Here is a 51930-nt window from a genome sequence, read left to right on the forward strand (position 1 = left end):
GCATAGGCCGTTGACAAATGTCCTCCATTTCACTCGGTTTTTAGCAGTTTTTTCGAGATCTCCCCAGTTAATGTGGAACTACACCTCACGGAAATGAAGAACAGAAGCCGTCATCCGTTTGTCATTTTCATTCACAAAAATGTTTACTTTATATTTTATAATTTCCATTTCTGATAAGCAGCAAGCTATATAGGCTTTTATCAATTTGGGGGGTGGGGGTCACATCCTCAGAGTCATTATCCTCTGATCGTTTTCATCTTCCGTTGCTCCAGACTGTATGACTGAAGCATTTGAAATGTTTGGGAGGCTCGCGAGACTCAAGAAATAAGGCACTGATCGAGTGATCGTTCGTGCGTGCGGACAGACAGACAGACACACATGTTATGTTAATGGCAAATAAAGACAAGACAAAATAAGCCATTACTTAGCGTTTTACTTTGAAATAATTGATATCAAATGTGATCCATTCAATGGAGCCAGCAAGTACAAAATAAAACGATAATCTTTGAGTCCTTTCATTCGCTGATGGCAGTTTAACCCATTCTGACCTGAGATCAGATTCATACGAGGTTTCCACTGGACACACACTGGTCTGATGAACCCATTCTGACCTGAGATCAGATTCTAAAAAATGTCAGTCGTTCTTCGATTTTTTTAAAATAGCAGACCTACAAGCTCATAGCGCGCCACTCGGTGGCGCGCTATGAGCTTGTAGGTCTGCTATTTTTCAATAGGTAAAGCATGACATGATGCTAACACCAAAATGGGTGCCCGGTCAGAATGGGTTAAGGTCAAAGGACAAGACAAGAATATTTGACAGCAATGTAAACCACCCTCACTGCAGAGTGGAAGTCCAGCATAAAATGTATGTGTGTAAAGCCATGTTCTTAACATGGCCTCGATAAATTGATATGTTACTTCTGGGATTTGTAAACTGTTGCGCCTCCTCAGCATTTTAATCCATTTTGACCCGAGATCAGATTCTAAAAATGTCTTCTACATCCTGACAGTTTTCTGAAAAAGCTATGTTTCTACGTCAGTGGTTCTTTGATTTTTCAAAAATAGCAGACCTACAAGCTTAAAGAAAAACATAATGCTAAACACCAAAAGGGGTTCTCGTCAAAAATGGGTTAAATCAGTGGTTCTCAAAATGTTTCCTTCGTGTCAGTCAGGGACTCTATTTGGTCACATCTGGAAGAAAAGAAAAGTGTTGTGGGACTGTTTAAAAAAAACAGTAATTCAAAGTCTTTCAAAAGATCTTTTGAAAATAGACAATGTTAAACTAGTTAATCCGATTTGTTTTGGCTATTGAACCCCCCCTAAAAAGGGGGACCCCTCCTCGGGGGTTCCTGGCACGCCACGGACCCTCTCCCTTTGAGAAGCACCGTTTTAAACAGCGTTGCGACGGCCCATTGGCGTCCCGCTCAGCAGCGAAACGGAACACAAAAAACAAGACGAAAATGTAAATAACGACGGTTTTGAGGCGCTCCGGCAGCGAGTCACGCACGCGGGGTCCGCGTCCCTGGAACATCGTCGCATTTTATGACACATCCCCCACCCCACTTATCCCATTTTGGGCGGGAACCCTTTTTGGTGTTAGCATTAGGTTATGCTTCTATTGAAAAATAGCAGATCTACAAGCTCGGGTCTGCTATTTTTGAAAAATCGAAGAATGACTGACATAGAAACATAGCTTTTTCAGAAAACTGTCAGGATGTAGAAGACATTTTTAGAATCTGATCTCAGGTCAGAATGGAAAACTGTCAGGATGTGTAGAAGACATTTTTAGAATCTGATCTCAGGTCAGAATGGGTTAAATGACCTGTCAGAGAGATATGATCCCCATCGGGCATATCAAATTAGCATACAATATAATGCCATAAAAGGTGCTTTACGGTGTAGGACATGCCTGGAATCAAGAGATGGCCACGGGGGGGACCATAAATAAGGCTCTTTAATAAAGAGGCGCGTGGAAGATTTATACCACACACACACACACTGGTGGGACCTCAGGAATGTGTCTTTTTATTGTAAAGATGCAAATGGATGGAAATAATGGGGGGGGGGGGAGAGAAAGAGAGAGAGAGAGACAGACAGAGAGAGAGAAAACTCTTTGCTTCCCTAGTGTCTGAGAGAGAGAGAGACAGACAGACAGAGAGAGAGAGAGAACTCTTTGCTTCCCTAGTGTCTGAGAGAGAGAGAGAGACAGACAGACAGAGAGAGAAAACTCTTTGCTTCCCTAGTGTCTGAGAAAGAGAGAGAGAGACAGACAGAGGGAGAAAACTCTTTGCTTCCCTATAGTGTCTGAGAGAGAGACTGAGAGAGAGACAGACAGACAGACAGAGAGAGAAAACTCTTTGCTTCCCTAGTGTCTGAGAGAGAGAGACAGACAGACAGACAGAGGGAGAAAACTCTTTGCTTCCCTATAGTGTCTGAGAGAGAGAGACTGAGAGAGAAAACTCTTTGCTTCCCTAGTGTCTGAGAGAGAGAGAGACAGACAGACAGACAGACAGAGGGAGAAAACTCTTTGCTTCCCTAGTGTCTGAGAGAGAGAGAGACAGACAGACAGAGGGAGAAAACTCTTTGCTTCCCTATAGTGTCTGAGAGAGAGAGACTGAGAGAGAGACAGACAGACAGAGAGAGAAAACTCTTTGCTTCCCTAGTGTCTGAGAGAGAGAGAGACAGACAGACAGACAGAGAGAGAAAACTCTTTGCTTCCCTAGTGTCTGAGAGAGAGAGAGACAGACAGACAGAGAGAGAGAGAGAGAAAACTCTTTGCTTCCCTAGTGTCTGAGAGAGAGAGAGAGAGACAGACAGACAGACAGAGAGAGAAAACTATTTGCTTCCCTAGTGTCTGAGAGAGAGAGACAGACAGACAGACAGAGGGAGAAAACTCTTTGCTTCCCTAGTGTCTGAGAGAGAGAGAGACAGACAGACAGACAGAGGGAGAAAACTCTTTGCTTCCCTATAGTGTCTGAGAGAGAGAGACTGAGAGAGAGACAGACAGACAGAGGGAGAAAACTCTTTGCTTCCCTATAGTGTCTGAGAGAGAGAGACTGAGAGAGAGACAGACAGACAGAGAGAGAAAACTCTTTGCTTCCCTAGTGTCTGAGAGAGAGAGAGACAGACAGACAGACAGACAGAGAGAGAGAAAACTCTTTGCTTCCCTAGTGTCTGAGAGAGAGAGAGACAGACAGACAGAGAGAGAGAGAGAACTCTTTGCTTCCCTAGTGTCTGAGAGAGAGAGAGAGACAGACAGACAGAGAGAGAAAACTCTTTGCTTCCCTAGTGTCTGAGAAAGAGAGAGAGAGACAGACAGAGGGAGAAAACTCTTTGCTTCCCTATAGTGTCTGAGAGAGAGAGACTGAGAGAGAGACAGACAGACAGAGAGAGAAAACTCTTTGCTTCCCTAGTGTCTGAGAGAGAGAGAGACAGACAGACAGAGAGAGAAAACTCTTTGCTTCCCTAGTGTCTGAGAGAGAGAGAGACAGACAGACAGAGAGAGAGAGAGAAAACTCTTTGCTTCCCTAGTGTCTGAGAGAGAGAGAGAGACAGACAGACAGACAGAGAGAGAAAACTATTTGCTTCCCTAGTGTCTGAGAGAGAGAGACAGACAGACAGACAGAGGGAGAAAACTCTTTGCTTCCCTAGTGTCTGAGAGAGAGAGACTGAGAGAGAGACAGACAGACAGAGGGAGAAAACTCTTTGCTTCCCTATAGTGTCTGAGAGAGAGAGACTGAGAGAGAGACAGACAGACAGAGAGAGAAAACTCTTTGCTTCCCTAGTGTCTGAGAGAGAGAGAGACAGACAGACAGACAGACAGACAGAGGGAGAAAACTCTTTGCTTCCCTAGTGTCTGAGAGAGAGAGAGACAGACAGACAGACAGAGGGAGAAAACTCTTTGCTTCCCTAGTGTCTGAGAGAGAGAGAGAGACAGACAGACAGACAGAGGGAGAAAACTCTTTGCTTCCCTAGTGTCTGAGAGAGAGAGAGACAGACAGACAGACAGAGGGAGAAAACTCTTTGCTTCCCTAGTGTCTGAGAGAGAGAGACAAACAGACAGACAGAGAGAGAGAGAAAACTCTTTGCTTCCCTAGTGTCTGAGAGAGAGAGACAAACAGACAGACAGACAGAGGGAGAAAACTCTTTGCTTCCCTAGTGTCTGAGAGAGAGAGAGACAGACAGACAGACAGACAGAGAGAGAAAACTCTTTGCTTCCCTAGTGTCTGAGAGAGAGAGAGACAGACAGTGCGCTGCTTATAAAGTCTGCACACATTACAGTAGGCTATAAAGGCCTGCCGCCTTGTCCATGGGAATAAATGCCTCACAAACCCTGAAGGCCCCCCCGCAATTCATCCACCACTAAATTATTCCTCAGAGTGAGACATATAATGCTCAGGCGCCTAAAGGAGAATTCAGCATTAAGCTTCCGTAAAAAAGGCAAACTACTATAGCGTAAGACCCGGCCGGCGCGCATGCATGCTCTGCATGTCATTTGGCCGTATACGTATACCACTCAATCTCATTATCGGATGTAAACAGATTATCGTACGAAAATGCTTAATCTGTCAAATATAGCCTATAGTTGGAAGGTGTGAAAAGGAAAGTTGCTGAATGCACCCGAGTGCAGAGACACCGACAGATGTCTACTATGGTGCTAAAAATAGACTATGGTTCGACGTCGTTTTCAACAACAAGCCCGCTGTTATCCTGACGATGGAAAGGCGATGAGCTTTGCTGTCGACGCTCCCCTATACAACGTGCGACAGGAAGACGCGATGGTCTACCACCGTGCATCGCAAAGTGTTTTAAAGGTATATTCAGTGATTTCACTCAAAAAAACCTTAGGTTTCGTTTTTGCCTTGGGACCCAAGCTTTCATCCAATCAGGATAGAGAACCAAAAACGAAACCCAAGGTTTTTTGACCCCCAGGGGCTAACTATGGTCAGCACACTCTATAGTAGAGAGGATTATCACAACAAAACCAAAATAATTAGTGATATATTTGAATTAAGTGAAATCATTGAATATACCTTTAATTGAAGTTCTTAGATACAAAAGAATTACAAAAATAAATGTAAACAAAACATTTCAAATAAATGTCGTGTTATCATTAATATGGGGAGAGAGAGAGAGGTGGGGTGGGGGGGGGGCAAAGAAAGTTGTCACTGTCAAACTAACACACCTCCCTCTCTCTCTCTCTCTCAATGACACAGCCGTCGGGGGTAATGGTGGGGGGCCGTGAGCGAGGAGGGGGGGGCAGGGAGCGAGGGGGGGGGGGGTGGGCAGGGAGCGAGGGGGGTGGGCAGGGAGCGAGGCACTTGATGACAAAGTATTGGGAGGTGGGAGGTGGGCAGGGAGCGAGGCATCAATCAGGATCCCATCTGGTGTCCTAGCGCTCTGGGCATGTCAACAGCTGTCCTGCCCCCCCATCCATCCACACACACACACACACACACACACACACACACACACACACCCCCCCCCCCCCCCCCGTCCCAATACAGCTGTAGTCTGGGAGACGTAGGCGAGACACAGGGTAACTGCGGAGCGGTGATTAATATGCGAGTTAGTTATTTTCCGACGAAGAGCAGAGCAGGACAAAGTCGTGTCCTCCCTGGTAGAGTTGGGATCCCAAAAATATCACTAGAGATGCTTATATTTTTCCATTTGTGCTTAAGCAGCAAGCTATAGATTCCGTATTTGCACAGAGCAGTACTGTCAAATCCATGCACTGAAAATAAATGTGAGTATATAGCCAGCACTTCAAAGTCAGGATAGCTAGATAAATTCTGCTCAGACCCGACTACTCCTACATTGGTTCTGTAAATGGAGCCCGTCTGTCACACAGGGAATGTGGGTGTACCATGCAGAACCTATACCTCAAACCCTAACCTAACCCCTAGCCATGGTTCATCATGACTCTCGTATTCATACGAGAGTCATGGCTTAACTGCACCCTGTTTTACGCGGTCGCTACATTTACAACAAAAACGTATATATAAACATTCTGATTTCAAATATAAAGTACTCACAAATTTGTCCCACGGGTGTTAGTTAGTTGCTGCACCAGCGATTAGAATGGCTGCATCCCGCGTTCTTTAATAAAAAGCATTTTTATCCGAGCTGTTATTTTGCCATTGGCTTTCAACTACGCGCCCTTATCGGTCGGGAGGAGGGTGGCACTCAGTGTGTTCGATATAGGTACGCTGACTGCCCTGCCAATACCAGACTAATAGGCGAGTGCGCTCCCGGTGTGCAACTGTGGATTTCCCAAACGAACCCGGTTTGAAAAAAGTAGCCGGGGCGCTCGGATAAAAAAATGTTTATATATACGTTTTTGTTGTAAATGTGGCGACCGCGTGAAACGGGGTGCAGTTAAGTCATGACTGTCATGATAATCATCATGGCAGTCATGTTTCAGGGCTAACCTAACCCTAACCGCAAGCACGGTCCGTTGGCGTGTCTAATCTGCGTGTGCGTCCCCCTGGTGGTGAATGCTGCCGAATAAGCAAATGTCCTGCATCAAGATCAACGTTGACCCCGAGACTAAACATTATCAGCGTGTGGAACAATGGGAATTTGTGTAAAATGCTTGACAGTTTTACTGTGTGTATAGATTCTGGTTCCAAAGAGCATGGGGTTCTCAAATTTTTTTTGGCTGGGGACGCCCGGAAATGCTTTGGCCATGTGTTGCATTTATTTCTTTAATAATAATAATAATAATAATATATTAATTTGGCAACCCTCCCGATGGGTCGCGGCTCGCGACCCACAGGTTGAGAACCCCTGGCATAGAGAATACATCTAATCAAATGGGGGGTGCGGGGTAAAATCACAGGTGTACAACATGGCTGTGGAACTAAATAAAGTGGAAACGGTGACATCACATCACAACACCCCAAGGAGTGCTGGTTCCACTTTTCAACAGACAAGCACACAGCAGACTGCAGGAGAGGGAGGGGGGGAGTACTGGCTCCCTCTACAGGGTAAGAGTGGAACTGTACACTACAGTGACTGGTGTGATGCAGTGAGAGACACAGGGCTCCATTTTCGTCATGTCACGCTAAACCCCTTATCCCTAAACTCTTTTTTACTATTTTGAAAAACATTTTTGAATAATTCAACTAGCCAATCCACGTTGTGAGCTTGTATAGACTGGCCATTTTAACTAGTATTCAAAAATGTTTTGCAAAATAGTAAATAAAAAAGGCAAAGAAGTTTATGGATAAGGTAAGGGTTTAGCGGTGACGACAATGGAGCGCACAGTCACTCCATAGCGCCATCATGCAGTCAACAGCTGCTGCCACACGCTTCCGGTGTGTGTGTGTGTGTGTGTGTGTGTGTGTGTGTGTGAGAGAGAGAGAGAGAGAGAGTTCAACTCTCACACAAAAAGCTATTACAAGTGGACTATAGTCTCAAAAGTATCTTTGATGATTTTAAATTTATATTAGGAGAAAATGTGCGCGACTGTAAAGACGAAACGCTTCACATTAATTCTCCACTTAATCATTAAAAGAGTTTCCGTGAGCCAACTGCATTTGGAATGTGTTTGTGAGGCAACAAACAGTCTATAGCCACCCGAGACCACAAGTTAATTTAGCCCGCGACGGGAAATATAAACAAGATAAAACTACCAGCATGTGCGATTAAAAGAAACGTTGAATAATACAATATATATATATATATTATACACTGCACATAATCGTCCATAATATTCCAATCGGCTCCAGTCTCCCAGAGGTTTGCACCACCAGCATTATCATCGTGCAATGAAAAGGAAGAACCAAAAATAATATTAATCCCAGAAAGTCCTTCCTTCATGAACTTGTGCACTTTTCTCAATGAGCACCAGCAGGCACACCAAAAAAAGAGAGAGTGTGCAAACGTTATAATGCCGCAAAAAAAACAGGCGTATACGACGCGTGTGTCTTCTCGCTTTGAAAACAAGGGCATCGTCTATGTCGGAAGAAAAAAAAAACGGTGACTTTTCCGGATTCAAATTCAACAGTAGCAGATCTACAGAGCGGCCCCGGCCGCTGGAGACAACGGTGTAGGGGTCACGAGACCGTGTAGGGGTCATGAGTATAGGCATGTAACGATACACTCAACTCACGATACGATACGCATCACGATATGAGGTTCACGATACGATTTTTCACAATATTTTCAACACAATGATTTTCCAGACAAAATGACCAATTTTTTTTTTTCATGATTTATCTTCCCCTCAAAGCTTTTTTCACAATTTTTATTTAACTACATTGCAAATATTTAATTGCCTTCCTTGATGCATTAATCAATAACGACCATCACCTGGGGCACAGACACATATACAGCTCCCCTCTCCAGGCCTCTACTGTCTCATTTCTCTCCAGAATCATGTGAATATGATGGAATATGATTACAGCTGACATTTATCATCACACACTAGCCCCCCCTAAAAAAAAATAAGATTTTTACGATACATATCGTCGGGATATAATATCGATATATCGTGATATATGATATATCGTTACATGCCTAGTCATGAGACAACGGTGTAGGGGTCACGAGACAACGGTGTAGGGGTCATTTGCACAAGTATAGAGGGCCTGGGGGCAACCATACATACATTTGCATATACCTACGGGGCGCTCTGCGCCTGACCGTCGGTCTGCTGCCAGCGGTGCGCCCTTTGAAAACAAAAGGTGTTAAAGGTGGTCCTTTTAATTGAAGGGGTCAATGACTCATTTTGACCCCCCTGTGGCCCCGGGGCCTGTCTTAGAGAGCTTGTAGATCTGCTGCTTTTGATGCTTTTACACGTTAAATTTACAAACAAAAAAAAACTTGAATACGGCGATACGAGGTTTCTACCACGACAGCAAATTTTTCCTTTCTTTTTTTTTTTGTTCAACTCAACAGCATCCGCAGATATCAGCATTCCTGGGTCGGACTACAGCACAGGTTCTAAAGGTCCTGGATCGGACTACAGCACAGGTTCTAAAGGTCCTGGATCGGACTACAGCACAGGTTCTAAAGGTCCTGGATCGGACTACAGCACGGGATCTCAAGGTCCGGTCCGTTCGGGACCACCTCTCTCAGATGGACGGTGGACTAGAGTTCTCAAATTCTGCCCGAAACCCGACCAGGCCCGACCCGACGTTTTCGGGCCTGGCCAGGCCTTATTGGGCTCCATGAAAAAATATATATGTATTGTTTGTTTTTAATAAAAAATAATAGTTCTGTTCTGTCTGTGTGTTTATGTATTATGAAGATGGTGCCGACTGGTTTCACTTTTACTCTGTGATAAGAGTTCTCAAATTCTGCCAGAACCCGACCCTATACCCGACTTTTTAGAGCCAGGTCAGGCCTTAAATCCATGCTAATTAGTCAGGTCGGGCCGGGCCGGGCTTCGGGGCCCGGACAACTTAGGGCCCAGTTAGGGCCAGGCCTTAATAATTTCCAGGCCAGTAGAGAACTCTACGGTGGACCCCCTCCCACGTCTGTGAACCTGAACCTTTCTCTCTTCTCCCCTCTGTTCCCGGTCCGGTCCGCTACGCTCCCCTCTCCTCGAAGAACCACTTCTGGTGCGGGGAGTCCGCCAGGCAGGCCCGCAGCACCGGGGCCGGGCTGCCGTTGTCCGTCTCCTCCACGGCCTGCACACACTGGCCGCTCATCACGTGGTACAAGCTGCCGTCCTGGAGGAGGGAGATGGGGTTGTTATAGGTTCATTTATTTGTTTGTCCCCGTGGGGCGATTTGGTTTACATAGCAAGGCATAACGCAGGCAGGTAACATGAAACACAGAAACACAGTAAAAAGGCACATAGTACACATGGAACATTAAAACAGGATGGCAGTTCGAGGTATCAGTGTAACATTATAATTCATAACTTTTCCAGAAAGTTGTATAAATAATTATATACAAGTGAGTCAGGTGACAAGTTACCTCCTCCTATCGGCATTTAGAGCCTGGATAGCTACAGGCACGAAGGAGAACTTATACCCGTTGCTTTTGGCCCCTGGAACTTTTAGGCGAATGCCAGAGGGAAGCAGCTTGACCTCAGAGCTGAGGGGATGGGAGTTGTCCGTACAAATGGACTTGGCTTTCTCAAGCGGCCTGGTCTTTAAATACTTGGTCTAGAGACTACTGAAATTAACTCCGGCAATCTTTGAGGCCGTTCTCACAATCCTACCAAGGTTGGTTTTTGTCCTTTACGTTTAGGTTTCCATACCAACAAATGATGGAGAAGAAAATGTTAATCTCCTAAAACTATGGCCGAAAAAAATGTTCTGCGACTAAACCTCGACTATCTCTAGTGGAGAAGAGATCCAGTAGGACGGGAAAGACGAGTCATTTTTACACACTTACCACCCGCTTCGAATGGTATCAATCAACCGATAATTCCCAGTCGGTTACAGTACTTATCAAGCCGATCTTATCGACCTACTGCATGGAGTCTGGGAGCCTACTGGATGGGATTGGCATTGATAAAACGAAAACGATGATTAAGGTTGGGGACCGCGCTGCTACGTGCTTGCGTTTATGTTTAGGTGAGGGTATGAGGAGGCTTGTCGTTTATCACTAGGCTCCCAGAATGTGCAGTATAGACCGATAAGTACAGTAACCTACTGGGGATTATCGGTTGATTTTCACTCGAATCCCCTCCACTTACAGTATGTTTGGTTGCGCTCGGGTGTTGCGCTCTGAAAATAGCAGATCTAGTAAATGGTAAATGGTGCATTTAACAGTATATAGCGCCTTTATCCAAGGCGCTTTACAGAAGCTCACAACAGGTCGTGTGTAAAAGCAGGCATTAAGACACCATCAAGGCCCACGAAATTACATTTTGTCTACAAAATCAACCGTAGATTTACTCTACTGAAACCAGACTGAAAGTAAATGGAATTTTATTCAAAAGACTATGACTTAAATTAAATTATACTACACAGTAATACTGTATATACAGTATAACTCTGGCTCTTGCCAATGGGTTGCGTTGGTCATTCATCAAACCGAATACTCACAAAAGGTCACGTGTGATCCCCGCTGCCCTTCACGCACATAAAAGGGTGATGCTAGGTTGGTGAAATGTTAAGATGAATAGCGTCACAGCTGCCTCTAGCCTTTTGATCACCATGTGTGAACCTAATGGTTTTTAACCCATTCTGACCTGAGATCAGATTCTAAAAATGTCAGTCGTTCTTTGATTTTTCAAAAAATAGCAGACCTACAAGCTCGTAGCGCGCCACTCGGTGGCGCGCTATGAGCTTGTAGATCTGCTATTTTTCAATAGCTAAAGCACAACGTAATCCTAACACCAAAACGGGTTCCCGACCAAAATGGGTTAATAGAGAGAAACGCTCTCTCAAGAAGTGACCTTTCATCAAACATGGACTAATCGAAAGCACGAGACTGAGCAGCAAACTGAAGCTCATGTTTTCCCAGTACATTTTCCCAATAGGTTAAATAAATACATGCCATAGGGTTCAGAGGTATATGTGGCTGCAAATGATGGGTCATCGCTTTCCATCAAAACAGGCCGCCAAGCCCCATCTCAAAATATTTAGTTCCAGATTCCCCTAGAGGCAAAATTTGAGCAAAAAAAATAAATAATAATAATAATAATATTCAGATTTGCACAACAAAAAAAAAATAGCAGATCTACAAGCCCATAGCGAAGCACAAAGTGACGCTCTATGAGCCTTCTATATCAGCAATTTTTTTTATAGCAAAAGCGATGCAGGCTTTTTCAGATTAAAAAATAAAACACCTGTGGTCCATATTTTGGGTACGTCAATATACGGGCACATCCTTTTCTACCAATTGTACTGCATATTTACACAGCATGTGATTCACTGCATATTTAGACAGCATGTGTGCTCATCAACTGAAGTTGTTGGTTGTTTAGTTTGAGAGATGAGTTTGCCAGGCGTACTGTTTACTCTGAGAACCTGCTCTGAATAGTGAGTATACAGGGTTGTCACTTTGCCCACTACTTTAAATTCAACGCGGCTGTGCGTCCGTCCCATATTTCCAAGACAAATACGGGACGCTCCAGAATTAAAAAAAGATACAATCTCAGTGTATACATTTACAGTTTTTGTATGTCGTTTGCTGTCATTCATTGATTCCCCAAAAATAAGGAACGAGTCTGTATTATGTGAGCTTGTAGATTGGCTATTTTCGGAGCACATGCCAAGCATGAAACGACTTGTGTCTTTTAACCCATTCTGACCTGAGATCAGATTCGTACGAGGTTTCCACTGGACACACACTGGTCTGATGAACCCATTCTGACCTGAGATCAGATTCTAAAAATGTCAGTCGTTCTTCGATTTTTCAAAAATAGCAGACCTACAAGCTCGTAGCGCGCCACTCGGTGGCGCGCTATGAGCTTGTAGATCTGCTATTTTTCAATAGCTAAAGCATAACATGATGCTAGCACCAAAATGGATTCCCGTTCAGAATGGGTTAAATTCAACGCGGCTGTGCGTCCCCATTATTTCCAAGACAAATACGGGACGCTCCAGAAAAAAAAGAAGATACAATCTCAGTGTATACATTTACAGTTTTTGTATGTCGTTGCTGTCATTCATTGATTCCCCAAAAAATAAGGAACGAGTCTGTATTATGTGAGCTTGTAGATTGGCTATTTTCAGAGCACAGCCAAGCATGAAACGAATTGTGTCTTTTAATTCTACTGGATCTCTTCCCCACTAGTCAATAACATTTGAGTCTATTTTTGTATTTTGTTGATGAAATTGTCAATATAATTATGTAGTCTCAGTTTTAGTCATCATACTAGCTTAAAATGTATTTTATTTTTTATTTCGTTTTCGTCAGTGAAACGAACAATAACGAACACTTTTAGTCGACAAAATCAACATAACTGATGTCAAGACACGTTTGGAAACCCTATAACTCTCAGTATCAGGTGACAGGTGTAGGCTATAGTAAATAACGTAGCGAGGGGGGGGGGGCTTCTCGTGCAGAGGGGAAACATCCCTCAGCGGCAGCGTGTTAAAGGCGAGCAGATCTGCCTTTCAATCAGCACGCTGATTCAATCTGCTCGGTCCGTTTGTCCACCACTAGCAGGGACTGGTATTTAAGACAGTCAAAGAGACCCTCAGCGTCCTCATATCTGGTATTTAAGACAGTCAGAGAGACCCTCAGTGTCCTCATATCTGGTATTTAAGACAGACAAAGAGACCCTCAGCGTCCTCATATCTGGTATTTAAGACAGTCAAAGAGACCCTCAGCGTCCTCATATCTGGTATTTAAGACAGTCAAAGAGACCCTCAGCGTCCTCATATCTGGTATTTAAGACAGACAGAGAGACCCTCAGCGTCCTCATATCTGGTATTTAAGACAGACAGAGAGACCCTCAGCGTCCTCATATCTGGTATTTAAGACAGACAGAGAGACCCTCAGCGTCCTCATATCTGGTATTTAAGACAGTCAGAGAGACCCTCAGTGTCCTCATATCTGGTATTTAAGACAGACAAAGAGACCCTCAGCGTCCTCATATCTGGTATTTAAGACAGTCAAAGAGACCCTCAGCGTCCTCATATCTGGTATTTAAGACAGTCAGAGAGACCCTCAGTGTCCTCATATCTGGTATTTAAGACAGACAGAGAGACCCTCAGTGTCCTCATATCTGGTATTTAAGACAGTCAAAGAGACCCTCAGCGTCCTCATATCTGGTATTTAAGACAGTCAGAGAGACCCTCAGCGTCCTCATATCTGGTATTTAAGACAGACAAAGAGACCCTCAGTGTCCTCATTTCTGGCTAACTACTTCTCCAAAGTAGGGAGACACACCGTTATATCGGCCTCCCGACCCCCAATATAAATTGACTGCTACAATAACCTTAATAATAGAGACAATACACCATAAATAATTACTGAAATTAGATAATCATTAGGGAAGGTGTATATATGTGTACTATATGTAAACTCTTCATTTCCAGTCATACAGTTGCAAAAAAAAGGAAAAAAAGTTGTTGTTTTTTTAATAATTTGGGGACCCCCCCCCCAAAACCCACGGGTTGAGAACCCTTGGCCTACAGTAGCAAGCTGTAGATTCTGAAAAAAAACGTATTTAAAAGTAAAGACACTAACCCCCCCCCCGGTTAGTGTCAAAGTGTCCTTGAGTGAGACACCGACTGTAACCTAACCCCTAACTGCTCTCCGTGAGCAGGTTGGCACTTCGCATGGTGTCCTCTGCCACTCTGCCACACACACACACACACACTCACACTCACACTCACACACACACACTCACACACCCACACACTCACACTCACACTCACACACTCAGTGTGCGCGCGTCTTACCTTCCTGAGGATGAACTTGTGGTCCTGTGGGAGGGGCTGCCCCGGTCGCCGGCACAGCGCCACCGTCAGGTAGGTGGAGACGTTGTCTCCCACGATGCACCCCGCCGGCTCGCGCGTGTTGTAGCGGAGCTCTCCGTCCGAGGAGTACTCGAAGAACTGCGGGAGGAAGTAGAAACACAGCGGTCAGGGGACGTGTTGTTTTCGTCGACTAAAACTAAGACGAAGAATGTTCGTCGACTACCTTTTCCACTGAAGAAAACTAAGTGGAAACTAAAACTAAAACTATGCTATGGTGACTAAAACTAAGACTAAATATACTGACAATTTCGTCAACAAATAAAAACTAGACTAATGTTAGGAAGGGACTATAGTGGACAACAGATCCAGTATACGTAATTTTACACTTGGTTGCATGCTGAAAATAGCAGATCTACAAGCTCACAACGCGTCGCAGCGCGTCGCAGCGCTCCCGCACATGACCCACACGTGCGTGCGTGCGTGCGTGCGCGTGCATGTGTGCGTGCGTGCGTGGGGATATGCTGTAACTCAGGCATGGTGTGTGGGTGTACTTTGTAGTACTACAGTAGTGCGGGTTACGCAGGTGAGTGTGACGGGTGTTGTTGTGTACACTGTGCATGCGTGCGTGCGTGCTGCACTCCCCCACACACACACACACACACACACACACACACACACACACACACACACACACACACACACCCCAGCAGCAGCAACAAGGCCCCGTTGCCGGTGAAGAGGGCATCAGCGCGATCGAGCCTCAATGAAATAGAAATCCAAAATGCAGGATGTGAGAAAATGCACAGGATAAAAAAAAAAACCCTGCTTCATTTATAGCCCGTCGTACGGCAGACATACAAGCTCACATCAAAACATACGGTATAGTTGTATATTGTTGCTGTAGGGCAGAAACCGCTTATCTCACATTTTTTATAATTTTTTTCTTTCAAAATGAACGCCCTACTTGATCATACTGTATATGTATCATCACACTAAAGCATCAACATGGCAGATCCACAAGCTCTAAACGCTGCGCGAAGCAACACATTTCGAGCTTGCAGATCTGCTACTATATACAATAGATGCTTTCGAATTTGAATAACAACTTGTTGTGATTTGACACTTTTAATACAACTGAATTGTCTGAAGGCAGATGTACAGTACAGTACCTGGTTCTGGCCCAAGCCATGGCAGGCGTACAGGATGACCCGGTGACCGGTCACCAGTTCGTCCGGAGGGTTGTAGTCGAAGCAGAAGTTCACTTTGCCTCGATTCTTCAGCTGTGAACAACCAACAAGTTCACAATCTCTAAGTTATATATACTAGCCCTTACCACGGGCGCAGTACCCCCCCCCTTGTGGCCGCAGGGGTACTGCGCCAGACACACATTCAGACATTGACTGAATTATAGTATGATGATGATGATGATGATATATCGTCTGACAGATGGAAACGTCATGTGATTCAGAAAAGTAGCAGATCTACAAGATCAAAACGTGCCGTTTCATGCCCTATTTTGAGCTTGTAGATCTGTTTTTATTACACACAAATGTTCATACGGGGTCCCGAGGCCAAGGGGGTCCTTGACCTTGACGTGAGTCAGTTTGAGAGCCACTGCTTTACTGTAAATGCTTTACTGTAAATGTGGCCACTGGCCATGCGGGACGCCAGAAACGAACGCGTTCACAATGACGTTCATCAGGCAAAAATACAGTACGTTCGGTTCACGTTCACCCAAAATATGAACGATCGTTCTTTGAACGTGTTCAGGGACAACACTGTCCATCCCATAATACGGTAACCCATTCTGGGTGGGAACCCCTTTTGGTGTTAACATTATGTTATGCTTTAGCTATTAAAAAATAACAGATCTACAAGCTCGTAGAGTGGCGCGCTACGAGCTTGTAGGTCTGCTACTTTTGAAAAATCGACTGACATAGAAACATAGCTTTTTCAGAAAACTGTCAGGATTTAGAGAAGACATTTTTAGAATCTGATCTCAGGTCAAAATGGGATAAATTGTAAACTGTTCTCCCTCACCCATGCCAAACATCCTCCTGTGAGACGTGGATGTCAGGGTAGATGTTCTCCAGGTGGTACTCACCATGCCAAACGGGGTAGATGTTCTCCAGGTAGGTACTCACCATGCCAAACATCTTCCTGAGGCACGTGGATGTCAGGGTAGATGTTCTCCAGGTAGGTACTCACCATGCCAAACAGGGTAGATGTTCTCCAGGTGGTACTCACCATGCCAAACAGGGTAGATGTTCTCCAGGTGGTACTCACCATGCCAAACAGGGTAGATGTTCTCCAGGTAGGTACTCACCATGCCAAACATCTTCCTGAGGCACGTGGATGTCAGGGTAGATGTTCTCCAGGTAGGTACTCACCATGCCAAACAGGGTAGATGTTCTCCAGGTGGTACTCACCATGCCAAACAGGGTAGATGTTCTCCAGGTAGGTACTCACCATGCCAAACAGGGTAGATGTTCTCCAGGTAGGTACTCACCATGCCAAACAGGGTAGATGTTCTCCAGGTGGTACTCACCATGCCAAACAGGGTAGATGTTCTCCAGGTAGGTACTCACCATGCCAAACAGGGTAGATGTTCTCCAGGTGGTACTCACCATGCCAAACAGGGTAGATGTTCTCCAGGTAGGTACTCACCATGCCAAACAGGGTAGATGTTCTCCAGGGGTACTCACCATGCCAAACATCCCCGGGCGGTCCTCAGGCACGTGGATGTCAGGGTAGATGTTCTCCAGGAACCAGCGGAAGTCCTTGCATCCCAGACGCTCCCTCAGCCTCCTGCGCTCCGTCACGTCTCCGTACGCCTCCTGGAAAACAAAACGCCGCCACGTTATCGTAAATAAGATTATTACGGTATCGTTCCGTCTTGTTCAGTATTATTACCCTATACCGCCATTTCACACACTACTGTAATCGCTATAAAACCTGGTTAAACTGTAAAACTTGCCGATCTGCATGCTCACAACACGCCACACAGTGCAGCGTTCTGCACTTGTAGATCAGCTATTTTTGAGTGGTGCAACCACTCCAAGGAACAGCAATGTCCGTGTTCACCTATGTGTTCACTAATGAGCACCAGTATAATGAGTACCAGTAGGGGGGCTGTTTGCCAGAAACAGAGAGAGAGAGAGAGACAGTGCTGCAGACACTGTTGCCTGCTAATATGAGAGAGAGAGAAAGAGAGAGAGAGGGGGGAGAGAGAGGGGGGGGGGGAGAGAGAGAGAGAGAGAGAGAGAGGTGAGAGGTGAGTTGCACCACTCGGTTCACACAGGTGTGATTTTTGAGACACATTTGGGGGCCTCTGCTGTTCACCGTTTCATTTGGACACAGCAGCATGCCTGCACCATCTGTGTGCAACAGCACCATCTACAGCTCTCTCCGCAACACTGCAGCAAGCAATCACACAACATTTTGAAGAACTATAAGCGTGCAAAGCCAGGCTTGTATGAGCCTTTGCTCAGCTGTGTGTGTGTGTGTGTGTGTGTGTGTGTGTGTGTGTGTGCGCGTCTCAGTGTGGTGTAGTTAAGAGAGAGAGAGGCCATCCAAACACGGATCAGGTGGCACTCGCTCACTCTCTCAGCTCGTCTCCCTGAGAGGAGGTGACTCTGTGCCAAGGTGTTCGTGCCAGGGCAAACCCAATCTGCCACAGCAAACACACGCACGCACGCACACACACACACACACACACACGCACGCACGCACGCACGCACGCACGCACACACACACACACACACACACACACACACACACACACACACACACACACACACACACACACACACACACACACACACACACACACACACACACACACACACACACACACACACACACACACACACACACACACACACACACACACACACACACACACACACACACACACACACACACACACACACACACACACACACACACACACACACACACACACACACACACACACACACACACACACACACGCACACAAAAATATATGTAATTAGCTGGCGACCCGTATGGGATAATATGTTGTTCCAGCCCCCCCCCCCCCCCCCCCCCCCCCGTGACCACGATCTACTAATTTGTATATCCTGGAACGACATTCCCAAAAGTAGTAAAAAAAAAAAGAAAATCAGCGATACCTCTCGCAGTTACAATATTAACTCTTCTGATGAACGTGAAAGTAATGATCCATTTCTCTTCTATTCTTTCTTCCTGTTCCCCCTCTACAACCCCCCCCTCTGTCTCCCGACACGGTGGAGGCAGATGGCCGCCCACCCTAGAGTCGGGTTCTGCCTGACGTTTCTCCCTAAAAAGGGGAGTTTTTCGTTACCATTGTCGCAATATTGCTTAATGCTCTGGGTGGATCTTTGTTGGTTGTAAAGTGTCTTGAGACAACTTGTTGTGATTTGACACTTTAATACAATTGAATTCAATTGAATGATCGCGGCAGATCAGATTTTGTTTACTTTGGGATGAATTTCGGGGGTTTCTAAATAAAATCCTGTTGGCAGGGAAGAGACAGCTTCATTACTGAGCCGACTGAGCAAGATTGTCCTCATTCTAAAAAAGGTATGTACTGCATGTAACCGCACGCACACACACACGCACACACACGCACACGCACACACGCGCACACGCACACACACACACACACACACACACACACACACACACACACACACACACACACACACACACACACACACACACACACGCACGCACACACACACGCACACACACACACACACACACGCACACACACACACACACACACACACACACACACCTCGGGGACAGGCAGATGATGACACTCGTTGGCACGGGGCTTTAAGGTGAGGCGGTAAGTAATCACACACCGCAACCTCCTGACGCTCCCCGTCAGCCCGGGCACCCGTCCGTCCGCCGCTCAGGTGTCTGGCGTGGCCCACATGTCCTCTGGCACAGTGTGTGTGTGTGTGTGTGTGTGTGTGTGTGTGTGTGTGTGTGTGTGGATATTACACTGAAAGAGTGTAATCCAGCCACTGGAGACATGATATGGTTGAGTAAAGAGGTAATTCGCCATAGCAGTGCAGTGGTTGGACTTGGAACACTCGCCATACTTATTGTTGTAGTGCAAAAGTATACTGGTATGCTCAACTCACCAGACTTTGAATTTAAACGATGATGGCCTCGCAGGTTCGAAAGACTTTTTTTGATTGATTATTTTTATTAGATAATAACAAATGCAAAACAGTACATTACAGTACAGTCAAAGCACATTTTATCCAAAAGGATAGCACCGAAAAAAGACCTTGCGGTCTTGTTTCCATTCGGGTCCCATGCAGTCATTCACAATACAATGATGACAGTAATCGAGATACCAAAAAAACATGAAACACCTTATTTACAGGTGTAAGTACCAAAAAAATCTAAATACAAATAAATCACTCGGAGGGGGAGGGGGGGGTGGGGGGGGGGGGGGGGGGGTATGGGGAGGTTGGGCAGTCATCTTCTCTCCTTTTGACGCGCTGACATTGACAGGTGATTTTTCAGCCCGGTTTTAAAGGAAGCAGTGATTTGTTTGTTTTGAGGGAAGGGGGGCAGGGCATTCCACACCTGAGTGGCAGTGCTGTGGAAAGTGGATTTACCCATATTTGTTCTATATGCGGGACGCACCAGATCATTATTTATATAGTGTTGTGGCTGTGAGAGTTGCTCACCCTTTGTGAGGTAATGGGTTAAGTAAACGGGGACTGAAGGGCACAGAGGGCAGGGCTGAAGGACACAGAGGGCAGGGCTGAAGGGCACAGAGGGCAGGGCTGAAGGACACAGAGGGCAGGGCTGAAGGGCACAGAGGGCAGGGCTGAAGGACACAGAGGGCAGGGCTGAAGGACGTGCGTTATAATCCCAAAAAAGGGGAAACACCCGTCCGTCCGTCTGTCCCGCACACCACCACTCACGTAAAAATGTTCTTCAGATGCAATGATAATAAGCCAGAGAGAGAGAGAGCTTAAAAAAAAGAATGCCTCCCGTCTTGTTTCCTGCTACACAGTAGTTGTGAAAGTGTTTAGCTTCCCTAGAGCTGTAGCCAGTAGCCTAGAGAGGATGCTGCACGTCATGTTTCCTATACAGTAGAGTACAGTATAGTAGAGCTGTAGCCAGTAGCCTAGAGGATGCTGCACGTCATGCCGTGTGCGTCGTTGTGTGATTGAATACTGTGAGGACAGCATTGCGGGCGCTGTCGGGCAGACTCCTCTTAACCCATTCTGACCTGAGATCAGATTCATACGAGGTTTCCACTGGACACACACTGGTCTGATTAACCCATTCTGACCTGAGATCAGATTAAAAAAAAATGTCAGTCGTTCTTCGATTTTTCAAAAATAGCAGACCTACAAGCTCGTAGCGCGCCACTCGGTGGCGCGCTATGAGCTTGTAGATCTGCTATTTTTCAATAGCTAAAGCATAACATGATGCTAACACCAAAATGGGTTCCCGGTCAGAATGGGTTAATCTCCATATATCCTATAGGTTTCTGTGTGTTCTTCCATAAATGAACACCATACGTGATGATGATCATAACTACAGCTGCACACAGGGGTGGACAGGTCAGTGGCTCAGGGGTAGAGCGGGCCGCATGGGAACCATAAAGGTTGTCCAATGTCGACCCGGGCTCCCCTGTCCTTATCCCATTCTGGGCAGGAACCCCTTTTGGTGTTGTAGCATCATGTCATGCTTTAGCTTTTGAAAAATAGCAGATCTACAAGCTCATAGCGCGCCACTGAGTGGCGCGCTACGAGCTTGTAGGTCTGCTATTTTTGAAAAACCGAAGAACGACTGACATAGAAAAACATAGCTTTTTCAGAAAACTGTCAGGATGTAGAAGACATTTATAGAATCTGATCTCAGGTCAGAATGGGTTAATGGGATAGAGTCTCACTAGGCACGCGTGAGGGTTGGGGTGGCAGCAATAAGACTCACCAGGCGTGCGGTGGTGGTGGGTTGCGGTGGTAGTAATAAGACTCACCAGGCGTGCGTGTGGGTTGCGGTGGTAGTAATAAGACTCACCAGGCGGGCGTGTGGGTTGCGGTGGTAGTAATAAGACTCACCAGGCGTGCGTGTGGGTTGCGGTGGTAGTAATAAGACTCACCAGGCGTGCGTGTGGGTTGCAGTGATAGTAATAAGACTCACCAGGTGGGCGTGCGGGTTGAGGTGGTAGTAATAAGACTCACCAGGCGGGCGCGCGGGTTGCGGTGGTAGTAATAAGACTCACCAGGCGGGCGCGCGGGTTGCGGTGGTAGTAATAAGACTCACCAGGCGTGCGGTGGTGGTGGGTTGCGGTGGTAGTAATAAGACTCACCAGGCGTGCGTGCGGGTTGCGGTGGTAGTAATAAGACTCACCAGGCGGGCGTGCGGGTTGCGGTGATAGTAATAAGACTCACCAGGCGGGCGTGCGGGTTGCGGTGGTAGTAATAAGACTCACCAGGCGGGTGTGCGGGTTGCGGTGATAGTAATAAGACTCACCAGGCGGGTGTGGGGGGTTACGGTGGTAGTAATAAGACTCACCAGGCGGGTGTGCGGGTTGCGGTGATAGTAATAAGACTCACCAGGCGGGTGTGGGGGGTTACGGTGGTAGTAATAAGACTCACCAGGCGGGCGTGCGGGTTACGGTGGTAGTAATAAGACTCACCAGGCGGGTGTGCGGGTTGCGGTGGTAGTAATAAGACTCACCAGGCGGGCGTGCGGGTTACGGTGGTAGTACATCTCCTTGTACTCGTCCATCCAGACCTCGGCAGCCCGCACGCTGTTGGCCAGCGCCTTGTTCCGGGAGTACGGAGCCTTCTTGGGGAACACGTGGCCCACGTGGGAGCACGGGTGCACCTCCAGGGTGCCGCCGCACTGCCAGATCTGGAATGATAAGAATAATAAAGGAGCTCCTTTTCAAAACAAACACGTCACATGACAAGACATGCAGACATGAGAAAACATCCACGTGGTGCGGCTGTGGCTCAGGAGGTTAGAGCAGGTCGTCCAATGATCCCTGGGGTCGGCGGTTTGAATCCCGGCTCCTCCTCCTGTCCACATGTGGAAGTGTCCATGTTGGGCAAGACAATGAACCGTTGTAAAGCGCTTTGAGCACTTGAAAAAAATGCAATTCATTATTCCATGCATCCATCCATCTTCAACCGCTTATCCGTAGTCGGGTCGCGGGGCAACGGCTCCACCAGAGAGCTCCAGAGAAACATTATAGTGACTTCCAGCGAATGCAGGAGGACACAATGGGTTAAGACATTTCAGGGAATAAAGGAAGGTTATTTTTTCAAGAGGGATTTAAAGCAGAGGACGGAGCTCTGGATGCAAACGCCCTGATCTCCTTTTTTAGTCTGGGAATTCGTGACGACTACGTTTTAGTACGAGTAGGTTGGAGATATACTAGGCCAGACCCAGAGACGGCCTTAAAATGAAATTAACATTTGAAAAATCAATTCTAAACAAGACTGCGAGCCAATGCAAGGAGCAAGGATAAGTGAAATATGGTTCTACTTTTTGAGAGTCACACTGTAACTGAAATGATATCGTCCTCCCGTCCCCCGTCCCCACACACACACAAACACCACAAGGATCTGGTCAGTCCCTCAGCCATGATTTAATCAAACAAAGTACAATGGACAGCCTTTGTTGTGAGTGAGGACAAAAGCTGTTTTGCTGTTGTGGAGAGAAATAGTAGAGAGAGAGAGAGAGAGAGAGAGAGAGAGAGAGAGAGAGAGAGAGAGAGAGAGAGAGAGATTATTTTACTGCCTTGAGGAAATCAGAGGCTATTGGATTGAAAGTTGGGTACTTGGCTGCATTCTTCAACGTAGTTGAAGTGTCTGTGAGCTTCAAGAAAAATCTTGAAAGTATTCAGAAAAATGTAGAATAACCATGGGACAAAACCTTAACTTCTCTCCTGGGGGTCCCTGGGACAAAACCTTAACTTCTCTCCTGGGGGTCCCTGCATGGGACAAAACCTTAACTTCTCTCCTGGGGGTCCCTGGGACAAAACCTTAACTTCTCTCCTGGGGGTCCCTGGGACAAAACCTTAACTTCTCTCCTGGGGGTCCCTGGGACAAAACCTTAACTTCTCTCCTGGGGGTCCCTGGGACAAAACCTTAACTTCTCTCCTGGGGGTCCCTGGGACAAAACCTTAACTTCTCTCCTGGGGGTCCCTGCATGGGACAAAACCTTAACTTCTCTCCTGGGGGTCCCTGGGACAAAACCTTAACTTCTCTCCTGGGGGTCCCTGGGACAAAACCTTAACTTCTCTCCTGGGGGTCCCTGCATGGGACAAAACCTTAACTTCTCTCTTGGGGGTCCCTGCATGGGACAAAACCTTAACTTCTCTCCTGGGGGTCCCTGGGACAAAACCTTAACTTCTCTCCTGGGGGTCCCTGGGACAAAACCTTAACTTCTCTCTTGGGGGTCCCTGGGACAAAACCTTAACTTCTCTCTTGGGGGTCCCTGCATGGGACAAAACCTTAACTTCTCTCCTGGGGGTCCCTGCATGGGACAAAACCTTAACTTCTCTCCTGGGGGTCCCTGGGACAAAACCTTAACTTCTCTCCTGGGGGTCCCTGGGACAAAACCTTAACTTCTCTCTTGGGGGTCCCTGGGACAAAACCTTAACTTCTCTCCTGGGGGTCCCTGCATGGGACAAAACCTTAACTTCTCTCCTGGGGGTCCCTGGGACAAAACCTTAACTTCTCTCCTGGGGGTCCCTGGGACAAAACATTTCCATCATTTTGGGAGTCCTTGGCATGGAAACATTTGAGAACTTGCATTGAACCGCTGTAGAAGGCCTTTGCAGAATCTCTCAGACTACTTTCACTAGTGGCCAGCAGGTCATCAAAGCTAATAGAAAAGCTTTTAGTCTTCTATAATTAGTGTTTTGAATGTTGTTTGTTGTGTGTATCCTTTCCTATTATCTGGCTGCAAACCAATTTCCCACAAGAGACAATGAAGCGAACCTTATATCATTAATTCGGTTAGTTGAGGAACTGTTGAAGAATAGCATACAAGCTCGTAGCGCTTCACTCTTATAGATCTGCTACTTATTTTTTTAATCGTGTGAAAATGTGTGAAAATCTTGGAATATCTATTCGCTATCACAGCGAACGTTCTTAACTCAAATATTTGCTTCTTGGGGGGAGAGTCCCTGAAACCACATATTTTCAGATGGGGGGGGGGGGGGGTCAGCGGCCATATTTTTGGGGTCCTTGACGTGAACCACTGATGCAGAAACAGGTTTTTTTTTCCCCCTTCAGAAAACTGTCATGATTTAGAAGACATTTTGTGGAATCTGGTCTCGGGTCTCAAATGCGAAGCAGATTTGAGGACTGAACTCTCTGCTCTCTGCTGTCGCCTGCGTCTTATTGTGGCTCGGTGCAAAATGGGCTGGGAATACTTCACATTGCCGAGGGGGCCATCGTTCACGCAGCCATAAATGTGTCACAGCAGTGTGTGTGTGTGTGTGTGTGTGTGTGTGTGTGTGTGTGTGTGTGTGTGTGTGTACGTGCGTGGAGCTTTTACAGCGTCAGGGTGCGGTTTAGACAAACACCGTTGTGAGATTTGACACCACACAGAGATAAGCATTACAAAGCAAGCACAGTATGTATCTAATCTATAAAGCTAGTACTGTACATGTATGCAGTGACACTTGCGAGTCACGCGCGCACACACACACACACACACACACACACACGGTTTCTCACCCTGAAGGAGAACTCCAGGTTCTCGCCGCCCCAGACCTCCATGCCAGTATCGTATGTGCCCAGGTAATGGAAGTAGTTTTTGCCCACGGCAAAAAGACCGCCCGCCATAGTGGGAGATCTGTGAATCACACACACACACACACACACACACACACACACACACACACACACACACACACACGAATTACCTCTTTACTCAAAGTATTCAGTCATATATACTGTATATCGTTGCTGTCGGGCAGAAACCGCTTATCTCCACATTTGAACTTTTCGTGTTCTTTTATTGCGATTAACGCTCTGGCCTACGTGGTCGTACCACAGCGCCACCCCAAGGCATCACAAGTCGCAGATCTACAAGCTCGAAGCGCGGGATTCTCGCGATCACCGAGAATCCCAGGTGGTAATTTGTTTATTATTGCTAACAATTCTTAAAAAAACGAACAAGGTTACCTCCAAACGTCTCATCACCCGACGTGAATGAGACCAAACCATCCACAGAAACCATGTTATTGCTACGGTGGAATTACGCAACTCAAACTGCACCCTCCCTATAAGTTATAACAATACTGAGATGAACTGCACCCTCCCTATAAGTTATAACAATACTAAGATGAACTGCACCCTCCCTACAACAATACTGAGATGAACTGCACCCTCCCTACAACAATACTGAGATGAACTGAACCCTCCCTATAACAATACTGAGATGAACTGCACCCTCCCTATAACAATACTGAGATGCACTGCACCCTCCCTACAACAATACTGAGATGAACTGCACCCTCCCTATAACAATACTGAGATGAACTGCACCCTCCCTATCACAATGCTGAGATGAACTGCACCCTCCCTACAACAATACTGAGATGAACTGCACCCTCCCTACAACAATACTGAGATGAACTGCACCCTCCCTATAACAATACTGAGATGAACTGCACCCTCCCTATAACAATACTGAGATGAACTGCACCCTCCCTATAACAACAATACTGAGATGAACTGCACCCTCCCTATAACAATACTGAGATGAACTGCACCCTCCTATAAGTTATAACAATACTGAGATGAACTGCACCCTCCCTATAAGTTATAACAATACTGAGATGAACTGCACCCTCCCTATAACAATACTGAGATGAACTGCACCCTCCCTACAACAATACTGAGATGAACTGCACCCTCCCTATAACAATACTGAGATGAACTGCACCCTCCCTATAACAATACTGAGATGAACTGCACCCTCCCTATAACAATACTGAGATGAACTGCACCCTCCCTATAACAATACTGAGATGAACTGCACCCTCCCTATAACAACAATACTGAGATGAACTGCACCCTCCCTATAACAATACTGAGATGAACTGCACCCTCCCTATAACAACAATACTGAGATGAACTGCACCCTCCCTACAACAATACTGAGATGAACTGCACCCTCCCTATAACAATACTGAGATGAACTGCACCCTCCCTACAACAATACTGAGATGAACTGCACCCTCCCTACAACAATACTGAGATGAACTGCACCCTCCCTACAACAATACTGAGATGAACTGCACCCTCCCTACAACAATACTGAGATGAACTGCACCCTCCCTACAACAATACTGAGATGAACTGCACCCTCCCTATAACAATACTGAGATGAACTGCACCCTCCCTATAACAATACTGAGATGAACTGCACCCTCCCTATCACAATACTGAGATGAACTGCACCCTCCCTATCACAATACTGAGATGAACTGCACCCTCCCCATAACAATACTGAGATGAACTGCACCCTCCCTATAACAATACTCAGATTAACTGCACCCTCCCTATAACAATACTGAGATGAACTGCACCCTCCCTACAACAATACTGAGATGCAGCTACTTTGGCTTTCAGCGGCTGTATTTTCCCCGAGTTAATGAGTAAATGTTGACGAGCCACGTGTTTCTTTCAGAACTCCTCTCGGCCATGCCATAAAGGCCTGTGATCAACAGCCATGCGATGAGAATAAGAATGAATGCCATTGATCCATTGATCCCTGCCGCCCGGGGGTCCAATTAGGTCAGCAGCAGTCTGGCCTGGGCTGTCTGTGGCACTGTTGATTTAGTTTTATAGTCTTTTGAATAGAATTACACTTAGTTTTAGTCACATTTTAGTCATCCGAAATGTTTTAGTTCAAGTCTAGTTTTAGGCAACTAATTATCATAAAATTGTAGTCGGCTAAATCTGCAGTTGATGTAGATTTTTGGCTTGTTGTAGATAAGACTATTTTCAGAGTGCAACGCCCGAGCGCAACCAAACGTAAAATGACTTGTCTTGTAGTTCTACTGGATCTCTTCTCCACTATAGTCCCTCTCTATAACATCCGAGTCAAGTTTTTATTTGTTGACGGAAGTGTCACTACATTCAGTCATAGTTTAAGTCATCATAGCTTGTAGTTTTTTCCCCTCTTAGCGGTCCGATTCAGACGTTCTTATTCCAAAGCGACTTATAGTACGCAAGAACAAAAACACATCAAATACATAAAAAAGATTGTCATCAAGAATCATACGTACGTTAAGAACATAACAGTGGAATATCTATCTATATAATGAAACCATACCATACATACCACTGCGCAAAAAGCATGGAACACGGATGTGTATATTACAGGAAACTCCCGTTAAACTTTCCAACAAACTCCGGTACACCCCCAAATTGCACCATCACACCTGTACGGTATATTACTGTATATGCCTGCTAAACGTGAGGTTTACGGGAAAATCTAGTGCCCACAATTGCCCGTCAACTCCTCTTTTCATGCAGTGTACACTATAGAGTACTACAGTATGTCTACATTAAATAATATATATAAGTTATATACTGTAAGTTGAGCCTTTTGCATACGCCTGTAAGGTCGTGGGCAAGTGCTATACGGCAAGTGCTACGGCCTTTTCCCCATTACAACACGTTCCTTTTACACACCTGATGACGTCGGTGGGCGAGCGGCGGCGCTTCTGCTCGTAGTCGGGCACGGTGTGCCACGTGAACACCAGGCGCCAGTCGAAGCCGCCGATCTGCGGCTCCCCGGCGTTGCCCAGGTACTGGAAGGTGTTCCAGTCGATGACGTCGATCACCGGGGTCACCACGGCAGACGGCTCCTCTTTTATCCTGTGACGGGGAAAAAGATCAGAAACATAACTTTGGTCGATTATTTCTCCCCTTCAATTTATCAGTCTATCTGGTTACAATGGACTGGTTTCTCCCCTTGAATCTATCAGTCTATCTGGTTGCAATGGACTGGTTTCTCCTCTTCAATCTATCAGTCTATCGGGTTGCAATGGACTGGTTTCTCCTCTTCAATCTATCAGTCTATCGGGTTACAATGGACTGGTTTCTCCTCTTCAATCTATCAGTCTATCTGGTTGCAATGGACTGGTTTCTCCCCTTCAATCTATCAGTCTATCTGGTTACAATGGACTGGTTGAGGGTTCAATCTATCTGGTTATAATGGACTGGTTTCTCCCCTTCAATCTATCAGTCTATCTGGTTACAATGGACTGGTTTCTCCTCTTCAATTTATCAGTCTATCTGGTTACAATGGACTGGTTTCTCCCCTTCAATCTATCAGTCTATCGGGTTGCAATGGACTGGTTTCTCCTCTTCAATCTATCGTCTATCTGGTTACAATGGACTGGTTGAGGGGCGAGAAATGATAAGCTAAAGTTAGGTTTCCAAAACTCTATAGCGCCTTTCATGAAACCAAAACAATACATAACAAAATAAAACAGCTTGTAGCTTGTAGATCTGCTAGTTTGTATATTTTTATAGTTTGTAAAAAATAAACAATTGAATTTCTTTTTTTTTTATTCATGAAATTATCTTGGTTGCAATTCCATTCTAATTTCTGAAAAGTTAAGATTAAGGGTCTGGGGACCCCCAGGGGTCATTGAGGAAGTTCCAGAGGGTCCCCAGCTAAATTATAGTTTGGAACCAAATGGACCCTTATGGGTCTGGAACTCTTGAGTGTACAAATGGAACCAAATGGACCCGTTAAATTCATATTGAGTTTACAATATAAATTGGGGTCTCAGAGATAGAAATGCCATTAAACGGGGGTCTGTGGACTAATATGCATGTCAAACTGTGGGTCCTTGAAATTAGACGGGGTTGAGAATCATTGCTTAGAGCCATAAAAATCTTCTCTTATGGGGGTCCCTGGCATATCTTTTCAAATGGGGGGGTCCGCGGGGCTAATTAATTAGTGTCAATTAGGGGGGGTCCTCCATGACATGAAAAGGTTGGGGGGGGGGACCACTGTCCTAAATCTCAAAAAGAGGCGTGGTCGCCGGTCACCAACCAACGGGGTCTCCCCACCTGTGCAGCAGGGGCTCCAGCCAGCCCTCGTGGCACTCGCAGTGGCAGTCCAGGAAGGTCAGCACGTCCCCGCTGGTGATGGAGGCGCCGAGCAGGCGGGCTCGGACCAGCCCCTCCCGCTTGGTGGCGCGGACCAGACGCACCTTCCTGAGGCCCGCGATGTAGTTCTTCCAGCGGCTCCTTCAGGTGAGCTGCGGAGTTAATGACCTGAGATCAGATTCTAAACATGTTCTTCTACATCCTGACAGTTTACCATTCTGACCCGAGATCAGATTCTAAACATGTTCTTCTACATCCTGACAGTTTACCATTCTGACCCGAGATCAGATTCTAAACATGTTCTTCTACATCCTGACAGTTTACCATTCTGACCCGAGATCAGATTCTAAACATGTTCTTCTACATCCTGACAGTTTACCATTCTGACCTGAGATCAGATTCTAAACATGTTCTTCTACATCCTGACAGTTTTCTGAAAAAGCTATGTTTATGTCGTTCTTCGATTTAAAAAAAAAAACAGCAGACCTACAAGCTCATAGCGCGCCACCGAGTGGCGCGCTACGAGCTTGTAGATCTGCTATTTTTCATGATGCCAACACCAACAACAGTCAGACACACCATGAGACAGACACCCTCCTCCCCCCAAATACCCTAAGCTCACAGGAAGCCACGGGTGATTATTTTTTTTTAACCCGCCACGCATGTCTGGAGCCACGGGTGATTTTTAACCTGCAGCACGGGGGTTGTCTGACTAATGACTGTTGGCATGTCTATAACCAACGTATGCATTGATTGATTAAATACTAGAACAGTTTGTAAAAACGTACAAAAGGAACAGTAATACAATATTGCTAAATGGATAACACCAAAGTCTACCAGAATGCTTGTTACATTCAGGTAGATAAGAGTCTTGTGTGTGTGTGCGCGCGTGCGTGCGAGTGTGCGTGCGCATATCCGTGTACCGAGGTGTGTGTGTGTGTGTGTGTGTGTGTGTGTGTGTACCCGGCCGAGTGAGTGTGTGCTTACACGGGCGTAGCTCAAGGCAGTCGTGTGTAATTCCGGCCCAGAGTTTGCTTTTCTTTCCCCGTTATCTTAAATACACAAAGAAGACCTGGTGCAGATGGAGGGAGAGCCACGTCATGGTGTGACCAGGGTTGGGTCGGGATCCCGGAACCGGATGAATCCGATCCAACCATTGTGCCATCATAATTATTTGGAACCGTTTCTTGAAGCGTCGTTTCTACACGCCGTCAGAGCTGGTATGTGGATGTGGACTTCATCACATGTATGTGGACTTCATCACATGTTTGGTGGTTGTTGACATTTTTTTAAGGTTTGAGAGTGTACACATGGAACGATCATTTTGTACAGACCTCCCTATTGGAATCATTAAAGGAATCGAAGTATTGAAAATTGTAAATACTCCCAGTAAAGTAGGCTACCTCAAGTAAAGTACTTGAGTAAATGCGAGGAGAAAAAAAAGGAATAACCAGGTGATCACTTGAGTAAAATGTACTTTGTTACTTTCCACCACTGATGAAATGCCACCTGCAGTGGCGTGCACAGACATTTAGAGGGGCAGGTGCTCAAGTGGAAAAAAAGGGCACCTTGTGCAGTGCGTGGAACCGGCCAGTTGTCTTAATAGAGATTTAGAGATTTTGGGGCCTAAATAATATTTTTTTTATCAAGAATTGATCAATGTCAACATGGTCCACATACTGTACAAAAAAATGTTTTTTTTTTGTATTTTCAAGGGGCACATTGCCAAAAGGGCAGGGGGTGCTCTGGCACCCCCTAGTGTCTATCTGTGCACGCCACTGGCCACCCGTTGCCACCATAGAGTAATATATAATTAAACTTGAGGGCAGACCGCCCCTCGCCCTCTGCTATTCATTTCAATGGAAGTTGCTCAGTGGACATTTGAAGCACTCTATACTTCCGCATTTCTCTTGATTTGGGGCGCGAAACCTTGGAGCGCCATGATGCACTCCGTTGCTTGTCCATGTATTTCACTGTTTGCTTGTGCACGGTCAGTAGGGTAGGGTAGGGCGGTGTCAACAACGTTCCCCAGCCCTGCCACCATGCTCTTTCCAACATGGCCGCCGTGCGAATAATATATGGTTCATTATCATTTTATCCCGGGAACATTTTGGGGACAAAAGGTAACAGCAGGACAGTCAATGATGAAGGTGTACTCATTATTAGACTCATAAGTGTCCGGTGTGACATTCACTAAAATGAGAGAGAGGAACAAAATATGCATGGAAAGTGTTTGGCGACGAGGTGAAGGGATTTTAAAACACATAATTCGCCGAGGTCTTATCTATAATTATTTAGCTATACTTGGTGCGTTTTAATTAAAATAAAAAGGGAGTAGGAGACTCTTTGGTTTTTGCCACCATTGTCTCCCTGCTGAAGTTAGTTCATTCTCGGGTCGACAGTACTTTACAGCGTTTAAACCACAAAGACCTGATGTTGCTTCTCCAGATGTCTACTAAATCGATAGTCTCTCTCAGAGACAGACGGTTGACTCCGTCAATACATTCAAAGGAAGAAAGGGCACTGTTTTTTTCCTGTCCTTTTCAGTTTAAAAAATATGCAACACATTTAAGATTTTTTTTTTTTTAATGGCAGATCTACAAGGTCATATAGCGTGGCATGAAGTGACACGCTGTGGGCTTGTATATCTGCCATTTTTCTTTGAATAGCCAAAGTATAACATAATAGTTGAAGTGGTTAAAATGATGGTGACGCCACGGCATTATAACTCCGTCTTGCTTCAATCCGTTCACTTTGAGAACCACAAACCTGAAAATGACACTCGACGCTTTCCCGGGTTTAATGGGTTAGGAAAATGCAATTACATAATGAGTTTAACTTTGTCATGAATGAGAGAGAGTCTGCACACATCCTCACGGCATCTTTAATCACCTCGTTGCTACGTCTCTAATCGGATATATAATTACAAATGTGACAGAGCATACAGGGGCGGGAATTTTTGCCTTTATATTAAAAAGGGATTTACAGTTAAGGCCTCGTTAGATGGTTCATCATTTTATTTTAGTAGAGAGACCTTCATTAAAGTTTTTCTTTTTTTTAGCCAGTGGTTTAGAGTGAAGCAAGTATAAGTAAGTATAAGTAAGTGCATGTTCTCAGGTTCTCCATTTTCCAATACTGTACTTTTACTCTCAGCAGCCTATGTTCATTGTACTTTTGACAATTATTACAAAACACAAATATCGGCCATCAAAAATGTCTGACCTGAAAGTGTATTTGTCTGTTTTAACTAAAGAGCTGGAGAAGATCCTGTTACTGAAAAAGTAGGAGTAGGCAACCCCCCAACACTGTCCCCTAGCAAGCACCCACAGGTGCCATGCAACACCCCCAACACTGTCCCCTAGCAAGCACCCATGGGTGCCATGCAACACCCCCAACACTGTCCCCTAGCAAGCACCCACAGGTGCCATGTGCAACACCCCCAACACTGTCCCCTAGCAAGGAACCCACAGGTGCCATGTGCAACACCCCCAACACTGTCCCCTAGCAAGCACCCACGGGTGCCATGCAACACCCCCAACACTGTCCCCTAGCAAGCACCCACGGGTGCCATGTGCAACACCTCCAACACTGTCCCCTAGCAAGCACCCACTGGTGCCATGCAACACCCCCAACACTGTCCCCTAGCAAGCACCCACGGGTGCCATGCAACACCCCCAACACTGTCCCCTAGCAAGCACCCACGGGTGCCATGTGCAACACCCCCAACACTGTCCCCTAGCAAGCACCCACTGGTGCCATGCAACACCCCCAACACTGTCCCCTAGCAAGCACCCACGGGTGCCATGTGCAACACCCCCAACACTGTCCCCTAGCAAGCACCCACGGGTGCCATGTGCAACACCCCCAACACTGTCCCCTAGCAAGCACCCACTGGTGCCATGCAACACCCCCAACACTGTCCCCTAGCAAGCACCCACGGGTGCCATTAAAACACCCCCCAACACTGTCCCCTAGCAAGCACCCACGGGTGCCATGTGCAACACCCCCAACACTGTCCCCTAGCAAGCACCCACGGGTGCCATGTGCAACACCCCCAACACTGTCCCCTAGCAAGTGTGAAGGACATTGAAAAACAGTCAATAAAAAAACATTTTATTTTGATTTGATATGGTGTCATAATTAAACACTGACTAAAACATAAAAAAACATGGGCATGTCAAACAGTTGCCCTGATCTATAGCAAAGTTACTATGGGAATAGGAGTAACCGGTGCTGCTTACGGGCTGCATTCCATTCAGGTCAACCTGCAGCGTGTGAGTGTTTTATATATTGTTCTGCACACACGGCTCACAGTGGAAAGAAAAAAAGACTGCCGCTGCTATACTCCGAATGGAATGGAGCCTTAATTACAGGCGGTATCGTTAGCAACACCTGTATTTACCCTGCCATTTCATGTCAATATGGCTGCCATGCCCATTGAAACTGTCTCTGAAAAATGCAGCAGCAGACATATTGCACACACACACACACACACACACACACACACACACACACACACACACACACACACACACACACACACACACACACACACACACACACACACACAGAGAGTGATGCCCCAACTTAAATGCTACCGTAGAGTCAGTGAGCACATTCCTTCCTGTGACTGCAGGCAAGTAACTACCTTAAGTACTTTTTAATTACTTTGCAGTCTAATAGAGAGCCGATAGAAACCTGTTGAGTACACACAAATCTGGGGTTTAAAGTAAACATTGGGAGGACTGGTCTTGCAATATATTAACCTAGCCTTATTGCGTAGTGATATATCACTGTGTGGATATTAGTCTCGTCCTTCTGTATATACTCGTATACATTTTTTTATATTTGCATACAGGGCCCTGGTTGGTTATAGCCTGCCAGATAAAAACGACAGAGAGAAACTACGGGCCAAAATCCATACAATGAGAAAGAAAGAGGACAAAAACAAGACCTGAGACCTATTCGTTGCGGTAGAGCGCAACCCTCTGGCCTTCTGGGGGAATCGGGGGCGCTACGCAGCCTGCGTAGTCTGCGTATAGGACCAATCGGCTCTGCAAATGAACATTGAGTAGTGACTGCCAGCGGTGAAATGTGGGACCTAAAATATGGGACCTTGATGTGAAAAAGGGTTGAAAACAAGCGACTTTCTATCAGGTTTCTGTCCATCCATCCATCCATCCGTTCCATACCTCGGTCACTGTAGTCGTCCACCAGCACCACCTCCTTCAGCAGGACGTCGGGCGACGTCTCCAGCACGCTGTGGACCGTCCGGAGCAGCGTGGACCAGGCCTCGTTGTAGAAGGCGATGACCACCGAGGTGGTGGGCAGCGAGCTGTAGTCGTACTGCAGGTCCCTGCATCTGGACCGGGCAGAAGGACGGACGGGGCGAGTGTTAGCAATGGACACAGTAGTATAGAGAATGTACCACCGGTGGCATTTTGTTCCTTCCTCCCCGATACCCAGAACTCGAGTACCGATCCGATCATTTAAAAACTATCTAGGACAGTGTGGTGTCCTCCAGGGACCCTCAGGGGTTCCTCCCCAACAGTGGCGTGCACAGGTCGACACTAGGTGGTGCTGTATAGAGCACCTGCCCTTTGCCCTCTGGACAGTAATGTGCCCTTTTGAAAAAAAGAAAACACACTGTACACGTGTACTGTGGACCATGGTGACATTGATCAATTCTTGATTTAAAAAAAAAAAGCTTCTAATATATTATTTATGCCCCAAAATCTAAAAAAAAATCACACTATTAACCCATTTTGGGCGGGAACCCCTTGTGGTGTTAGCTATTGAAAAATAGCAGATCTACAAGGTCATAGCGCGCCACCGAGTGAAACATAGCTTTTTCAGAAAACTGTCATTGGCTACGTTTACATGAGCAGTTAAATCCCCTTTTCATTCCGAATAGAAGTTCAATCCTATTAAACGTTGTTATGTAAACACCTACAAAAACTTACATCCGAATGAAAACGCTCGATGCGATCTAAAAACCATTCCGATGTCACTGGCCGGATTACTCCGATTTTCAATGCGATTGAAATAAATTTGACTCATGTATACACTGCTTCGGATGTAAATTCATTCTGGTCTTTCTGAGCATGCTCCAAGGCGCTCATATCCAAGGCGCGCCGTCGGCGCCGAGGAGTTTGCACATAGAGCGCGTTATTTCGTTCCTTTTTTCAGATCCGAAATCCACAAAAAAAACGTGGAGCAGCAGCAGATGAGATACCCCTGATCTGTGTGTGTGTGTGTGTGTGTGTGTGTGTCACAGTGTGTGTGTGTGTGTGTGTGTGTGTGTGTGTGTGTGTGTGTGTGTGTGTGTGTGTCTGTGTGTGTGTGTGTGTGTGTGTGTTCAACGGTCTCTCTCTCTCTCTCTCTCTCAAAAATAACGAGCGACCCGATACAATAATAATCATCAGTGTTGCCTATATTTTATGTGTCCAACAGATGGCGTAGTTTCACGTGAAATAACATGTATCATGTCTTCTATCACTTCTCCATATAAACACTCATTCGGAATGACCATTTCCCATGTAAACTCGCGGCAAAAAACATTACATCGGATGTATTTTATTCGGAAGTATTTATTCGGAATGATCACCCTTCATGTAAACGTAGCCATTGTCATGTCACAGACATTTTCTGAATCTGATCTCAGGTCAGAATGGGTTAAGCCAAGGCAACCGGCCGGTTCCACGTGCTGCACAAGGTGCCCCTTTTTTTCACTTGAGCACCTGCCCCTCCAAATGTCTGTGCACGCCACTGCTCCCCAAACCTAGTTAGTTGCAATGTGTTGTGAGCGTCTGATTGTAGAGTGGCAACCTTTTGGCAAAGAGATTTGATGTACTGGTAGATGGAAGAAACTGTTCAAAGTACAGTTTCACAGTGGTTCTTTAACTATATAGAAGTGTCTATTTGTACGTCTCTAAATGTTTTGATGAATTGAACATGGCGGACCCTGTTGTAAACAAGTGTAATGCTTAATTGGGTCGTCCACTCACAGTTAACAGTCTTTGTATTGAGTTTGTGCTTGAAATGTACTGTAATTCTGCAAACTGTTAATACATATTTCAATCAATCAATCAAAAGTGTAAATGCAGGGATGCTCTTTTAGATGAGTCCCAGCCGGGACATTAGATGAGTCCCACTTCAGCGACGTTAGGAGTCATATTTTGCCTTTTTTATTTTTACAAATTGCAGCATTTAACTCCCATTTCATTTTATATGGCTATAATGTGGTTATATTCATGTAGAAAACAGAAGAAGAAATTATTATTATAACTAAAGCTATAGTAAAATAAACAGTACAGTAGTGTATCCCGTGGATGCAGAGGTCGTTGTTTTATTTTGTCCCTTAACCCATTCTGAACGGGAACCCATTTTCGTGTTTAGCATCATGTTATGCTTTAGCTATTGAAAAATCGATAGAACGACTGACATTTTTAGAATCTGATCTCAGGTCAGAATGGGTTAACTATAAAACTGCGTTTTGGGATGACAAAATGCACCCTATTTTAATCTCTGCTTTCAACTGGGACTATAGACTAGTAGAGAGTTTAATGTTGTTGTCGTTATATTGTTCATGTCATGTCTATGAATTGATCGCAAGGGCCTAAATGGAAACAATGGTGCAATCCCTTTTGGAGTGTTTGACTGTACTCTGTTGCTGTTTATACATTCCGTCTAAAAAAAAAGCTATTTAACCCATTCAGAACTGAGATCAGATTCTAAAAAAATGTCTGTTTGAAAATGACAGTTTTCTGGAAAAAGCTTATGTTTCTATATGTCTGTCGTTCTTCGATTTTTCAAAAATAGCAGAGAATGGAGAATCGAACAGTGGACCTTCTGCCTCTCAGGTGGGCTCAATATAGCTATGGCCCGGCCGGGCCGCGCCCAAATGTTGATCAGAAATCTAGGTCAAATTCATTGTGTGTCCACTGTCCACTCAGTTATTCAGGTCTTTCCTTTGTCACCCGTCTAGGGACAAAATAAAATGTAACAACATCTATTACCTACTGGATCTTTAACCCACTTTTGGTGTTAGCATTATGTTATGCTTTAGCTATTGAGAAATAGCAGATCTACAAGCTCGTAGCGCGCCACCGAGTGGCGCGCTACGAGCTTGTATAGGTCTGCTATTTTTGAAAAATCGAAGAACGACTGACATAGAAACATAGAAGCTTTTTCAGAAAACTGTCATTTTCAAACAGACATTTTTTTTAATCGTCCTCAGGTCGAAATGGGTTTAAGGGTATCAAGCAAATCCAACCTGTCCTAGATCTATTAACCAATGAAACCCTTTACTAGTGAAATGCAGGGACAGATTAACCCCCATGAGGTCCGGTCATTTTTGCAGGGCCCCCATAGCGCGCGTGCGTGCAACATTTTTGTGTTTTTCCGTGTTTTTTTCATGTTTTTGACCTAAATTTAACTAAATCAATGGCCAATGAAGGGCCCCAGGAGCCCTTTTCAGGGTGTCAAACCTAGTACTGCGCGGTTCAATTTCCCAGTAGGGCCCCTGAGAGCCAAGGGCCCCTGGGCCACGGCCCAATGGCTAATTTGTCCCTGGTGAAATGGGTCTGAGTTGAAACTGTACATGGAACCAGATACAGATAGCGTGCTCATGCATTGCTCTCCCACACACATCCCTATAGCCCTCAACTCCTTTTAGACAAATAAATGGAAAACACAATACAACACCTTGTGTAAAGGTCAGAAATAAGCAGCAGTACAAGTAATAATATTATGCTAATAGCATGAACAGGTTTTAGCGGTTTTGAGGTGTGAGTGTATACAAGGAAGTCCTGAAGCGGACAAGAGAGGAATTGAGGAAACAGATATAGGTTACATCACTTGAAACATGCGGTTTGGGGAGGCGGTTTTTACCACACTGTCAGAGTTGCTATGTGGACTTTGCGTCCTGCTATACAATTACAATAGCAAGGAACAACCATAACTCTTAGAGTGTACAAATGGAACCCTCTCACAGTGTTGCCAACTCTCCACTAACGGAAGTAGCTAGTGGCTCCTCGAAAAGTAGCTAAAAGTCGCCAGGGGTGGGATATGCGCGCGTAACGCGCGCCGCCCCTAGCGACTTTTTTGCGTCCCTAGCGACTTTTAGGCGCCCCTAGCAACGAAAATATGTAGCCAGCCCAGAAAAAAAATTGTCATTTATGTGCACTTATAGTTTGTATCATCTCTTGCTGTTTTTTTTATATTACAATGAGTTTAAACGAGCAGCGAAATTTCAGAGTTCAGACCACAGCACAGAGTGCCTCTGCAGCTGCTGCGTCGAAAAACCCCTACCCATTAAAAAACAACAAAAAATAAAATCCTCTCCAAGGAACCATCACCTTACCGTGGTGGCTGCCTGACACTGTTTTTTTACACTGTTTGGATTTTATCTCTGGCGCATATCTGGCGCCTGTCAACACGATTTGTCCCCAATTCACTGAGGAAAAAAAGCTAGATTTCTCGCCAGAAGCTTTTCACTAATTCAGTCGCTAGGGGGGTCTGGAAAGAAGCTAAATATGGCGACAAATCCGCTAAGTTGGCAACACTGCCCTCTCAGAGTTACAGCCCTGTAAAAAGGTCCATTTGTATTATATTTTGTAACCCCACACTATACAAATCGTTAAAGAGAACTGGTCAAGGAATCTGACCATTAAGGGAGGGAATCATTACAATTCTTAAAAAGGACCCAATTGCAACGTGCAGTTGTGACTGTGAGCTTGTAGATCGGTAACTTTTGGCTGATATTTCCCCCCAGAATACTTAGGGATACTTGTGGATCAAGCGGTTAAGCTTTGCCACTGGCCTAACCTAAAAGTAAGACACACCCAACTATGATCTCACCGCCCCCCCAACTCCCGTCACCACCATGTGTCATACTGTATGGGTGTCAGTATGGGCATCATTTTCCACATGCAGTCCCATATAGACCACTGCTTCCCAAACAGTGCCCCAAATAGGTCCCATATACAGGTCCCATATAGACCACTGCTTCCCAAATTCCCAAATTGCAGCATTTAACTCCCATTTCATTTTATATGGCTATAATGTGGTTATATTCATGTAGAAAACAGAAGAAGAAATGATTATTATAACTAAAGCTATAGTAAAATAAACGGTACAGTAGTGCATCCCGTGGATGCAGAGGTCATTGTTTTATTGCGTCCCTTAACTATAAAACTGCGTTTTGGGATGACAAAATGCACCCTATTTTAATCTCTGCTTTCAACTCGGACTATAGACTAGTAGAGGGTTTAATGTTGTTGTCGTTATTGTTCATGTCATGTCTATGAATTGATTGCAAGGGCCTAAATGGAAACAATGGTGCAATCCCTTTTGGAGTGTTTGACTGTACTCTGTTGCTGTTTATACATTCCGTCTAAAAAAAAACTATGTAACCCATTCTGACCCGAGATCAGATTTAAAAAATGTCTGTTTGAAAATGACAGTTTTCTGAAAAAGCTATGTTACTTTCTATTATGTCTGTCGTTCTTCGACAATAGCAGAGAATGGAGAATCGAACAGTGGACCTTCTGCCCTCTCAGGTGGGCTCAATAGCTATGGCCCGGCCGGGCCGCGCCCAAATGTTGATCAGAAATCTAGGTCAAATTCATTGTGTGTCCACTGTCCACTCAGTTATTCAGGTGTGTCCTTTGTCACCCGTCTAGGGACAAAATAAAATGTAACAACATCTATTACCTACTGGATCTTTAACCCACTTTTGGTGTTAGCATTATGTTATGCTTTAGCTATTGAGAAATAGCAGATCTACAAGCTCATAGCGCGCCACCGAGTGGCACGCTACGAGCTTGTATAGGTCTGCTATTTTTGAAAAATCGAAGAACGACTGACATAGAAACATGGCTTTTTCAGAAAACTGTCATTTTCAAACAGACATTTTTTTAATCGTCCTCAGGTCGAAATGGGTTTAAGGGTATCAAGCAAATCCAACCTGTCCTAGATCTATTAACCAATGAAACCCTTTACTAGTGAAATGCAGGGACTGATTAACCCCCATGAGGTCCAGTCATTTTTGCAGGGCCCCCATAGCGCGCGTGCGCGCAACATTTTTGTGTTTTTCCGTGTTGTTTTTTAAGTTTTTGACCTAAATTTAACTAAATCAATGGCCAATGAAGGGCCCCAGGAGCCCTTTTCAGGGTGTCAAACCTAGTACTGCGCGGTTCAATTTCCCAGTAGGGCCCCTGAGAACCAAGGGCCCCTGGGTCACGGCCCCACTGGCCCAATGGCTAATTTGTCCCTGGTGAAATGGGTCTGAGTTGAAACTGTACATGGAACCAGATACAGATAGCGTGCTCATGCATTGCTCTCCCACACACATCCCTATAGCCCTCAACTCCTTTTAGACAAATAAATGGAAAACACAATACAACACCTTGTGTAAAGGTCAGAAATAAGCAGCAGTACAAGTAATAATATTATGCTAATAGCATGAACAGGTTTTAGCGGTTTTGAGGTGTGAGTGTATACAAGGAAGTCCTGAAGCGGACAAGAGAGGAATTGAGGAAACAGATATCGGTTACATCACTTGAAACATGCGGTTTGGGGAGGCGGTTTTTACCACACTGTCAGAGTTGCTACTGTATGTGGACTTTGCGCCTGCTATACAATTACAATAGCAAGGAACAACCATAACTCTTAGAGTGTACAAATGGAACCCTCTCAGAGTTACAGCCCTGTAAAAAGGTCCATTTGTATTATATTTTGTAACCCCACACTATACAAATCGTTAAAGAGAACTGGTCAAGGAATCTGACCATTAAGGGAGGGAATCATTAAAATTCTTAAAAAGGACCCAATTGCAACGTGCAGTTGTGACTGTGAGCTTGTAGATCGGTAACTTTTTGGCTGATATTTCCCCCCAGAAGTATACTTGGGGATACTTGTGGATCAAGCGGTTAAGCTTGCCACTGGGCTAACCTAAAAGTAAGACACACCCAACTATGATCTCAGCCCCCCAAATCCCGTCACCACCATGTGTCATATGGGTGTCAGTATGGGCATCATTTTCCACCATGCAGTGCCATACAGACCACTGCTTCCCAAACAGTGCCCCATATAGGTCCCATATACAGGTCCCATATACAGGTCCCATATAGACCACTGCTTCCCAAGCAGTGCCCCATATACAGGTCCCATATACAGGTCCCATATAGGCCACTGCTTCCCAAGCAGTGCCCCATATAGGTCCCATATACAGGTCCCATATACAGGTCCCATATAGGCCACTGCTTCCCAAGCAGTGCCCCATATAGGTCCCATATACAGGTCCCATATACAGGTCCCATATAGGCCACTGCTTCCCAAGCAGTGCCCCATATAGGTCCCATATACAGGTCCCATATAGACCACTGCTTCCCAAACAGTGCCCCATATACAGGTCCCATATACAGGTCCCATATAGGCCACTGCTTCCCAAGCAGTGCCCCATATACAGGTCCCATATACAGGTCCCATATAGGCCACTGCTTCCCAAGCAGTGCCCCATATAGGTCCCATATACAGGTCCCATATACAGGTCCCATATAGACCACTGCTTCCCAAACAGTGCCCCATATAGGTCCCATATACAGGTCCCATATAGACCACTGCTTCCCAAACAGTGCCCCATATAGGTCCCATATACAGGTCCCATATACAGGTCCCATATAGGCCACTGCTTCCCAAACAGTGCCCCATATAGGTCCCATATACAGGTCCCATATACAGGTCCCATATAGGCCACTGCTTCCCAAACAGTGCCCCATATAGGTCCCATATACAGGTCCCATATACAGGTCCCATATAGACCACTGCTTCCCAAACAGTGCCCCATATAGGTCCCATATACAGGTCCCATATAGACCACTGCTTCCCAAACAGTGCCCCATATAGGTCCCATATACAGGTCCCATATACAGGTCCCATATAGACCACTGCTTCCCAAACAGTGCCCCATATAGGTCCCATATACAGGTCCCATATAGGCCACTGCTTCCCAAACAGTGCCCCATATAGGTCCCATATACAGGTCCCATATACAGGTCCCATATAGGCCACTGCTTCCCAAACAGTGCCCCATATAGGTCCCATATACAGGTCCCATATACAGGTCCCATATAGGCCACTGCTTCCCAAACAGTGCCCCATATATGTCCCATATATGTCCCATATACAGGTCCCATATAGACCACTGCTTCCCAAACAGTGCCCCATATATGTCCCATATATGTCCCATATACAGGTCCCATATAGACCACTGCTTCCCAAACAGTGCCCCATATACAGGCCCCATATACAGGTCCCATATACAGGTACCATATAGACCACTGCTTCCCAAACAGTGGGTCGCAGACACACTGACTTTTATGGGTCGCTTAATTTTTCCTTTCTCACATTGTTTTTTCAATTATTATTATTTCAAAACATTTTCAAAAAACAGTCCCAAAAAGGCAATTAAAAATAAATTAAATTATTTTTTTTCCCGAAATTTCATGAAGAAATTAAAGAAAGTTCAAAGCAATTCCATAAATTAGAAAACAAATGTTTTAAGTAGTAGTGAATATGGGGCGATCTACAAGCTCGCGACACGTCGTGATGGCGGACGGGCGGGGGAATCATTTCATTAACGGACCGCAGAAGAGGAAGCGAGCGTTGCTTAACGACAGGGAAGCATACTACTCGGTAGATATTAGCTCATTTTGGGGGTGGGAACCCCCTTTTGGTGTTAGCATTATGTTAATGTGCTTTAGCTATTGAAAAATAGCAGATCTACAAGCTCATAGCGCGCCACCGAGTGGCGCGCTACGAGCTTGTAGGTCTGCTATTTTTGAAAAATAGAAGAACGACTTCACATAGAAACATAGCTTTTTCAGAAAACTGTCAGGGATGTAGAAGAACATTTTTTAGAATCTGATCTCAGGTCAAAACGGGTTAGAGATTGTGACCATTTTGAATCAATAACCCCCCCCCCACCACCCGCACCCGCCCCCAAAGATGTGAAAGATGTCCCTGCAGGCCCTCTGGGGGCAAAAAAACATAAAAAAAAAAGAAAGATAGATGTGTAACTAAAAAAACGACCCTGGCAGCAGGGAATGAGTTCTAATAACCCATTCTGACCGGGAACCCATTTCGGTGTTGGCATCATGTTATGCTTTAGCTATTGAAAAATAGCAGATCTACAAGCTCATAGCGCGCCACCGAGTGGCGCGCTACGAGCTTGTAGGTCTGCTATTTTTTGAAAAATCGAAGAACGACTGACATTTTTTAGAATCTGATCTCAGGTCAGAATGGGTTTCATCAGACCAGTGTGTGTCCAGTGGAAACCTCGTATGAATCTGATCTCAGGTCAGAATGGGTTGATAATAATTCCAACTCACAGCGGGTTCCATCTCTCGGGCAGCGTGCGGTGCAGCGAGATCCTCTCGGACACATAGGTGTTGATCTGGTGCTTCTTGATGCCGTCCTCCTCCTTCCTCCTCTCCTCCGCGTCCAGGCTGAGCTTCACGGCCGCCCCCATCTCCCCCGGGGCGCTCAGGTCCAGCGGGAACGGCTTCTGGTACACCGGCCTCTTCAGGCGCTCCCTCCTCGCCACCCTCTCCACCTCCACCTCCACCTCTCCTCGCTGTGCGGCGGCCTCGGGCAGTCCGTGTGCTATACGGCGGGGTGGGCGATAATATGGAAAAAGTATAATATCACAATCATTTTTTTTTCCCAAGCTGTATCACAATTCACAATATTATTATTACACACGTTGTTATGGTTATTTTTTCAAGTTACTTAACCCATTTTGGGCAGGAACCGGCTTTTGGTGTTTTAACGTCGAAATAAAAAAGTCTTCTGAAAGAATATACTGTATATTCAAAGATTTGTGAAGCATTTTTACGATTTTTCAAAAATAGCAGACCTACAAGCTCGTAGCGCGCCACTCGGTGGCGCGCTATGAGCTTGTAGATCTACTATTTTTCAATAGCTAAAGTATAACATAATGCTCAGTTGAAACACCAAAAGGGGTACCCGCCCAAAATGGGTTAACAGTACAACAACGTCCTACACAAAAACGAAAAAGGAGTACGAGACCATTTATTTTAGAGACCAAAATACTTATTTTTGGCAAACTAAACCATCATTCTACAGAAGTATACATTAAGGTATATCGTAGGGTGATGTCAGCTAATTTGTGCCGCTTTTTGATAATTAGCCTGGGAAACTAATTAGACGACTAATTCATAAGTAGACACTCTTTTGGCACGAAAGGAAAGGAAAGGTACTATGTTTACCCAGGGTAACTGGACTAAGGAAAGGAAAGGTACTATGTTTACCCAGGGTAACTGGACTAAGCTCAAGAACTTGTTTACAGCCTGCAGGCCCTGCTCATATAGAACATTTCATGGTAGGGGTTCAATGCCTTGCTCAAGGGCACTTCAGCGGTGGTAATTTTAACGTGCCGGTCCGGGGATACGAACTAGCGACCTTCCGATATCAAGACCGCTCCGCAAACCGTTCGGCCACCGCTGCCTCTAACAACACTTAGCTAACAACGCTGCAGTATATGCACAGCTCAATATGCCTACTTTAAAGTAGCCTATACTTTGACCTTTGACCTTTGCATACTTTCCCTACTTTGAATAGCTTTGCTTTTTTTTTTTTACTTAAGTGCATATACGTTTTGAATACCATGACTTTTACTTGCAACAGGGGAAAAAAAGCATGCATTGATTTGTTATAATGACCAAAACAAATAAACTCTACTCTTGTATGTAGATCCATTTTCAAAACGAATATTATACATTTGAAAACTTTAAAATGGGACACGTTCTGCATAACGAGTTATTTTAGTACTACAATCAAGTACATACTGTACATTTTGAAGACAATACTTTTGTACTTTTATTTAGTCAAGTAGCCTACAAAAAAAAAATATATATATATCACACCCGTGTGAACTTAAGTCTATCGTCATCATACATCATCTCATTTCGGCCAATCACAATTTGTGTCCTCACTTTTGTCTTCGATGTTTGTGTTAAAACAATGTTCGTGTTTGCACAAACACTCAAAACTGGCCATTCATCATCAATGGCAATCCAATGTTTGTGTTAGGATGAATATATGATTAATTCCTGTTCTGTTCTTTGTCTATATAGTAGTGTCTATTTGTACGTCTCTAAATGTTTTGATGAATTGAACATGGTGGACCCTCTTGTAAACAAGTGTAATGCTTAATTGGATCGTCCACTCACAGTTAACAGTATTGAGTTTGTGCTTGAAATGTAGGCCTACTGTAATTCTGCAAACTGTTAATACATTTAAAATCAATCAATCAATCAAAAAGGACAATGTGTGTGTTTACACCAACGCTCAAAGCTGGACATAGGAAAGGCTAGCGCCCCTCAAAAATAAAATAAAAACAAAGTGAGTGATGTAGCACCCATCCACACTGCCCCTACCACTGGCCCCACCGGCGGTGGAGTGGCTCCTGAGCAGGAGGAGGTATCCCACCAGACTCGCCCCGATCAGCAGCAGCAGAAGCCGGGCTCGGTTGGTCCTGCGGCCGCACAGCGTTGCCATCATCTACGTGTCTAAAAAAAAACCTCTTCCTTCCTTCCTTTATGTCGTTGGAGTCAACGGTCGTTCAGTTTCCATCATGTCTTCTTCTTCCTGGCACTGCCAACAACACCCAGTAACCGCCGGCACACACTCATTCTACCACGCTATACCGTGTACACACACAGTCACACACACCGCAACGCAACTCAACCTGGCTGGCACTATAACAGAAACGCGTATTAAGTAATCCAGCATTTTTACGCAGCGACGGTTTTAGAAAATAAGTCTTGTGGGAAGGGAGGGGAGGTCGAGGGGGAGTAGCTATAGCGCTGCGGGGCTGGTCAACTTTGTCTCGGGAGGCGAAGTTGAGTTGAGTTCCATGCAGCTAAACCAGACGTTCACTTGATAAGGAGCCGCCAGTTATATGTTGATGATTGAACGGAACGCGTCGCGTCTCGCTGTCTGAGCCCGTAGACGTGGTGTGGTATGGTATGATAATGGACATTGGACAAGGATCGTAGGATTAGCAGGAGTATTGTAGGGTATAGGTAATGTGTACGTGTTTACACCTCCAGGCTCCAGCAGGGATTATCAGTGTGAGATCCAGGTCAAATCATCATCGTAGTACGAGGGGGGGTTTTAAATAGCCGCGGCGTCTTCTCTTCTGTTGGCTGGCTGCATCAGGGATCCGTCCTTCCTGCTTCTTCGGCAATCTGTTCAGAAAAGTTTTACCAACAGTCTGATCATGTCCCTTTGAACTTGTTTTCGGATGCGTTTTAATCTTCGCGCTGCCGTCTGTATCTCCGGCTGCCCTTATTGAGGTTTGTTTTTCATCGTGGCATCATTGTATCCATTCCAAGAGTCCTCCAACTGTCTGTTGCTTGTCTGTGTTACTTGTAACGGCTAACGGGACTCTATAGTAGCCGGCTCAGGTTGGCTGGCTACATGTAGCGGCTCGGCTCGTTTCAGCTACTTGTCTTGAAGTTTTGGAGAGAAAGTTCAACCCGGGCTGGCAAGGAGCGTCGAGACAGGAGACGTGTGTCTGTCGGCGCTGTTTCCCGGTTTGTTTTTTCAAAATAAAAGCATCACCCACTGTCTACGACTAATTGATTGAATACTAGTAATACGGACTGTACTTTACAAGTACAGTTCCAACAAAACAAACATAACAAAACAAAAACAAGACAAAAACAAAACATACAAACAGAAGGACAACAAAAATTATAATAATAATAATAATAATAATGGTAATGACAATGATAATGATGATGATAATAGTAATAATAATAAACACAAGGGAGGAAGGAGTATTGTGGTTATACTTTTATGATATCAATCCACTTTATAATTGTCTATCATATTGTTTATAAGAGGTTTTTTTTAAATAAATGTAATGAGCTGCTTAATTTGACCTCTTTATTGATCACACCTGATCACCCCTAGATCTCCATATATATGGAGCTGGCCTGATCAGACATCACATTGATGTTCTGACGTCTGCGTGTAGACTCCACATTTGAGCATGCCTGACAAAGAACTCCATATATGCGCATAAAAGGGACACAGACATAACTGGGTGGGGCATGCATTACCAACTTGCGTAGTTCCAAGTAGGCCTAGTGCCCAACGGGCACTGCTCTAACTCTTAGGCGGAATGTCCCCATTTCCAAATGTATAAAAAAAACCTTTGAAAATAGCTGATCTACAAACAAGAGATGCGTTGTGAGCTTGTAGATCAATCGGCTATTTTCAAATAACCAAAGTATAGGCCTATAGGCCTAAAAAACCCAAAACTAATTCAGTCACTATAGCAACTAAATTTAGTGGAGATGTAGTGGACTGAAGTGCCCTTGGACAAGGCATTGAACCCCTACCATGAAATGTTCTATGAGCAGGGCCTGGCTGTAAACAAGTTCTTGAGCTTATAGTCCAGTTACCCTGGGTAAACATAGTACCTTTCCTTTCCTTTGAGTAGACGTAAATTGAAGCATTGAGAACTGGAAATACTCCAAAAAATAAAAAGGTGAGGGGTGCCTGGTAATGTTGAAATGAAACATCATTTTGACTTTTAGAATCCTGCACATTATGCTGCAGAGTCATTTTCATTCATTGCAGATTCACGGCCACTTCATCTACACTTCGAGACATGAATGTATGCAGTGTGTTTATATAAAACGAAACCAGTCACAATACACAACACAAGGTGTATTTATATTGGCCACGTTGCGTCTCATGTCGGCACGTCAGTTTCCAAAAACAAACATTAAAAGTCCATAGACTTGGCTGCCATGAGATTTGTGTTAAAAGTGCCTTAAACAAACGTTATAGACTACTATGACGTCATTTCCAAATTGCCTCACGCTACAGAAACAGGAGATACTATAGGCTCCTGCCCTATTGGCCGCATGGCTCGACAAGTCGACATTCTGCTCTATAGCTTAGTTTGTAGCCTACATACATAGGAGGCCTTTGCTATGTTTCACCAGTTTCAATTGAAACGGGCCTCCACCCTCAAGGGGGCCTCCGAGCTACGACTGCCCGCCGGACGTCATTAAACCCCCCCCCCCCCCACCACCCTTGGCCCTCTCTCTCTCACCCACTCGCTGCCTTGCTCTCTCCCACGATGTTAAAGTTATACCTATTTCCTGTTAATTAATAACCTGGGAGAAATGTGCACCATGGGAGACACTTTATTGTGAGGGGACGACAAGATGAGGAGAGGTGTTGTTGATATTGAACAGTCAAAACTATGTGTCAATACGCCTGTATTTATGTATATATTTATTTAGGTAGGCCTATATACTGTGTATGGGGGCCTCATTTGATCATGAAACAGGCCTCCAGATTCCTAAGGCCGCCCATGCCTACATACAGGAACGATAATGAGTGTTATCTACTGCTGACTTGACGAGAAGATAATGGACAATGCGTCAGATGTAATCTTTTGTTTTGTTTCACACACTGTCACGAGACGTCACGTTTATAATCTGAAAACAAACAAGGCTTATCTTCCATTACACCTGCAGTATTATCCATATACATACCTAAATCACCTGGATCTCCATATATGGAGCTGACGACACTCTACCTCTGACATCATGTGCTCCATTATAAGTCTGACATACCAGTAAGACGCGCAAACGTGGGAAGCGAACGCAGCTCGTACATATTTGGGTTCTTTTAAGATTTATTTTTAAGTTATTATTTTTTTAAGTCTCATGTCACCATGACTCAGCCATAACCATATAAGGAGTCCCCAAAGCAGCTATACGTCCAAATATGGAGTGTGTTGCATCAATCACAAACAAATCACTCAGCTCCATATATGGGCACAAAGGGGGGGGGACACGCACGCACAGACATGATCTGCTAGGTCTCATAGTAAGTGCTCACTGAGTTCGCAATTATGACACAGTGCCACCACCATCATCGGGACAAAGATGTTTGTATTTAGGGGTATGATGGACACTATACCTACCCCGATACTATCAGAGACAGACTGCTGGCTGAGCACGGCACAGCTTCTTCCAAAAGGCCGTTCAGATCATTCATCCTTTACCTACAATGGAGAGCTGTACATATATTTGGTGGTGAGGACTGGAGCCAGACCTTCAGTGACCTGTGGAAATTCAACCCAGAGACCCTCTCCTGGAAGAAGGTTGAGGCCAAGGGCAATGTTCCACGCTCAGAAACCCACTTGAGCTGTTGCAGGGTGGGAGATCTCATATCTTTCTCTTGAGCTGTTGCAGGGTGGGAGATCTCATCTTTCTCTTCGGTGGATACAATACATCGTAACTACCCTCTGATGGCCAGTACATCTTAGACTTAAGTCCTAGTCTCAAGACGGTATGCAAGCTAGCAGTTATAAAAAACGGTTTGAAGCAGTCAGGAGTCACTCCGACACTCCCACACAACATCAGGTGGGAACTGGCAGCCATGCAAAAAAAAGCAGGCTATTTTAGCTACTAAAACTATGACAAAAGATGTTTGTCGAATACCTTTTTTCACTGGCAAAAAAACAATTAAAAGCTAATCTATGATGACTAAAACTAAGACTAATTTGACGATTTTGTCAACAAAATACTAAAATGTTATGGAGGTACTAGTGGGGAGGAGATGCAGACAGTAGAACTAAAAGACAAGTCATTTTATGCTTGGTTGCATGCTGAAAAAATAACAGATCTACAAGCTCACAACACGTCGCAACGCAAACGCGTTGTGAGCTTGCAGATCGGCTACAACTATAGCCTCTTCCAAATGAGCCTCGTCCAAATGAGGCCGATAATAATAAAGAAATAAAAATAAAAGGTTTAATTATCCAGACAGACACGTTGAAATCCATCTGACACAAAGTGTGTATGTTTGAGGATTCAATTAAAATGATGAATAATGCAATGCCCTCTCCATTCAGGGGCCCGAGAGGTAATTTGAGTGGCATTATTATAGTGGTTTTGAGTTTGATTGATGATGACATGTTATTGTGTCTGAAGCACAAAAGCCAGTGTTGTAATGTGGCAACGCCACACTGGCTTTATTGTACCTACTGCCAACGAACCACACACGACAGTAGGCTACCAGGCCTACTGTGTTGATATGAAGGCTGATATGTGGTCTGACCATGTAATAATAGTGTTAATTAGCCATTTAGCAGATGGTAAGTAATTATTAATACTAGTGGTTGGCAAACTGGGGGTTGTTACCAGTAAATGGTGCATTTATATATTAACTTGTTGCTGTCGGGAGGAAACCTCCAGCTCCATTTTTGAGGTTTTTGATTTTATTTTTTTCTTGAAAATATTGAACCGATGGAAAGTAGTAAAAAGTGCTTTGGACAAAACCACTTAACTATATTGGACCCTCAAAATGTCTGCTATAAAAGTAACTATAATTCCAGCTCTCCCCCTCTCATGGAAGTCATTGGCAATATATAAAGTCACAACACCAACTTTGATGAGGTAGTATTGCTTTGTTTTTTTTTGTTTGGCTGGCAATCCAGTCTGGCAGTGTGCCACAGGTGATCAGGTTCACAATGAATATCCGTACACTCTCAAGGGGGTCCTTGCAAATAAAACATTTGAGCACCACTAGTAGCCTACTAGTGCACTCCTAATGTGTCGAAGTAAATAAGTGTCCTAAATATTGTCATGAAAACCTGGACACTGACATTCAGTAATTGGGTCTTATGATCAAAATAAGAAGATTATATGTAAAAAGGAAAATCTAAAATTTGCCACAGACAAGGACAAGTCTTTGACACTTTTGTCTGTGTACGGACGACATGTTGATGACCCCGGAGAATAACACTTTCAGGTCAATGTCATATCTTTATGGTTCATGCCATATCTATTTCAATCTACTATAAAAGATGATCTGAACTTTGAACGATGATTCTACAGTCCAACCTACTTGGACAGAGGTGTAGTTTCGCTTTCCTGTCAGTAGGTGGTGCTAAAGGACCGAGCAGAGGCCTATAGACCAACAGTGGTTAGTGCTTCAGAATGGAGATGGAATGATGATACCAGTATTCAGTTTCAGTGCATGCCAAATCTGTGAACTCACGTTCACAGATTGGATTCCCGTTCCCATTGGCCAGATAAAAGAGCTAACCAATGATGTATGTTGTTATAATTGTAGAAAAAGTTAAACTCTAACACCAGTAGCCTTTTGAATATATGGAGCAAAGGACAAATATACAAGTGATTTTCACAAATAAAGTTTCTTTTTTTTTTAATCCTTCCCATCATTTTGATCCCCACCTGAAACAAATCACACACAAAACCCCCATCCCAATTATCCAATCATACCATACAATGAATACAAGAACGCTCACCCCCAAAACACACTCGCCACGGGTCAAATCCAGGTATTGCTAAACATTAACCTCA

At 45.0% G+C, this 51930-nt stretch overlaps 1 protein-coding gene across 1 annotated transcript; it reads right to left on the minus strand.

Annotated features, from left to right (window-relative positions):
• Positions 1–7278: 7278 nt before the first annotated feature.
• Positions 7279–47035, minus strand: galnt12 (UDP-N-acetyl-alpha-D-galactosamine:polypeptide N-acetylgalactosaminyltransferase 12). Its single transcript, XM_080786966.1, is given in 12 exon segments — positions 7279–9680; positions 14322–14477; positions 15509–15619; positions 17045–17176; positions 22065–22241; positions 25082–25199; positions 28052–28237; positions 29444–29607; positions 29609–29634; positions 34675–34844; positions 43876–44149; positions 45946–47035. Coding segments are annotated over 12 exon segments (1782 nt in total). The 5' UTR covers positions 46070–47035; the 3' UTR covers positions 7279–9536.
• Positions 47036–51930: the final 4895 nt, after the last annotated feature.

The sequence above is a fragment of the Protomyctophum bolini genome (assembly GCF_963924005.1).
Source record: "Protomyctophum bolini genome assembly, chromosome: 17".
Taxonomy (NCBI): domain Eukaryota; kingdom Metazoa; phylum Chordata; class Actinopteri; order Myctophiformes; family Myctophidae; genus Protomyctophum; species Protomyctophum bolini.